Below are 72089 nucleotides of genomic sequence, written 5' to 3' on the forward strand. Positions count from 1 at the left end.
TAATCTTTTTTGTTTTCCTTTCCTTCCTATCTGATCAATGCATGACCTAGGGACCCCCTTACACAGCAAAGCTACTGACTCAGTTTAAGTTTAAATAGCATGGTTGATATTGAGCCTCACTTCCAACCATCTGGGATGAGACAGCAAGACAACCAATGAATGTTTGAATCAAGGACCCGAAATACTGCAGGAGACCAACCATCTGGGATGAGACAGCAATACAACCAATGAATGTTTGAATCAAGGACCCGAAATACTGCAGGAGACCGCATTTAAGAGAAGGTATCATCACTTGCCACCAAAACATACAAACCGTTATCATGCGTAAGACAAACCTGCAATACCAGTCTGTGACAATCAAGAGGACCATACCATCATCACCTTGCCTCAAGACTCTTGTCTTGTGATGACACATCAGGCCTTTCGCAAGACAAACAAGACTCAAGTGATGCAATTTACGTTCAAATTTACATGGTAAGTTGACAAATCCTCTTAATGGAGCTGTATCAAATTCAAACGCTTTCTATCTAAAAGGAAACTATGATCTTATCCAAAATGCACAAGTTTTGGCATTAGAGGAGAAACCAGAAGTGCAACATGTGATATTATCAATGATGGTACGTTCAAGATAGCCTATACGCTGCAATTAAAGAGAGAGAGAGAGAGAGAGAGAGAGAGAGAGAGAGAGGAGGGGCCATTACCAATCTTCCTCAATGTGGGCCTAAGCTGTTATCAAATAAGGGTACTGGTTTTCTTCCAAGGGATTCACATACACCCCAAAAAATTCTCCCGAACTCCCCACAATCATATTTGTTCGCTTATATGTTGTGATATTTAGATACAGGTAAAACAAGCAAGAACGCTTTCTTCATTGAGATTCAGAGCTTGCCAGCTTCAGCAAATGCTGGACTTTATCATATACATAAATAAAAGATAGAAAGTTATTGCCTCCCAAAACGCTTTGTTTAGCTGCAAAATCTCATGCAATAAAAGTTGCATTAAATTATCAGAACATCCAAATAATGTACTCAAGGGGGTCATGGTGTCCAACCACTAACGTTTTTTTAGGACACAACATGTGCACACCTGATAAAAGACAATTCTACACAATGTAGTAGTAAGCCAATCCTCCAAGAGCTCGCAAAAATTGCCCCCACTGACAACAGAGAGAGATGCTACAGGCATGTATTCTTTGCTATAAGGGCTAAAGAGTACTGTTCTCTTGCATTGCTGAGAAAATACCCGTCTACTAGAGAGTGCTTGTGACAATCGTGGCTTCGAAGTGTCGCAATTAATGAGTTTACAGCATGCCGTGCATCCTTTTTGTATAAAACATCACTTGATACTTGCACATTTTGCATTCAGCTTCATTGGGACAAATGCACCTCATAAGCCAGCACAAGAAAGCATCACCTACAGCTTAAAAAACCACACGCTCTTTCTTTTTTAGAATGGGTGGGTCAATGTCAATGCCCATGTTTGCAGCAGTTCCAGCAATTATCCTCATAGCAGACTCAATTGTTGTGCAATTCAAATCTGGAAGCTTTTCAGTTGCTATAGCCCTTACTTGGTCAACAGTTACCTTTCCTACTTTTTCACTTTGAGGGTTATTTGAACCTCTTTCTGCTCCTGAGAAGTAAAAGTAAGAAAACCATTGTAAGAAGCCGTCCTTTCCTACCATATACAGTTGAACAATGAGTAATTACCCGCAGCTTTCAGAAGTAAAATGGATGCAGGGGGCGTCTTTAACACAAAGGTAAAGCTTTTATCCTGTTCTCCAAAACACATGAACAGATGAGTAGAATACAGCTACTCTCTCTCTCTCTCTCTCTCTCTCTCTCTCTCTCTCTCTCTCTCTCTCTCTGTATTGATCATAGTTACCCGGAACGAGGAACGGAAACGGTGATGAGCCTCCTTGCGGAACGAGGGAACGGAAACGGCGCGGAACAGGAGGCTTAAAAACACCCAAATAATGAAGTTTTAGCGTCAGGTGTTTAAATACAAGTTGTCACGTGACACATCCAACCCTGTCCATGGACAAGCTACAGCATGACCACGGTTCAGTTCAATCAAGTCAGTCTAGAATAGGAAGTGTTCTGGCACTTTTGTGAGTCTGTTCGCAAACCGTGCATGTCCAGACACTTAGATTAGATGCATATCCTCTGGTTGTACGCAGCATGATCATAAGCATTCCCGTCAGAATGCATCAGAATCCTTCAGGGGAATTTTCCAGTGCATTTAGCCTATTTTCCCTATTTTTGACATTTTTCACTTATTATTTTTCAGTGACTTGTTGGAAAGTAGGTAAGGCAATTTTGCTAAGTTAATATATAAGCAAACCAGAGTTAGCACTTTCTGGCAGAAGAGGCAGCAGGAGCACCATCGCTCAACAGGCAACTTCTCAGCAGAACCGCAAGCCCTAGTGTTTTTGGTCCACAGCAACCACCTAGCGTTTTTGGACCAGATCAGCCAGCGTTTTTGCTCTTGCAGATCCCTGGCGACAAAAGACTCAACAAGAGACCTAGCGTTTTGCAGTTGTGGGCCATCCGGCAACAACAGAGCCATTTTCAGCCCTGGCGTTTTTTTTTGCAGATCAGCCCCAGCGTTTTGCAGATTCACCGCAACGGAACACCAAGAAGCATCAGCGTTTTCAGTTTTCAGCCCTTAGACATCGCAGATCAAGTCCCGAACCTCGCAGATCTCACCTTCCCGCAGCAATTCCTCGCCGCACGGTCAGTTTCCGCAAGGTTTACAGTTTCAGCCTGGAAAACGCAGATTTCAGCATCTGCGTTTTCAGCGCGTCGTCGTCGCATCGTCGCCATCGACATCGTCACCAACATAGACATCAGCGTTTTCAGTTTTCAGCCCTTAGACATCGTAGATCAAGTCCCGAACCTTGCAGATCTCACCTTCCCGCAACAGTTCCTCGCCGCACGGTCAGTTTTAGCAAAGTTTACAATTTCAGCCCGGAAAACGCAGATTTCAGCATCTGCGTTTTCAGCACGTCGTCGTCGCATCGTCGCCATCAACATCGTCACCGACATAGAGTCAAAATTCAGCAGATAAAGATTTGCAGATTTACAGCCATTAGCATTTTCAGATTTCAGCCCGTCTCAACTCGACATCGTCGGCGAGTCCACGCATTGTAGAGATTTGTGCAATCATAAGTAGATGGCTCTTGCCATAGAGAGTGGGGCCTTCAGAGGAGGGTTTTACAACGTATCTGGTGTCGTATTTCTCTTCTCTCTCTATCTCTCAGTCTCATACACTTGCACGCACAGTGTCCATTCACTTTGTTTGTGATCATTGCACTCTCTCGTTAAGAACGGAAGGCTCTCCCTTCCATAAGAATAAGAGGAACCTTGAGCACCGTTCGGAGCACTCATCTTGAGCAAAGCGCAAACATTCATTCCGCTGCACCTTACATTGCTATCATAGCTTTGGCAGTGTTCTGTATCACTCAAGGAAAGAACCACAGAATTTTTTTGCTTGTTGCAGTCACACGTAACCCAAGACCTCTTGGGCGTGTCGATTCCTGATCGTGTTGAGTGACAGGAAACCCAAGAAAGAAGGGCTTGTCCAACCTCCCCTTGTTTCTCTTTTCACTCATTGAGAGCGGACCGTGCACTTAACGGCCGACCAATCGACGTGAGGTGGGAAAAAGCAACCTTGGTGTGAGCGCAAGGCCGCCAAGGGATGTGCCCGCGGAAAAGAGCAGAACTCGAGTGAAGAGAAGATCATTCTCAAACACAAATTGCAAGCGAAAGAAAACCCTCAAGAACCTCAAGACCCCCAAGATCCTCGTGAACTTAAGAACCCAAGACCACAAGAACCCAAGACTTCAGTGAATGGTCATCACTCAAAGCGGAATGGATACTTCGCTTGGAGGTGATGAGCATGAGAGAGGCGAAGAAGAATTTTCCCCACCAGGAGGTTTTTCCGACCCTCCCCCTTCCCCATCTACGTCAAGGATTGCACTAACTCCTATGGAGGCTTTCAACAAGATGGTGATGGACATGAAGTTAGACCGCAAAGCACAAAAAGCAGAAAGAGAAGCAGACAGAAAGGCCTACGAAGAAGAAATGGCCGCCATAGAGCGTCAGTACGACTTGGAAGAAAAGAAAGAAAGCCAAATTTGATCGCAAGAACCAAGCCGAAAAGAAAAGAGCGACCAACACATGAAAGAGTTCTTGCGACTCTTTTCTCAAGTGCAGACACAGATGCAAGAGATTCAGGAGACGGAGACTCTCTCAATCTCTTCTTCTTCCAAGCATGACACACAGGATTTGCATGATGATTTGGATGATAATGATGAGCATGATGATTTGCATGATCACGATGTGATTTCTTACAAGCACGATGATTTGCATGATCAAGATGTGTTTTCTCACAAGTATGATGAGTTGCATGAAGATCATGTGATTGTTCACAAGGATGATGTGTTAGTTGATACTTTCTCTAGTGAAGCTAACCTCATTGCAGATGCGATAAATCACGAAGAATCGATCTTGGCTCTCGAGCCTAGGTTCAAAGAACCCCTTCAAGAAGAACCAATCTTGGCTCTCGAGCCTAGGCCCAACGAACCCTCACAGGAAGTATTATGTGTTCGCATGATTCATACGCACGCATTGTACGAGTGTTTTATTCATGATCGTTTCCTATATTTTAGTCAACGTCTTTATGTGATCCCTCTTCCTAGGCATGACATATTGTACGTTGAGCATGTTTCACTCATGAATGAGCACAGATGTATGCGGATTTTTCATGAAAAGCTGAAAAGTATGTATGTAAGGAAGTCACATTCCATGTCTCTTCCTTGGCACGACACATTTGTAGAAAGAGCACGTGAAAGTATGAGCACCAAGCATGGGCATTTCCATTGTGAATTGCCACAGTTGATTGCTCTAGATCATAAGAGAAAGATTCAATCTCATTGTTTGCGTGTGTGTGGTGAACGGGTTGCCACTCCGTCTATTGGTTCATCTACATTGCATGCACAATCTTTGAGGAAGACAAGATTTTTTCCAGCCACTTTTGGGGTGGAATTCCGCCACTCCGTGTCGCGTGTCGTCTCTCTCTTTCGGTTCAATTGTTATTTGAAGTGCTGAAAGTTGTTCAGTTTGTTCGTATCTATTGGCACGTGGTGCCCGTCTTGTGACACCCTCACTTTGTCATGCCCCCCTTTCCGCATGTAAGAGCATAGCTTGCATGCCTATGCACGAGAACCTCCCGCCGCCGGCAAGGTGCCCTCCGAGGTCACTTCATCCCACCACAACCTTTCCTTCGCCTTTTGAGTGTTGGCCGCATGAACGGAGGGGGTTGTACGAGAAGAAGAGGCCATGGATTATCCGAAAAAGAGAGAGAGCTTGATCCTTGAGGGTTTGAGAGAGAGCGGCTTGACTCCGTGAGAGCTTGAGATAGAGAGCTTGAGAGAGAGGCTTCACCTCTTGAGACCAAGGGAGAGAGAGCTTGAGGGCAACCCCAAGGAAGAGAGCTTGAGATCTTCAGGCCCGAGCGGCGAGGGTAGAGCTTGAGAGCAAGGGGGGGAGAGAGAGAGAGAGAGAGAGAGAGAGAGAGAGCCTTGAGGCTTGTTGCATTTGTGAAGGAATGGTGTCACGTGCACATCTAACCCTGTGTGCATATGGACAAGCTACTTCATGACAACTTCAATCAACCTAGCTTAGGAAGTGTTCTGGCACTTTTGCGAGTATGTTCGAGGCAGACCGTGCATGTCCAGACACTTAGAGTAGATGCATATCCTCTGGTTACACACAGGATGATCATCAACAGTACCATCAAATTCTATCAGGAGCATTTTACAACCTATTTTCCCTATTTCAGCCATTTTTCACTTATTATTAATAAGTGACTTTGTTGGGAAACTCGGTAGGGCAATTCCACTAAGGCAGTATATAAGAAAAGCTAGCGCTCGGAATTTCTGGCAGAAGAGGCAGCAGACCACCGTTGAAGTGCACCTTCTCAGCAAGACGGCAAGAGGACCTAGCGTTTTCAAGCCACCAAAGACAGCCAGCATTTTTCACCAACTGCAAACCAGCCCAGCGTTTTTGCCACTTGCAGATCAGCCTGGCATATGCAAATACCATAGCGTTTTTGCAACAGTTACAAATTCAGGCCTAGCGTTTTTGGACCAGCATTTCAGCCTAGCGTTTTGCAGATTCCAAGCGTCATAACCATTTTTTGCATCAACGTTTTCAGTTTTCAGCATATAGACTCCGCACCGCAGCCCCCGAACCTTGCAGACCTCACCTTCCCGCAACAGATCCTCGCCGCATGGTCAGATCAGCCAGCGTTGCAGATTCAGCCCGGAAAACACAGATTTCAGCATCAAAGCTTTGGCAGTGTTTTGTATCACTCAAGTAAAGAACCACATAATTTTTTTTGCTTGTTGCGGTCGCAAGTAACCCAAGTCCACTTGGGCATGTTGATTCCTAATCGTGTTTTTGAAGTGTGACAGGAAACCCAAGAAAGAAGGGCTTGTCCAACCTCCCCTTGTTTCTCTTTTCACTCATTGAGAGCGGACCGTGCACTTAGCGGCCGACCAATCGACGTGAGGTGGGAAAAAGCAACTTTGGTGTGAGCGCAAGGCCGCCAAAGATGCGCCCGCAGGAAAGAGGAGAGCTCGGGTAAGAGAAGATCCTTCTCTAACACAGATTGCAAGCTAAAGAAGAACCTCAAGAACTCAAGACCCTCAAGAACCTCAAGGACTCAAGACCCTCAAGAACCCAAGAACCCAAGACCCACAAGAACCCAAGTTCCTCGTTAACTTAAGAACCCAAGACTTCAGTGTATGGTCCTTACCCAAAGCGGAATGGATACTTCGCATGGAGGTGATGAGCATGGAAGTGGCGAAGAAGAGATTTCCCCACCAGGAGGTTTTTCCGACCCTCCCCCCTCCCCATCTATGCCAAGGATTGTACCAAATCAAATGGAGGCTTTGGTAAAGACGATGATGGACATGATGTTACAACAAGACGCACACCGCACTGCCTTGGAGCCCGAGCGCCATGAAAGACAGGCATCATCCTTGGATCGCGAGCGTGAACAAGCGCACTTGGCAGCCAAGGAACGAAAAGCAGAATTGAATCGCGAGCACGTAGAAAGAAAAGCAGAAAGAAAGGCCGACTTGGAGCGTGAGCGCTAGCAAGCGCGCTTGGCGGTCGAGAAGCAAAGGGCAACCTTGGACAACAAGCGCGAGCAAGCTGTTTGGCGGCCAACGAGAAACGGGTAGCCTTGGAGCGTGAGCGTGAGCAAGCGCACTTGGCGGCCGAAGAAAGAAAGGCAGCTATTGAGCTAGAGCGTGAGCAATCACGCGAAGTCCAACGAGTAGCGGCCCGAAGACAGACGAGCGGCCTTGGAGTTAGAGCGTGAGGCGCAAAGAGACCAAAACATGCAAGAGTTGGTTCTACAAGTCCTTACCTCGAAACCCGAGCTGGCCAAAGACGTTGATGGTTCATCAAGTGGCGCAAGCCGAGATTCGGACTCCAACAACCCCGTCACCGAGAAGTTGACGTTCAGTAAGTATGACGGTAAGATGGATGCTACTATTATTCATTCTTGGTTGCAGCAATTTAATGCTTACTTTGCGACAAAAAAAAGACAAGAAATAGCAAGGTTTTAACGACAACCATGTACCTTGTCGGTGATGCCATTAATTGGTACCACGCGTGGCAAGAGGCACAGTTGGCCGCGCACCTAAAGACAGCCGACAAAGACATACCCCTCTCCTTCAATTGGGCCGACTTCCAAGACAAGCTCAAGACGCGGTTTATGACACCCAAGTACCTAGCACGATTGAAGGACGATTGGCGCGGTCTCAAGCAAAATGGTATGCCAGTTATATCTTTCTCTAATCGTGTTTTGCAGCTCGGCATCCAATTACGCAAATCGGATGTTGAACGCAAGGAGGCATTCCTTTATGGATTGGATAAGTATATAAAGTTTGGCTAACATGCCCCGCCCCCTATTTCCCTCTTTTTTTCGCCTTCTACCTGCCTGTAGGCTGTTTTTTCAGCTTGCTGGCATTCGCCTCGACACCAACGACCCTGTCCTTTCAGCAGTAGACACAGAATGGCTGCCTTTGCTCCACCTCAGAGAAGCCCCCTCGCCCAACACCGCGGAGCCGACCCTTCGACTTGCTCTTTCGCCAGAAGAGCAAGCGAGCTTGATGGCCGAAGTGGAGCGCTTGCAAGCCACTTCGGTTATCTGTAAAATAATTGGCACTCGGCCCAGTCAGGGCGAAGTTCCGGATTTTCTGCAGGCCCGTCTTCTCTCCGATGTGGGCAAGATCACAGATGTCCAGATCCTCGAGAGAGGGTACTACCAGGTCGAGTTCGAATCTGCAGATATGCCGACCAAGGTGATTTCGATGAGCCCGCTCGGCATCAGAGCAACTCGAGCTTACTTCCGACATTGGCATCACGGTTTTGACCCTACTACAGATGTGCTCGAGGAGAAGGCAGACTTGCCGATTTCAGTTTGCTTCCCAGGCCTGAGGCGAGAGTACCATCCCCTCCTACCCAGGATTGGTTCCATGTTCGGGACAGTTTGGGAGTCTCCACGCACTGCAGCTTCAATTGTGGCCAAGGCCGCACGTCTACCTATTGTGCGGGTTCTTTTTCGTGACACACACTCCCTCCCCAAGGTGATACTGCTGCCTAGGGTGAGTGGGGGAAGGATCAGACAGAGTGTGGAGTATTCGGGTCTTCCGAACCAGTGTTTTATTTGCAGACAAATGGGCCATATGGCAAAGGCAGGTCCTCGCAGGAAACCTCGATCCACTTCGCATACGCAGTCGTCGGCCGACCAAGGGTGACCATGCCAAGCAACCAGGTACACAGGATACACAGGCTGGTACTTCGACAGAGACTAGTGACCAGCCAGCTGATGGTTGGCAGCAGGTGCCTGGCCGCCGTCAACAGGGGAGAACTCACCCCACTGCTCCTCCTGGTGGCCGACCTGTTGCAGCTCAGCAGCACTGGGTTCCGACTGGGAACCGTTTCGACCCCCTTCAGCAGGACCTGCCTGAGGAGGCCCCGTCCACTTTTGTTCCTCCATCACCGCCTCCTCCTCCCTCAACCACTGCCGCCCCGCCTCCCCCCCCCCCCCCCCCCCCCAAACCTCCACCTTCGCCCCCCGCCCCGCCCCGCCCCTCCCCTCTCCTCGATGGGGCCCACAGCCTCGTCTCCGAACCCCTCCGCCACTCCTCCTCAGACACAAGGTACTGGCCACACTTTTGCCGCGAGGCGTTCTCTTGGTAGTGCTTTCGCTACGAGCCATGTGGTTCGTGAGGGACAACCCCACCTCATGCCGCCTTTTTTGGTGCTCACTTCTCCCTTTGCAGCGATCCCCAGAGGTCTGACCAGCTTTGACATTCGCAGTCGTTGGGATTTCTTCAATCACAGCTTCACTCAGTTTTTGGGTGATTCCTCTTCCGACTTGGAGGAGGCCAGATTTCGAGTCCACGTCCTCTTTCTTGCAGCTAGAGGCAGTGAGGCCCTGGACACAGCGGAGAATTTCTCCTTTCCGTTGTGTGGTAGGGATACCACGGAGTGGACCCAGCACACAGTCCTGGACTGGCTCCAGACCCAGGCTATTGAGTTCTCGCATCACACAGGGGACTTAGAAGTGATAGATCTAGTGCAAACACTTTGGCCTCTTGCCAAGTTCAACATGACACCTCCAGATGCAGCGGGTTGCAAGCACATTGTGGTGCACTTGTTTGCTGACACTCAGTGCCCTCCGTGTTATGTTTTTGTGCATGAGGATTCTTGGACAGAGGATGTAGCCCTTCGGGCTGCACGCTCGGCTTGGGCCTGGGCGGGACAGTCACTTCTTCCGCGCTTGTCTAGAGGTCGTTCGGATCCGGATTACTACCCATCCAAACCGGCCTCAAAGATAGCGAGGTTGGCTTTTGTTGCAGCATCTGTTTTCTCTCACTGACTCCATGAGGATCATCTTATGGAATGTGCACAGATTAGGAGGGCCCTAGTTTCAGCGACATAGGGGTTGGCTGCGTCAGGAGCTACAGAGATGCCTTGTGGGTGGTGAGATTGACATTCTTATGTTGCAGGAGCATCATCTTTGTGAGAGCCGCATTCGGCCTTGTGGTCAGATTTTGCGTGGTCGCTATGAGACTTTTGGTCAGCTACTTTTGGATCTGGAGGCATCCAGAGTGAGGTATGTATGACTACAGCAGGCCATTGTGGGCAGAGGGATTATTGTGCCAAGCAGGGCTCAGTGGATCACTATGCAGGTTCAACGTTGCCTTGTGGGCTTCCTGAACATATATGCGCCCAACGTGGCGAGTGCACGAGCAGAGTTTTGGTCACAGATTGTTGAGTCTCCGCCGCAAGCAGAGCAGTGGTGCATTGGGGGTGACTTCAACATGCTGAAGGACCCTTCTAACAAGATTGGTGGTACCACGCTACTGTGCAGGGAGTTGAGCTGGCAGCTTGGGAGAGGTTTTGTATGACTCTTGAGGGTTTCGGATGTGTGGCAGCACTCTAGCTTTGTGAGGCCCCAGACAGCCTGGCCTTCTCTCGTTCGGACCGCAGAGTGGGAGGAGTGAATCTATCACGGATAGATTACTTCTACACTAGTAAATTTTTCTGTGACTTGGGTGGGACAGTTCGCATCCTGGTAAGGACTTCCTTCTCGGACCATGCACCAATGATCCTCACAGTGACAGATAGGCAGAGGCGTGAGAGCACGATGCTACGCATCCCTAAGAGGGTCTTGCTGGACTCTGCACTCAGAGAGCGAGTGGAGGCTCTTTGAACAGAGAGCTTGGACATGCAAGATTCTCCTGCTGACAGAGTGGCCTCAGGACTAGCTCAGCTTAGTCATTTCTTTCTCCAGGAATCCTTGACTCGCCTGACTGCAATGAGAGAGGAGGAGTAGCGTCTCAGACGGGGCGTTGCTTCCTTGCAGAGGATGCAGGAGCAGCATCCACACAGTCCTTGGTTCGAGGAGCAGTTACAGCAGGCTCGCCAAGAGCTTGTTAGCACAGAGGAGCGGCGCCATGAGTTTGCTTTTCACCGACAGGCATCTCAATGGACGCAGGCAGGTGACAGAGTGACTGGTGCTTTCTTCGAGGCAGTGGGACCTCGGCATACGCATGCCAAGGTCAGTCGATTGAGGAGGCTCGACGGGTCAGTTGCTTCTGAGCCAGAGGACATGCATGCAGTTGCTACTGACTTTTACCGTGAGTTACTATCTGCAAAGCCTCAATCAGAGCATCGGGATGCATGCAGGGAGCAGGTGTGGGTACAGATGCCTTGCCTTGTGACTGAGAAGATGCGTCAGAGACTTGAGCTTCCACTTCAGCTTGAGGAGTTGCACACGGCTCTTAGTGCACTCCCCCGTGGTAGCTGTCCAGGTGAGGATGGCTTGACTCCCAGTTTTTTCTTGGAGTACTGGACTTGCTTGGCCCTGATCTCTGTAGTGCTTTCCAGTACATCTTGCACACAGGAGAGATGCCTGACAGCATAAGTGAGGGTCTGATCTACCTCAATCCCAAGGAGGGTGGCTCCTTGGATGAGATTCGACAATGGCGCCCCATCACCATCCTCAACTCAGCCTACAAAATTCTTGCCAAGGCTCTGAGTTTGAGAATCCAGCCACTTCTAGAGAGCCTTATATATGGGACCCAGACTGGTTTTGTCAAGGAGCGTAGTATCCTTGACAACATCTTTACTTTTTGGGAGGCTTCTGCCCTAGTGAGGCTCCGTGGTGAGGATCTGGTGATTCTTCTTCTTGATTTTGAGAAGGCCTACGACAGAGTTGACTGGGACTTTCTAGAGGGCACTCTACGTAGGATGGGCTTCTCAAATGCTTGGATCAGAGGGGTGTCAGCTTTGTACAGACGAGCACACAGTCAGGTACTTTTGTCGGAGGTAGAGGCGATCGTTTCATGCTGACACGTTCAGTCAGACAGGGGTGCCCTCTTGTCCCCTTCCTCTTTTTGTTCTATGCTGAGGCGATGAGCAAGTTTTTGGTGTCGCAACAGGTTGGTTTGCGGGGCTTAGCACTTCCTATTCGGGGAGATGAGCTACTGGACGTTGAGTTTGCTGACGACTCAACCTTGTACTTGGATGGCCACGAGGCCAACCTTCACAGGTGTGAGTAGGCTCTTGAGACCTTCTGTTGTGCATCTGGCACACTGATCAACTGGAAAAAGACACTGGCTTTCTCGGTTGGTAGTGCTCTTGTGCCCGATTGGATACCAAGTGAGGGTTTCAAGTGGATTCCCCCAGGGACTGCAGTTCGGTACTTGGGCTGTCAGGTTGGTCTGGACTTGTCTCCCGAGCAGCAGATTGCTCCCCTCCTCCTGTCTATCAGGAGGAAGTTGTTACACAGGAGCTCAGCACGACTTTCTTTGGCTGGCAGAGTAGTAGTGGCCATGTTGTTGGCGACTACGTGGTACATCACTTCTTGCTGGATCTTCTCGAGTTCTTGTATCAGTCAGGTAGAGAGGTTGATCAGGAACTTCCTTTGGTCAGGACGTGACACTCAGATAGCCCGAGCCAGAGTGGCTTGGCAGGTCATCACTCTTCCTTGTTCACAAGGAGGGCTTGGGATCATTGGCCCAACACAGCAGAGCAGAGCCCTTCTTGGGAAGTTCATAGTCAGAGGACTTCTTCCAGGTGAGGAGCCCTGGAAGGAGTTCTTGCTACAGCAGCTTCGTGCTAGGGTGCCTCAAGCTGGAGGTCCCTGGCGACCTTCGACCAGATGGATCTTCACAGAGATGAGCAAAGTTGGTTTGAGCAGGAGACTGGAGGACCGCTTCGCTATGAGTTTGCTTCGATCTTGGGAGCATCTACGGCAAGGCTTGGAGCAACGACAGCCTACTTGCACGGAGGAGCGCCTGCAACAGCCCCTTGTTTGAAACCCCATGGTTAGCACTCAAAGAGGCCACTTGGTTGGTAGTCGGCCTCATGTTTCCTAGGGTCCCATGGCAGCGAGTCCAGCACGCTCTTTAGGTGACTCATTAGAGTTTTCACGCTTGTCAGAGGAGTTGTAGGGTTTCCAGCTACAGGGCATGAGAGGGGTGCAGAGCATGTGCCAGGACATCTCAGACGCAGTTCCAGCTGAGTGGCTCACACCTCTCGATCAAGTAGCACCCAGGTGGATGGGAGCCTTCACACAACTGGAGGTTCTCATCTCAGTCCGGGCTTGCTCAAAGACTGTTTCCTCCCTTTTTTTCGAGTTACAAGGTGAGGGACGCTTACAGCGAGTTGCAGTAGAGACCCCGCAGGTGGCAGAGTGTTGTTTTCAGAGGATCCGAGCTGTGGGAGGACTTGTGTCATCGATCCTGACCCAGCAGCTCTTGAGACTGGACACTGGAGACTGTGGGCTTGGGAGTGTTGTCCACTGGCTTTGGAGGGACCCTTTCTCTTCTGCAAACCACCCAGGTGTCCCTTTCTTTCAGTACACTGTTCGACTGGGACGTCACATACTGGCAGCACAGAGAGAGGCTCGCCCCGCTGCAGCACCTCATTGGCAGGAGGAGGGTCTCACAGCTGAGTTCTTGGCAGCCTTTTGGGAGAGGTTGTGGGACTCCAGACAGCCGAGGCGAGTCACCTTGTTTCAGTGGTGGCTGGTCGCACACAGAGCTACAACAGTTGGAAGCTGGCTAGTGCATAGTGGTCTCTCGGCCGCATGTGCAGCTTGTGACCATCTTGTGGAGAGTCAGCGTCACTGTCTTTGGGACTGCCCTTTGGCACAGCAGGTGTGGCTTCGTGTTCTTCGGCTGATGCCTGCTCTTTCCACGGCTCGACAGTACACTTGGGGAGCAGCTACTTGGTCCACCCTCACGGGCCCGACACTTCAGTTTGAGCTATCTTCCACCAACAGGATGATAGTGATGCAGGGGGGGGCGACCTACACTCCAGCCTGCACCACAGAGCTTACTCCACAGGAGTGGTGCAGTGAGAGAGAGGAGTGTTGGGAGCTCATCAGTGGCCTGACACTCTGGTTCATCTGGCGGGCCCGTTGCTTCCGCATCTTTGAGGCTCGCCCTGTGCCACCAGCAGAGACTGTTCGCGATCTTTGGCTAGAGCTGATCCACACTCTCAGAGGACAGCTCGAGAGACTACAAGGCAGCTCCGACGGCATGCAGGAGCGTGGAGAGGCTTTCCTTTGACTCTGGCTTCCTGGGCCTTTTTACACCATGGTCCAAGGTGTACTCAGATGACACTACCGACCACCTGTGTGGCTTTTCCCTCCTCCCATCTCTTAATTTAGCCTCTTTGTACATTTGATGTTTTTTCATTGGGAGAGTCTCCCCATCATGCTTTTTTTAGCCCTCTCTCGCAAAGGTGGTTGTAGCCCTATGGGCAGTTTCATTAACTAATAGAAGGATCTTTTTCTCGGAAAAAAAAAGTATATAAAGTTTGATGTCGAGGTACTCGATCCAATCGATCTCAACAAGGCGGTAGCAATTGCTCTCGCACAAGAGATGAAGCACAATAAGGGAAAGCCTAAGGAAAATAAGACTTCTCCAAGTACCATTGAGACTTCTTAGAACTCAGAATGGTAAGAATGGTAAGAACGGTAACTCTTCTAGCCAACCTTCCTCTGATTCTTCAGAAAAGAACTCTTAACAATGTATCTAAGGGTAAAGCTAAAACACTTGCTAAACCTAAGCTCGTCCCTGATGAAAAAGCCGCAAAAGGAATTATTGGAGGATACATAACGGCAGAAGAATAAGTCATTTGGTCGTTGTTATCAATGTCACGTCAAGGGTCACATTAAAGCGGCTTGTTCTAAGAAAGCCCCACCTAAAGAACCTAAGGCACCCGCAGCAACCACAAGCACTTTAATGAACCAAGCTAAATCTTCTCATGTCTTTGACGCACACATTGATGAGTCTCTCATGAAGTGTTATGGTCATGTAAAGGGTCAGCGTTTTGTCATATTGTTTGATCCAGGCAGTATGCATAATGTGATTAGTGCTCCTCTTGTAGAGAGAGCCCGCCTAGAGGTTAGTCAGACATCTCCTCTCGAGGTGTCTACCTTCGCTCTCGGTATGGACTCTCTCATCACGCAAGAGTGCCTTGATGTGTTGTTTACAATTCAACAAGCTGCTTTCCATAGGAAATTTGTCGTGTCTCCTCTCTCAAGATGTGATATGCTTTTGGGCATTAGATGGTTTCGTGCGCATAACCCTATTGGGAAGACAACACTCTCACATTAAATGCCAAGAGTGACTCTCCCATGATCATTCGCGCTGAGGAGGGTCTGCAGTCTTTGCCTCTCTGTAAGGTGCAGGGAAGTGAATATTGAACTTTGCTCAAGATGAGTGCTCTGAACTGTGCTCAAGGTTCCTTTTACTTAGAGAAGGGAGAGCTTTCCGTTCTTTAATGAGAGAGTGCAATGGACACAAACAAAGTGAATGGACACTGTGCGTGAAGGTGCATGAGACAGAGATAGTGAGAGAAGAGAATACGACACCAGGAAGTTGTCAAACCCTCCTCCAAGGACCCCACTCTCGGTGGCAAGAGTGGTCTACTATTGATTGCACAATCTAATACAATGAGTCTAAATGTTGTGATGTCACTGTCGACGGTGTGGACGACAAGGACGAGGCTAATGCTGAAAACTAAGTGCTTGAATCGCTGACTTAAATGCTCATGGAAAACGCTGACTGTAGGCCTTCTCCGTCACCGAGTGGCTGTCCAAAAAAAAGTTGTCTTGCTGATGTTTGGAAAACGCTGGTTGGCTGTCCTTTTAACTGCTACAAAACGCTGCTCTGCTTGTCGCTTGCTGAAAATGCCTTGCTGAAAACGCTGGTATGGCTGTGCAAAAGCGCCGGTCCATGGGCTGGTTTTGCTGTGCAAAAATGTTGGTTATAGGCTGAGTGTTGCTGCTACAGAATCGCCAAGGCAAGGGGGTGCTAAGCGTTGGAGTTAGTGCTGAAAAACGCCAGGCTGCTGGGTCAAGAAAACGCTGGAGTCCTCTGCTAGAAACGCCAGGTTGAAGGGTCCTTGTTCTTGCTTGAGAATTGGCATGTTGAGCAATGCTCCTGTTGCCTCTTCTGCCAGAAAGTGCTAACTCTGGTTTCCTTATATATTTCATGAGCAAAATTGCCCTACCTAGTTTCCAACAAAAGTCACTTAATAAATAAGTGAAAAATGTCAAAAATAGGGAAAATAGGTCTAATGCACTGGAAAATTCCCCTGATGGATTCTGATGGGAATACTGATGATCATGCTGTGTGCAAACGGAGGATATGTATCTACTCTACGTGACTGGTCATGCACGGTCTGCGAATAGACTCACAAAAGTGCCAGATAATTTCCTATTCTAGACTCACTTGACTGAATTGAACCCTGGTCATGTTGTAGCTTGTCCACGGACACGTGGGGTTGGATGTGTCACATCACATCCCCTCCTTTTCAAAGTGAGATACTGGTACCGAACTGTATGGCGTCGAGGGAGATCGCCAACAACATCTAGAATCCTGGAAAGGACTCTTCACCGGCCCACTCTGATGTGTGGGTCATGCGATACTTGAACTTCATAAAAGTCTGCAATGCTTGCTTCTTTGGGCCGCGCCGAAAGCGACAGAGTCTTCTATGGCTCCTTCGATGCTTCAACTTTGGCTATGGACGTAGGTCCATCTTCTTCAAGAATCTCCGAGCTGAAAATTCCTGCAACCACTTCCAACACAAAAACATGTACATACACATTCCATGTAAAGTGGCTGGAAAAATTCTTGTCTTCTCTAAAGACTGTGCATGCAATGTAGATGAACAAATAGACGGAGTGCCAACCCGTTCACCACACACACGCAAACAATGAGATTGAATCTTGTCTTGCTCATCTAAATCAATCAACTGTGGCAATTCACAACGGAATGCCCATGCTTGGTGCTCATACTTTCTTATGCTCTTTCTACAATTGTGTCATGCCAAGGAAGAGACATGGAATGTGACTTCCTTGAATGCATACTTTTCAGCTTTTCATGAATAATCCGCATACATCCGTGCTCATTCATGAGTGAAACGTGCTCAACGTAGAATATGTCATGCCTAGGAAAAGGGATCACATAAAGACGCCGACTAAAATACAGGAAACGATCACGAATGAAACATTCGAACAATGAGTGCTGACTAATTATAAAAAAACATAGTACTTCCTGAGAGGGTTCTCTGAACCTAGGCTCCAGAGCCAAGATCGGTTCGTCGTGTTTGATCGAATCGGGGGGTGTTGTGGGCCTCGACTCGAAAGCCAAGATCGATTCTTCGTGATCAAACGAATCTGCAACGAGGTTAGCTTTGTTAGAAAAAGCATCAACTAAACCATCATCCTTGTGAACAATCACGTCTTGATCGTACAAATCATCATGCTTGTGAGAAATCCCATCGTGATCATCATGCAAATCATCAAGCTTATCATTGTCTTTCAAATCATCATGCGTATCATTATCATCCAATTCATCATGATTATCATCATGCAAATCCTGTGTCATGCTTTGGAGAAGAAGAGACTGAGAGAGTCTTTTTCCAGAATCCCTTGCATCTGTGTCTGAACTTGAGAAAAGAGTCGCAACATTTCTTTCATGTGTCGGTCGTTCATTGCTTGTCTTTCCTTGTTCTCGCGATCAAATTCTGCTTCTCTTTCTTCCTTTTCACGCTCGTGCTCCCGCTCTATGGTTGCCATTCTTTCTTCGTGTTCACGATCTATAGCTTCTCTTCTTTCTTCGTAGGCCTTTCTTTCTGCTTCTCTTTCTGCTTTTCTTTCTTCGCATTCTAACTTTCTTTCCATAAACATCTGCTCCAGCTCCTCCATAGGATCTGGTGCAATCCTCGGCGTAGATGGGAAAGGAGGAGGATCGAAAAAACCTCTTGGTGATGAAAATTCTTCTTCACCTCTCTCATGCTCATCACCTCCAAGCGAAGTATCCATTCCGCTTCGAGTGATGACCATTCACTGAAGTCTTGGGTTCTTGTGGTCTTGGGTTCTTAACTTCACAAGAAACTTGGGTTCTTGGGGTTCTTGGCTTCTTGAGGGTCTTGAGGGTCTTGGGTTCTTGAGGTTCTTCTTTTGCTTGCAATGTAAGGTGCAGCGGAAGTGAATGTTGAACTTTGCTCAAGATGAGTGCTCCGAACTGTGCTCAAGGGTTCCTTTTACTTACGGAAGGGAGAGCCTTCCGTTCCTTTAGTGAGAGTGAAATGGACACAAACAAAGAAGTGAACACAGTGAATGAAGGTGCTGAGACTGAGAGATAGAGAGAGAAGAATACGACACCGAGAAAGTTGTCAAACCCTCCTTCGAAGGCCCTACTCTCTATGGCGAGAGCGGTCTACTATTGATTGCACAATCTCTACAATGCTTGGACTTGCCGAGATGTCGACGACGATGAGGACGACGACGAGACGGCTGAAATCTGGAAATACTAAGGGCTGAAATTTGCAAATCTTTATCTGCTGAATTCTGACTCTATATCGGAGACGATGTCGATGGCGACGATGCGACGACCCACTGAAAACACAGATGCTGAAATCTGCGTTTTCCGGGCTGAATCTCTAAACTTCGCGGGATCTGACCGTGCGGCGAGGATCTGCTGCAGGAGGTGAGATCTACAAGGTTTGGGACTTGTTCTGCTGTGTCTAAAGATTGAAAACTGAAAACGCTGGTCCTAAGGCTGAATCTGTTGCGAAACACTGAGGTGTCCTGCAGATGCAAAAACGCTAGGGCTGAAAATGGTCTTGCTGTGGAGAATCTGCTAATGATGGGGCTTCTGCTTGGTCTATTGTCGCCAAGGATCTACAAGAGCAAAAACGTTGGCTGATCTGGTCCAAAAACGCTAGCTTTATGCTCTAAAGCAAAAACGCTAGGGCATACGGGGATTCTGCTGAGAAGTTGCATGTTAAGCGAGTGCTCTTGCTACCTATTGTGCCAAAAAGTGCTAGCGCTAGGTTTCTATATATACAAACTTATGGAATTTGCCCTACCCAGTTTACAACAAAAGTCACTTAAAAATAATAAGTGAAAAATGTCAAAAATAGGGAAAATAGGTTTTCTGCACTGCAAAATGCTCCTGATGGATTCTGATGGTAATGCTGATGATTATGCTATATGCAACCAGAGGATATGCATCTACTCTAAGTGCCTGGGCATGCACGGTCTGCGAACAAACTCACAAAAGTGCCATAACACTTCCTAAGCTAGGCTAACTGAACCCTTGTCATGAAGTAGCTTGTCCACATGCACATAGGTTAGATGTGCACGTGACATCCCCTCCTTTTCAAAGTGAGGTATTGGTACCGAACTGTATGGCATCGAGGGAGATCTCCAACAGCGTCTGGAATCCTGAAAAGGACTCTTCACCAGCCCACTCTGATGCGTGGGTCATGCGATACTTGAACTTCATAAAGGTCTGCAACGCTTGCTTCTTTGGGCCGCGCTGAAAGCGACACAAAGTCAAATGTGGCTCCTTCAATGCTTCAACTTCGTCTATAGTCATGCGTCTACCTTCTTCAAGAATCTCCGAAGCTAAAAATTCATGAAACCACTTCCAACACAAAAGTACGAACATACCCATTCCATGTAAAGTGACTGGAAAAATTCTATTCTTCCTAAAAAACTGTGCATACAATGCAGATGAACAAAGTGACGGAGTGTCAAACCGTTCATCAAACACACGCAAACAATGGATTCAAAACTTGACTTTGTGATCTAAATCAATCAATTGTGACAAATCACAATGGACATGCCGATGCTTGATGCTCAATCCTTCTTGTGCTCTTTCAGATACTGTGTCATGCCAAGGAAGAGACATGGAATGTGAATTCCTTGGGTGCGAGGTGCAAACATTTCATCTTTTCATAAGAGTTCCGCAAACATTCGTGCTCATTCATGAGTGAATCGTCCTCATCGTACAATATGTCATGCCTAGGAAAAGGGATCACATAAGGACGATGACTAAAGTACAAGAAAGCATCACGAATGAAACACTCGAACAATGCGTGCTGACTAATCATTCGTACATATAATACTTCTTGTGGGGGTTCTTTGGACCTCGACTCGAGAGCCAAGATCGGTTCTTCGTGATCGATCGAATCTACAATGAAGTTAGCTTCACTAGACAAATTAGCAACTAAACCATCATCCTTGTGAACAATCACATCATTATCCTGCAAATCATCATGCTCGTGAATAATCACATCTTGATCGAGTAAATCATCATGCTTATCATTATCATGCAAATCATGTGTGTCTTGTTTGAAGAAGATGAGACTGCAAGAGTCTCCTTCTCCTGAATCCTTTCAACCTTCGCCTGCACATTAGAAATGAGAGATGAAGAATGAACAACTTGCTCCCCACGAATGACAATGGGAGAGTCACTTTTAGCGTTGAAAGTGAACGTATTAGCTGCCCAATCAATGAGAGGGTTATGCTCACGAAACCATCAAATGCCTAAAAGCATATCACATCCTGAGAGAGAAGAGACTACAAATTTCTTGCGGAAGGACGCTTGTTGAACACTGAACAAAATATTAAGGCACTCTTTCGTGATGAGAGAGTCCATACCGGGAGCGAAGCCTGACACCTCTAAAGGAGATGTTGTGCTAACCTCCAAGCGGGCTCTTTCGACAAGAGAGTCACTAATCAAATCGTGCATACTATCTGGGTCAAACAATATGACAAAACGATGACCCTTCACATGACCAAAACACTTAATGAGAGACTCATCAATGGGAGGATCATGAGAGACTTGGGTCACACTCGTGTTCTCATTTATTGCATTGACAGAGAAAGTGGGTTCTTTAGATTCATTCGATTCAAGCTTAGGACATGTTCTTTTTATGTGACCCTTAATGTGACAATGATAACGACCTTCCTTAGAATAAATGCTTTGCTCTTCCGACGTTATGTAACCTCCTAAAAGTCCTTGTTCTACCTTTTCATATGGAGTGAGCTTAGGTTTAGCAATTATGTTAGCTTTATCCTTAGGTTCATTTGGAGAGTTCTTTTCTAAGAGACTATTGGAAGATTGGTTAGAAGAGTTACCGTTCTCACCATTCTTACCGTTCCGAGGGTTCTGAGAAGTCTGAGAGGTACTTGTGGAAGTCTTGTTTTCTTTAGGCTTTCCCTTGTTGTGCTTCATCTCCTGTGCGAGAGGAATCGCTACCGCCTTGTTGAGATCGATTGGGTCGAGGACTTCGACATCAAACCTCATATAGTCGTCCAACCCGAAAATGAAAGCCTCCTTGCGCTCATCATCCGATTTGCGTAATTGGGTGCCGAGCTGCAAAACACGATTAGAGAAAAACATAATTGGCATACCATTTTGCTTGAGACTGCGCCAATCGTCTTTCAACCGTGCTAGGTATTGTGGGGGCATAAACCGCGCCTTGAGCTTGTCTTGGAGGTCGGCCCAATTGAAGGAAATGGGCGTGTCTTCCTCGGCTTCCTCTAGGTGCGCGGTCAATTGTGTCTCTTGCCATGCGTGGTACCAATTAATGGCATCACCAGCAAGGTACATAGCTCCCGTCAAAACCTTGCTATTTCCTATCTTCTAAGTTGTCGCAAAATAAGCATTAAATTGATGCAACCAAGGATGAATAATCGTAGCATCCATCTTACCATCATACTTACTGAACGCGATCTTCTTTGTGACGGGATTGTTGGAGTCCAAATCTCGACGTGCGCCACTTGATGAACCACCAACATCTTTGTCCGGCTCGGACCAACCCTTGCATGCGAAGGTCTCTCTGCACGTCACGCTCTGCCTCCAAAGCTGCTCGTCTATCTTCGGCCTCCAAGCGCGCTTGCTCACGCTCACGCTCAATAACTGTCTTTCTTTCTGATTTTCTTTCTTTTAGTGCATCGCGCTCGCGTTCCAAGGCATTGCGAGTCGCTTCTTGTTGTGCCATCATGTTCATCATCGTCTCGACCAAAGCCTCCATAGGATTTGGTCCAAACCTTGGCGTAGATGGGGAAGGAGGAGGGTCAGAAAAACCTCCTGTTGAGGAAAATTCTTCTTCGCCACTGCCATGCTCATCACCTCCATGCGAAGTATCCATTCCGCTTCGGGTAATGAGCATACACTAAAGTCTTGGGTTCTTAAGTTCACGAGGAACTAGGGTGCTTGTGGGTCTTGGGTTCGTGGGTTCTTGGGGGTCTTGAGTTCTTGAGGTTCTTGAGTCTTGAGGTTCTTGAGGGTCTTGAGGTTCTTCTTTAGCTTGTAATCTATGTTAGAGAAGGATCTTCTCTTACCCGAGCTATACTCTTCCCTGCGGGCGCACCCCTTGGCGGCCTTGTGCTCACACCAAGGTTGCTTTTTCCCACCTCACGTCAATTGGCCGGCCGCTAAGTGCACGGTCCGCTCTTCATGAGTGAAAAGAGGCCCTTCCTATCACTCTTCAAAAACACGATTAGGAATCGACACGCCCAAGAGGACTTGCGTTACGTGCGACCGCAACAAGCAAAAAAAAATTATGTGGTTCTTTCCTAGAGTGATATAGAACACTGCCAAAGCTCTGATATTGTAAGGTGCAGCGGAAGTGAATGTTGAACTTTGCTCAAGATGAGTGCTCCGAACTGTGCTCAAGGGTTTCTTTTACTTACGGAAGGGAGAGCCTTCCGTTCCTTTAGTGAGAGTGAAATGGACACAAACAAAGTGGTGAACACAGTGAATGAAGGTGCTGAGACTGAGAGATAGAGAGAGAAGAATACGACACAGAGAAAGTTGTCAAACCCTCCTCCGAAGGCCCCACTCTCTATGGCGAGAGCGGTCTACTATTGATTGCACAATCTCTACAATGCTTGGACTTGTCGAGATGTCAACGACGATGAGGACGACGACGAGACGGCTGAAATCTGGAAATGCTAAGGGCTGAAATTTGCAAATCTTTATCTGCTGAATTTGACTCTATAACGGAGACGATGTCAATGGCGACGATGCGACGACGCACCTGAAAACGCAGATGCTGAAATCTGCGTTTTCCGGGCTGAATCTCTAAACTTTGCGGGATCTGACCGTGCGGCGAGGATCTGCTGCGGGAGGTGAGATCTGCAAGGTTTGGGACTTGTTCTGCTGTGTCTAAAGACTGAAAACTGAAAACTGAAAACGCTGGTCCTAGGGCTGAATCTGTCGCGATAATCTGTAAAAACGTTGAGGTGTCCTGCAGATGCAAAAACGCTAGGGCTGAAATTGGTCTTGCTGTGGAGAATCTGCTAATGCTGGGGCTTCTGCTTGGTCTATTGTCGCCAAGGATCTACAAGAGCAAAAACGTTGGCTGATCTGGTCCAAAAACGCTAGCTTTCTGCTCTAAAGCCAAAACGCTAGGGCATACGGGGATTCTGCTGAGAAGTTGCATGTTGAGCGAGTGCTCTTGCTACTTATTGTGCCAGAAAGTGCTAGCGCTAGGTTTCTATATATACAAACTTACGGAATTTGCCCTACCCAGTTTCCAACAAAAGTCGCTTAAAATAATAAGTGAAAATGTCAAAAATAGGGAAATAGGTTTTCTGCATTGTAAAATGCTCCTTATCGATTCAAATGGTAATGCTGATGATCATGTTGTGTGCAACCAAAGGATATGCATCTACTCTAAGTGCCTGGGCATGCATGGTCTGCGAACAAACTCACAAAAGTGCCAGAACACTTCCTAAGCTAAGCTAAGTGAACCCTTGTCATGAAGTAGCTTGTCCACATGCACATAGGGTTAGATGTGCACGTGACATGCAATCTGTGAGAGAAGGATCTTCTCTTCACTCGAGCTCTTCTCTTTTCCGCGGGCGCACCCCTTGGCAGCCTTGCGCTCACACCAAGGTTGCTTTTCCCCACCTCACGTCGATTGGCTGGCCGCTAAGTGCACGGTCCGCTCTCAATCAGTGAAAAGAGGCCCAAGGGGAGGCTCGACAAGCCCTTCTTTCTTGGGTTTCCTGTCACTTTTCAAAAACACGATTAGAAATTGACACGCCCAAGAGGACTTGGGTTACGTGTGACCTCAACAAGAAAAAAAAAAATTATGTGGTTCTTGTGGTTCTTTCCTTGAGTGATACAGAACACTGCCAAAGCTCTGATACCAATGTAAGGTGCAACGGAAGTGAATGTTGAACTTTTCTCCAGATGAGTGCTCCGAACTGTGCTCAAGGTTCCTTTTACTTAGGGAAGGGAGAGCCTTCCGTTCTTTAATGAGAGAGTGCAATGGACACAAACAAAGTGAATGGACACTGTGCGTGAAGGTGCATGAGACTGAGAGATAGTGAGAGAAGAGAATACGACATTGGGAAGTTGTCAAACCCTCCTCCACGGGCCCCACTCTCGATGGCGAGAATGGTCTACTATTGATTGCACAATCTGATAGAATGAGTCTAAATGATGTGATGTCGATGTCAACGGTGTGGATGACAAGGACGAGGCTAATGCTGAAAACTGAGTGCTTGAATCGTTGACTTAAATGCTCATGAAAAACGCTGACTACAGGCCTTCTCCGTCGACGAATGGCTGTCCAAAAAAACGTTGTCTTGCTGTTGTTTGGAAAACGCTGGTTGGCTGTCCTTTTAACTGCTGCAAAACGCTGCTCTGCTTGTCACTTGCTTGCTGAAAATGCCTTGCTGAAACCGCTGGTATGGCTGTGGCTGTGCAAAAACGCCGGTCCATGGGCTCGTTTCGCTATGCAAAAACGCTGGTCATAGGCTGAGTGTTGCTGCTGCAGAATCGCCAAGGTAAGGGGGTGCTAAGCACTGGAGTTAGTGCTGAAAAACGCCAGGCTGCTGGGTCAAGAAAACGCTGGAGTCCTCTGCTGAAAACGCTAGGTTGAAGGGTCCTTGTTCTTGCTTGAGAATTGGCCTGCTGAGCAATGCTCCTGTTGCCTCTTCTGCCAAAAAGTGCTAACTCTGGTTTCCTTATATATTTCATAAGCAAAATTGCCCTACCTAGTTCCCAACAAAAGTCACTTAATAAATAAGTGAAAAATGTCAAAAATAGGAAAAATAGGTCTAATGCACTGAAAAATTCCCCTGATGGATTCTCATGGGAATATTGATGATCATGTTGTGTGCAACCGGAGGATATGTATCTACTCTACGTGACTGATCATGCACGATCTGCGAACACACTCACAAAAGTGCCAGATCACTTCCTATTCTAGACTGACTTGACTGAACTGAACCTTGGTCATGCTGTAGCTTGTCCACGGACACATAGGATTGGATGTGTCACGTGACACTCTCATTTCTCATGTGCAGGTAAAGCGTGAATTACGACAAGCAGCACAAGCGGCATTCATCTATGTCTCTTCAATTACCCAGAGCATTCAGGCTCCAGACAGCTATCGAGCTTACGGAGGGGGCACAGACTGTCAGTAAGGCTCCCTACCATTTAAACAAAACACAAGAAGAAGAGTTAGAGCGACAACTCACGGAGTTGGTGGCTAGAGAATTCATATGTCCTAGTGTAAGTCTTTTTGTTGGTCCTATTTTGTTTGTCCGCAAGAAGGATGGTTCGTCTCGTTTATGTGTTGATTACAGGGCATTGAACAAGATCACCGTCAAGAACGAGTTTTCGATGCCTCGCATTGAGTATATCCTTGATAGACTCAATGGGGCAAAGGTCTTCAGCAAGGTCGATCTCAAAAGTGGATACCACCAGGTAAGGGTATTCAAAGGCGACAGCTTCAAGACCGCTTTTCGCACAGAGCGAGGGCAATGGAAGTATGTGGTTATGCCTTTTGGATTGACAGGTGCCGTGGGTACATTTAACCATCTCATGGTAGACCGTTTTGGCGATATGGTTGGTGTATATGTGTTCATCTTTCTTAATGATGTTCTCATTTTTTTTGCATCGTGGGAACAACATGAAAAGGATGTAGAAAGGTTATTGACCCGTTTGGATGAGTGTCACTTGTACATTGCAACTAAGAAACCTGAGTTTTTTCTCACTGAAGTTACTTATTTGGGTTATATCATTTCTGCAGAAGGCATCAAGCTAGACCCCTCGAAGGTGAAACAGGTACGTAATTTCAATTTGCCCAAAACTGCATATGATGTGCGTTCTTTTCTTGGTCTATGTCAAGCATATAGTTCGCACATAGAGAATTTTGCACGCATTGCCGCACCTATGACAGATGTTTTGAAAGGGATAAAGACTCGCCGACAGCGCGTGGATTTACCCGAGGCAACCATTGAGGCTTTCGCAGCTCTAAAGGTTGCGGTGACAAAAGCGCCGTGTCTTATCCTTGCCCCTTGAAATGACCCCTTCGAGATATGGACGGATGCGAGCAATATCGCCATAGGCATTGTGCCTCAGCAGCATGGTCGTCCAGTAGCTTTTCTTAGTCGGAAGCTCAATAGTACAGAAAGGAACTATTCAGTTTATGATAAAAAACTTTTGTCTGTCATTCACTCTCTTAAGCATTGGAAGCATTTTCTTTATGGTAGAGAGTTTACAGTTCGCACAAATCACCAAGCCCTCAAGTGGCTCCAGTCTATGCCTAGTGCACAAAGGAGGGATCGCCAAGCACGATGGTCGCAATTTTTTGAGCAATTTGGAGGTTTGATTGAATATGTGCCTGAAAAAGCTAACCCTGTTGGCTCTCCATTCAAGATCCACAGTTTCTCTTCAGGATGTGTCTTTCAACAACATGAAGAACCAGTATGCGGATTCCGAGTTTGGTAAGCAATGGTTGCAGGCTCTTGCTTCCCAAGGGCCAAGCAACTATCTCATTCGTGATGGGTTGTTGTATTTTCGTCAACGTCTATGTGTGTTATCCTCTTTCATGACAACCATATTGCATGATGCAAATGACTCTCTCACGGGTACGCACAGGGGAATGAACACCACGTTAGAAAAAATAGAAAGATTCTTTTATTGGCCTAAAATGCGAAAAGATGTGTTTCGTTATGTCACACAGTGCACTATTTGTCAAAAAGTAAAAGCTCCTCGGGGTAAACAGCAAGACCTCTTGCTTCCGCTGCCTATTCTCGATGAACCTTTTCAAGATATTTCCATGGATTTTGTGACTAACCTTCTACCTAGTTTGCATTCAAGGAACACTCAATGTTTGACAATTGTTGATCGTTTCAGCAAGTTTTGCATGTTGATTCCTTGTAAGGCCATAGTCACCGCACAAGATGTAGCACGGTTGTTCATCAAGCATTGGTACCCCCTTTGTGGTTTGCCAAAATCAATTGTTTCAAATAAAGATGTTAAGTTCACGTCCAATTTTTGGCACGCACTCTTTGAAAGTAAGTTGAATTTTTCATCGGCTTTTCATCCATAGTCACATGGTCAGACAGAGATTTACAAGCTTCATTCACAATGTTTATCCACTTTGTTTGTGATCATTTGCACTCTTCTCACTAAAAGAACGGAAGGCTCTCCCTTCTGTAAGTAAAAGGAACCCTTGAGTACAGTTCGGAGCACTCGTCTTGACCAAAGTTCAACACTCACATCCCCTGCACCTTACAAATGGGGGAAAGAGGGAGCAATTTATAAGGCTGTCCATGCCAAAAAACAACCGTTGGCCATGGGGGCTGCCCGCTTATGACCATTGGGCCCTGGAGGCTGCCGTTTTTTTCTACCGTTGCTGCCGTTCCGTTTTGTTCCAACTTGTTCCACCCTGCTCGTTCCGGTTTTATCTGGCCTGTCGGAACGCCCATCCATTCCGAGACATTCCCGGCAATTGCAACGGTCCATTCCCTGGTAACTATGGTATTGATGTGGCAACCACGTTACAGACTGGTGGCGTGGCTACTGTACAGACCCGCAAACTACACCGCGTTTTATGGGTGCTGACATGGCAGTTGGCCTAGAAATTGGAGAGACTGTTTTTTATGCCAGCTTTATTGTATCTAATGCTTTTAGGCATAGGGTCTTAAATACGAGCCTTGGGGAATACCTTTGGCAGACTTGCGGTTGCAGAGTTGCAAAGCGTCTCTCACTGAGAGTTCTACCTTCTGAAGATCGATATAGAATAAGTACCAAAAGCGAAGGTACGGTTTTGGGGCCAAAGCATCTAATAGTGGAACTCCATCACTACGTGTCTATTGTGTGGAATCTCTCTCTCAGTTTTCAATTGTGTTGAAGTGCTAAAGTCTATTCCAATTCTATTCTTTCCAGTTGGCATGTAGCGCCCTGTCACTTACAGTGGTATCAAAGCGTCAGTCGTTTACCGTTCTGATAAGAAAACCCGTCCTACGCCAACCTATGGGAAGTTATAAAGTTGAAGAAACAACATAACGAGAATATGAAGAAACAGGAGTTCATGTTTACCCTAAAAAGCTCTAAAACCATACTTCTTGACACTTTTGTGTTGCGAAGACCTCTAAAAATCTCTTCAACGAATATGCGACAAAAGTCAATGTTGATCCTCTCGACAAACCCTACACATTGATGCAAACCGATAATTTTGAAAAAAATCAAGGTTTGCAACAACAATTTATAGTTTTTGCAAAATGTGTCAATTTTATGTTTAAGATGCTCTTATTATTTGTTTGATACAACACGTAGCGAGATGGAGCAAGATATATTTACAAAGATCCACTCTTATGCAACGAGAGGAACCACTTGTTTTAGATTTTTAATGAGATACGAATACTGCTTGAGAATACTATTTGAAAATTATTTAAACGAGTGTTTAGTTGTGCTTGGAACCCTAGGACGAGGTAGGCTATTGGGCATTGTTTAGTTGCAAATGGAACCCAAATCATTTAGTTATACATGGAACCTCTAGGCGGGGTATGTCAAGTGCAACGGAAGTGTTTACGGATTTAGCTCGGAACTAGTACTCCGCACAAACACAAGAGACACTTTACTTCACTTGAAAAAACTGAACTGAACTGAATGAAAAAGAGACACGAGAGAGAGAGAGAGGAGACGACACCGAATGTCGGGTCCCAAACCCTCAAGGGCCCCCTTGCTCTGCTGCCAGAGCAAGTACTTTATTCTTGCACAATGTTGATACAATGTCTAAATGCTGAGATGCTAATGCTAATGGGTACTAATGCTACTAATGCTGAGTACTACTTGTACTGTGTCGACGACGACGACGGCGGGTCTACGGTTGATTGCAAGCGAGGCCGGTGGTAAGGGGCCTGCAACCACGACAAGGCTAGGGCTGAAATCTGCTAACGCTCCAAAGCTGAAAACGTTGGTCATGCATCTGAGAAAACGTTGGGCCGTTGGCTGGTCATGCGGCACGGTCTGGTGCACTACCAAGTCCCCGGGTTCTCTGCCTCTACAAGCACCAAGGATGCCTTCCTTTATAGATGCTAAAAGGTTGGGTCAAGTAGGCTCAAGGCAGCCCCACAATTTCATTAATTGGCTAAAAGTCACTTAATAATTAAGTGTCCAAAATAAGATGTGGTTCACGCGGTAAAAATGTAGTTTTGTTCTGTGCAAGAGAGAGTATGCAATCTATTGGCTGGCCTGGACATGCACGTCCTACTAGAGACTCACAAAGGTGCCAAGCTCAGTCCTTAGCTACTGAATCTGCTAGATTGTGGCAGAACATGTCCACATAGCGCAAGTGAAGTGCGCACGTGACAAGGCAGGTTGCGGTTTGGGCATCATTTAGTCGTAAATGGAACCCTTTGAACGACACACTACGATCTAGGAAGCGTTTGGCTGTATTTGGATGTCTGTCTTTTGTGACTGCACATGAGAATCCACATCATTTTGCATACCATTTTGTGAAAAGATGAATCTAGTGATCAATTGTGATCTTAGTGCATCAAGGCACCCGTGAGATATCAATGTGATCTCGCTGTGATGACTAGATGAAATGATTGGATAGAAATCTGATTGTGAAACTATATGGTGTAATCCATGCTCAAAAATGTGTTGTCTAGTGATAATGGTCATTGGCATGTAAGCATGAAGGAAGTAAAGAATCGGATTGAATTTTGCAGGTGTACCAGCAATTTTGCAGGTGTAATAGCAGATGATTACTCTTCCTTTAAGGGGGAGTATGTCACTAAAGTGATGTTGCAACCACATTACAAATTGATGATGTGGCTATTGTACAAATCTACAGATAGTGCCATGTTCTATAGGTGCTAGCATGACAATTGGCCCAGAAATTGCAAAGGTTGTTTTTGACACCAATTTTTTAGTATTTGATGCTTGTAGGCCTGGGGCGTTGTAAAATATGAGCCTTGAGAGTGAGCTCTAGCATACTTGCAGTTGCAGAGTTGCAAAGCGTCTCTCCCTGTCAATGTACCTTTTGAAGATCAATATAAAAGAAATACCGAAAAGGGCACTAGGACTTTGGCACCAAAGCAGCTAGGTGAGGAACTCCGCAACTCCGTGTCTTTTGTGTGTAATCTCTCTCTCTCTCTCTCTCTCTCTCTCTCTCTCTCTCTCTCTCTCTCTCTCTCTCTCTCTCTCTCTCTCTCTCTCTCTCTCTCTCTCTCTCTCTCTCTCTCTTCAATTGCATCGAAGTGCTAAAGTCTGTTCCAGTTCTTTTGTTTTCAATTGGCACATTGTGCGAGTTGATTACAGGTATTACAAAGTGAAGGTGAAGCTTCTAGGGGTTTTAGAAGACCCGATAATTACGGTTTTAAACAACTAGTGATTCCAAAGCTCTTTGAAGGGATTCAAAGATTGGGATGACTTTGTAAAAGCTATCATAAAAGAAGGTTTTAATTATCTAGATCTCAAGATAAATAAGTATGTTTCTAGAGATGGAGATTCTATACAAGATAAAAAGATTCAAGGACTGTTGCAGATGACAAGTTTTCAAAAACGGGATGAAGCAAAGTTTGAAGTTGTTCTAGAGCATGGCAAGAAGATGACAAAGTTTGAAGTTGTTCTAGATGCACGTCTTCTGCAAGATGACAAGTTATTGTTGGCTAGTGATAAGGACATAGTCGAAACTATGCTTGCAAGGACGATTAATTTAGATTCTTTTCTTTATGTGAGGTTTGGGGTCTTCAAGATGAAGCTATGAAGCTTCAAGATTCTCCAAGTGAGGATGAAGAAGTATTTATGGGTGCTATATAGATTGTAGTGACATCTAAGGATAGAATAGAAGGGCAAGAAACCTATTCACACATGGTCTATGGTATGGATGATATTTCTAGTCTATGTGAAGATGCCAATAAGGATGCTTGCCATGAAGTGCCTTTTTTACACGAATCTACGAATGAGGACTTTCTACAAGTATGCGAACAGTATCCAATGCATGAAAGGGATTAAGGTCTTGTGTCACACGAAAATTACAAGCAAGTTTGTGAGAATCAAAGAGATACATTGCCGAGCATACTTTGAGGGCAACAGGAAGCGAGCTGGCTAGATTGCTAGACATTCCTAGAAAGGTGGCTACATGTGAGCTACCATTCCATCCAATAAGCTCATACCAACTAGGAGGCCATGGTGGAACTTGTGTCGTCCAAGGTTGTGCGCCCAAGAAAATACTAGTGTTTGGAGCATCCTTTCATGAAGAGTTTGAGGCCTCTAAAAACTTGGGCTTTTATGTTAGGCCACTAAATGGCCGCCCAACATAAAAATCAAGCATGGTAATGTGAAAAAGGAAACAAAATAGCTCACGAATGGCGTGCACAAACAAAGAGGAGGAGTGGTGGGAGTTTCATGGGCTTGCGTCACTTCACATGGTGCTCAAATGGAGACAATGATGAGACAATAAGCAAGTACATCCATGGGTGAAGCTAGTTCGTGTTGTCCAGAGTCCAAGATGCCGTGTCATCAAGAAGTGTTCTGATACGGAATTTGAAAGCAAAAGCCGAAATGCTTTTTGATAGCACCCATGCTAGGGTTAAAATACAGTTTTGGTTTATATAGTTTAAGGAGTTTTTATAGGGAGGCTTTCAGGCAACTGTAGGGATTCACGAGTGGTCACTCACGGTAGGATAACCAGGAAGTAGGGCAATCAAAGGGGAGGGAATTAGAGGGAACTTGAGCAAGTGGTATCTGAGATGATGCTGGAATTAATGATGATCGAGGAGAGTGGTCAAAGCTATACTCGGGTTAGCGGATAACCAATCAAAATCTCTCCCCTTCCAACCTTTTCAACGGATTGGCAAATGAATGCCGACAATGTTATCTGGCATGCAACCATGACAGTGAAAAGAAAGAGGTATTTACAAAGGGCATTGCATTACATAGCTTGCTCCAAGCCTCTTGTTACACCTCTATTTTTAAGAGTTGTGTACCCTGGAGTCTGGACTAAGATTCTTACATGTCCATGCAACTACAATTGAGAACAAAACAATGGACCATGCCCAGAGCGAATTAAGGGAATAAGATTTGCCAACAAAGTTCATATGGGTATTGGACTGTTGCCAAGGGTGTGACACTAACCAATAGCAATAGTCAGGTTGTATTGGAAAACATGGTTACCCTGAAATGCTCTCCAAGCTTGCAGACTACTGCACAAACATATTATGTTTGTACCTGCTTTGCATTGTTGTTTATCAAAGGACATTCTAACACACATAACAAGATAAACTATTACTCCACAGCACCATCATTAGAACTATCAAGTGACAGGTAGCCATGCAAAACTTTTAACACTCACATCAAAAACTGTAATTTCAACTGGTATGACATAGCCTGCTTTGTCAGCGGTCTTTGCATTGTACTCCTTGCAGAATGCCATGATATTCACACCCTTTGAACCAAGAGCAGGCCCGACTGGCGGAGCAGGGGTGGCTTTACCAGCTTCCAGAGCGAGCTTGACAACAGCCACCACTGTCTCAAGAAAAACCCCAAGACACGATTTTATCATCAGCTATATCCATTGAAACAATGTTTCCTACAGAAAGAACGATATTTTGACACAACGTGAGTTATTTCACATGTGCACTGTCCATGAATAGAGACTGCTGATAGTATGCATCCTATGTTGCTGAAAAAGCCATAAGTAAGCTCGCAAAGGGAAGAACGTTTATTCATTCATGCAATGTCCTCTTCAGCAAGCATGTAACACCCTTAGCTTGTTAGGAGGATGGTTTGAGTAACAGGAAACAAAAACTAACCCTTCTTGGCCTTTCCTGAAGGCTTCGGAGGAGCCATGGCCACCACTTTCCAGATGCCATGCTGCTGCGAGTGTGGGCGAGAGGGAAGTCGAAGAGCAAGCGAGGAAGGCGAGAATGCGAGGCGGGAGGAGAGGTCTGTGGTGCAACTGGTGCTGTTGGCCGCGGTAGGCAAGCGGGGGCAGAGCAAGGAGGCTGCCATCGCTGCTCTTTCTGGATAAACGCTCTCCCGTTCCTACATGTGTGGATATGTGGAGGGATGGAGAATGTTTTTTACATCTGAACGAAAGAGACGAATAAGAGTCCCACGAGACCTCAAAGAGAGATAGAATCTAGTTTGCTATGGAAAGCCTCTTCCTACAACCTTAATTGTCAATTAAAGTGTTGCAGGGCCCGTTAACATCAAAGAGAGATGTAAGAAGCTAGTTTGCTATGGGAAGCCTCTTCCTACAACCTTAATTGTCGATTAAAGTGTTTTAGGGCCCGTTAACACTGCTCGCACTCGTCCCACTTGTAGGCAAGATTTTTTGGCTAAAAAGCACATGGAAGGTGCATGCCTCGGGGTGGTGAGGCCACTCATGGGAAAGATGGGTCCGGAACACCTACATTATATTTCCAACGAACCATGTTTTGCCAAGCCATTTATACACCCCTATAACTTGCTCATGGGTGGGCAGTTTGAACCCCCCCTTAGAAAACAAGAGACCTCAAAGAGAGATGTAGAATCTAGTTTGCTATGGAAAGCCTCTTATTGCAACCTTGATTGTGAATTAAAGTGTTTCTAAGAAATAGTAGCTTAAATAAATGACATAGCACAAAGAAATAGGGAGATAGCGAGAGAAGAAGAGAGAGGAAGTGAGAGCAAGCGAGAAGAGATGCCATCTTATTTAGAATCAAGGAGATAAGTATGATCATTCTCTATTTGGCCACAAATGCCCACAGACCCCGCACCTTTCACCTCCCCTTGTAATGGATTTGGGAGATTTCCATTATACCTATAATCCAATCAACTGTAAGGGTGAAGGCAAGCTGCCATTTCCTATTGATACCACGCACGCTTCCTCTTTTCCTAAGCTTTGAACTCTTCCCAAATGCCCACAGACCCTGCACCTTTCACCTCCCCTTGTAATGGATTTTGGGAGATTTCCACTGCACCTATAATCTAATCAATTGTGAGGGTGAAGGCAAGCTGCCATTTCCTATTGATACCATGCACGCTTCCTCTTTGCCTAAGCTTTGAACTCTTCCCAAATAGCATTCGTGGATTGGAATTCCTCCCAAGTTCTTCGTGATATTGGAATGTAGTCCTTAAGATTCATCTTAGAGCAGTATGACTTCAAGCACTGCTTTGCTACTATAAGCCATAGCTTGCAAATGCAAGTTGTGCTCCAAAATTTGAGGGCTTGGAATATATAGACTACCTTTATTGCACATGAATAACTCCCTTGTCTTCACATGACTAACTCCTTTCACATGAAGAAGACTCGAACAATACTTCTTTTTTCTCAAAAGGCCATATTCTAGACACGTGTGCTATTGTTCTCGATTGATTTTTCCCGTGAAGTTTTTGTAAGCACATTGTCAAATTTCCTCCTCAATAGTATACGTCCCAACCCACTTGTGAATCAAAGCCTCCAAGTCATCTCCTACAAATAAACTTTTTTTGATATTTGGCATGAACTCTACCATCATAATAATGTCGTTTATATTGTTCCTGCACCTTGAAAATGTTGTTTTGAATTGCTCGACGAAGCATGGGCTAAAAAGGTTGTAGATGTGCATCCCATTGATTAGCATTGTTTTTTTTTTTCTCTACCTTCAAAAAATTAATATGGGGGGGAAATAGGTTCTTGCCCATACAAGGCACGAAAGGGATTGATTCTACTGGAGTCCTATATTGTACATCTGTAAGCAAGTAAAACATATGGTAACATCTTATCCCAATTGCTATGTAAAGGGTCAACAAAGGCTTTGAGCTCTGTTAAATGTTTTTATTCAAGCGTTTACAACTTGGGGTATTGAAAACTAAGGGTTATCTTATGATATCATGTGAGTGTACAATTTGGGGCAGGTGGTGGGGGTGGGGAGGAGGCAAAAAAGAGAGATTTTACTGAGGGTTCCATAATAGCGATCAAAAAGGAAATTCTGGTGCACACAGGTGACTCCCCCTAGTATTATTAGTGAATCCCTGGTGTTGGCTAAGACCATTTATTTGTGGATAAGGTGGTGAAGCAAATTTTTTCTTGACTCCCAAACATTTAGTTACTACCTTTATTAGTTTAGATTTGAATTTGTCCCCTTAGTCTGACGAGATAGATCTTGGACATCCATGTCAAATAATGATTTCATCAATTAAAAACTTTGCTATTAAACTTACTCATACTTTGAGAAGATCCCTTTCCTCGCACAATTTTGTAAGATAATCCATGGAGACCACAATATACATGTTGTCTATTGCAAAAGTAGGTAAAGGGCCATACGTGTCCCATGCCACTAACTCAAATGGGTTTCCAATCTTTATAGGCTCCAACAACCCTTGTAGCTTTCACTTTGATTTTTTCATTATCAACAAGCACAATTCGCATTGGCTTATCACATCATGAACTGCTTTCCTCGTCTTTGGCCAATAAAAACTCTGCCGCACAAGTGATAGGCATCAATGAAATCCCAAATGCCCATACAATGGACAAAAATCAAAGTGATTGATTATATCTTTTTGGAGTTTATTTGGGATTCGTAGCTACAAGTTCTTTTGATTTGCAACAAAATATAGTATACCATCCATAACAATGTAATGCCTCAACCTCGGTTCCTTTTTAAATTTGACTTACAATGTTTTGGATCTCTGGATTGTTAGATTGTGACTGTGCTAGCTTCACAACATCTATTTGAAAAGTTAGTGCTTGAGTTGCTTGTATTTCCCTCCATGACAAAGAATCAACAAGCATATTTTTCTTTCCTACAACATACATGAATGTAAACTAATAATCACCCCAACAATCGACATGGAGGATGTTGCTTCTTTATCATTGTCATTGTTGGTCTCTTTCTACTATCAAATTTGAGCCAAGTACATAGGCATGTAAATTTTGCAAAAACCACAAAATAGCTGGTAATTCTTATCTACATTTGAATAATTTCTTCCAGATATTGTGAGACTTGGACTAATAAAACATATTGATTGCCATTACTCTTTATCATTCTCTTGCAATAGTACTACACCCATTGATGCATCAATCTATAATATAAGGGTTTTCCAAATTTGGGTGTTGTAATAGCAGGACCTCAATAACTCATAACTTCAATTGGTCAAATGCCTACTGATGTTGTTATCCCCACTTAAAAAATGTTTTCTTTTTCAACAATCCATATAACAACTTGGTGATTGTTGCCACAATTGGAATGAATCTTCTTGAAAAAAAATTACGATTTTAGAATTTTTTGAACATCCTTAATGGTTTTCTATTCTACAATGTTCTTCATTACCATGAGCTTTAAAAGGATCAATGCCTATCCCATCCTTAGATACAATGTATCCCAAAAGAAAATATGTTGCCCCTCCTAATTGTTCAGGTAACCATCAATTCTAGGCACATGAAATACATCTTGTAGAGTAGCTTTATTCAATGGATAAAAAAATACATCTTGTAGAGTATCTTTATTCAATGGACAAATATCTACACTCCATCATATCTTCTTATTATCAAATATGGTTCAAATGCCCATGAACTCCAAGCTAGTTGTACGAGTCCTTTATGTAGCATTCATCAACAACCTTGTTAATGATCTCATTTACTTCGGGAGATCTTCGTCTTTGTGCCATCTTTATTGGTCTTGCAGCATTGCTAGTTCATAGTTCATGTACAATTGGTGCGTTCGTGACTAAAAATTTCCCTTCCTTAGGAATAACTTATGGAAAGTTTTGTAAAGATTTCTAACAGGTCTTGCTCGCGTTCATCATCAAAAATATGGAATACAATTGGTGCGTCCGTGACTGAAAAATTTCCTTCCTTAGGATTAACTTATGGAAATTTTTGTAAGATTTCTAACAGATCTTGGCTCACGTTCATCATCAAAAATATGGAATACTTGCATGCATTGCAACTATTTAATATTCTAAAATTTCTAAAATAAAACATACCTTCTCCTTGGTAACTTCAAGTGTAAACTTGAAAATCCAGAATTGCCTTAAATTTAACGAAGCAATCACAATCTAATGTAATTGGAAGTAACTACTTAGGCAAGACATAATATGAATGTGTATAGTCTCATGGTATGATCTTCAATTGTTGCTACTTTAGTTCTACATTAGGCTTGTAAACCTTCTGATGATTTCCAAATTATAAAGAAATTATCTGTGTTGTTTGGTTCAATAATTGAATTTTTTGTACCCATCCTTCCCTAATGGACGAAGTGGACCTCCTTGATTCCCTCTCCGTGTATTTGTGCCTCTATCATAAACTTGCCTTGGCTTTTGAGCCAATGAAGAGGCTCGCAAATGCGAGTGGGTGGCCCCAAAAATTCACCGGTTCAAACATTTTCTAGGACCACTGCAAAATTAGTTGCATTATCTCTTAACTAAGCATTTTGTATTTGATGTAAAATGCATCTTTGTGGTCTCTTGCACTGTCATGAGAGATGACCAATCATATTACAATTGAAACACCTTGCCCATCCTTGTACATGACCAAGCATATTACGATTAAAACACCTTTGCCTTCCTTATGCATCTCGTGTTGCTAATCATCTTTGCACACTTGGGACATCAATATCCATTGAGACGGCTTCATAACTTTCTTCATTCTTTGCATTGTGTCTACTTACTATGATTTTTGAACTACTTCCTTCAATTCATTGAGCAATTTTTATTGCATCTGCAAAGGTTTCTGGCCCTTGGTACTTCACTAATGTACATAAGTCATGTCTTAATCTTGGCCAAAGAAGATGTAATTTCATATCCTCTAACATCCTAGGGTCTTTATGTAACAAAATTTGCTTTAAACGAACTGCAAGTTGAGATATTGTTTCATGTGCTAGTTGTTTGCGATACTGTAATTGAGGTATTGTTTCATGTGCTAGTTGTTTGTGATACTGTAATTCACTTTTTGCTACATATTCTTGTGCAAAATCTAGAATTTAAGTGTTTTCTTTTTGAAAATTTCCCAACTATGTTTTACTATTTCAGCTTGTTGCACGTACCATGTCACTGCTAACCTTTCAAGGATTGTATGTACTCCTACTGTCTTGCGAGTATCATCCTACTCATGGTAAGTTTCCATACTCTCAAAATGGTCCAACCACGAAAGAATATCTTCTCTTTGCAAACCCAAGAAGGGCTTTCTCCGAATGCAGTTCTCAGGTGATTTTTCTTTTGAATGAAAATCTAATGAGTTTGGAGTTACTCATGCGACATAAGATTCATCAATACCTAATTAATTTGTTGAGGTTGTTGAATTAGTGTCGTAACATATTATCATTGGTTGAAGTTTGATTCTATGCCAAAAATGCATCCCTAAATTTGGTTAGAAATATTTTATAGTCATGCTTGATGACTTCATATTAGCAATTGCATGATGTATCATTTAACACCATGCATTTGAAACACCAACATACTAGCCTCATCTTTGAAATTGGCTTGCTAGGCTTTTCCTCGACCATCTATAAGAAGCCTATCAGCTCCACCAAATTTGTCTCTCTTTGAACAACCTCTTTCTACTACCTTTCTTATGAATTAAAGTGTTTCTGAGAAATAGTAGCTTAAAGAAACAACGCAAACACAGAGACAAAGGAAGATAGCGAGAGAAGTGGAGAGACAAAGTGAGAGTGAGCGACAAGCGATGCCATCTAGAATCAAGGTAGTAACCTCTTCCTGATAAAGTATTAGTAGGTCCATGAAGGATGTCATGGAGAGGTAGGTATGCTTACTTGCTCCCTGAACCATCATCACTTGGTCCTTTTATAGCTTTGAATGTGATTTGAATAGGTGCCCCTAGAGCATTTAGTAGCACAAAAGACATACCTCATGCTATCTCCTTTAGCGATTATGATCGTTCTCTACTTGGCCACCACAGGAGCCCATAGACTCGGCACGTTGGAGTCTTTTGTTCTTCATCAGATGGCAAGGTGAACTCTATTCATGTTAACCCTCACGGCTCGCGGACACCATATCACCTACGACGGACGTTGTAGTATTTACTTGGTAGAGTCAGGTACCGGGCATGTCGATCCAATAGGAAAAGGGTAAGAGTGATCGTCGATGAGAGGCGCACTCTAACTGGAACATTCAAAGGATTAATTGGCTAAGCACGGGCGCCCAAGTGTGAATGGGGTGAGCTCATATAAAAGTCAACTAAACCTAAAATTCACTCATTCTCTCATTTGTGCAATTGAAGAGTGCTCTTGCTCCATCTCCATCTTCTTCTTCTTCATCTCCTTGTGTGTGTGTGTGTGTGTGTGTGTATGTGTGAGAGAGTGAGAGAGGGAGAGAGAGAGAGTGTGTGCGCGATTGAGCATTACGAAGACATGACGGCGGCGAAGCGGTTGAGCGCGGCATAGCGGCATCTCCCTCTTCTTCGCGGCGAGGAATCCTCCACGAAGCAAGCATAGAGCGGTGAATGACACACCATCGTCATCTTTGAGCTTACTAGTTTAGGCTTGTTGTGTGCTTGGAGCCATTTGTGGCTCGTACACGGTGTATTGGCAAGTTCCTTGCATTGACACGTGCGACATACGCACACATTTTTGGCGCCGCTACCGGGGAATGCCATACACTAAGCTTGAATGGCACTCTGTGCTTCTTTCGTGGTGCAATTTCGATTGTAGGAAAGGTAGGGAAGGAGTGTGTGTGTGTTGAGAAGAAGGATTTGGTGTTGTAATGTGTATTTTTTTTGTTAATGGAGTTTTCAAAGGTACTGTGTTTATTCTCTGTGTATTAAGGTTGTTAGTTTTCTGTGTACAGTAAGTAGGAAGTAGATCTATGATAGCTAATAGAGTGTGTTAGTGTGTAACAGTAGGTGTATTAATTAGAAGTAGGTAGATAGAGTGTGTGTGTGCTCCCGCGTAGGCCGCGGCGACCTTATCTTTTTTTTTTAAAAAAAAATTAAAAAAAAATAAAAATTTAAAGGTAGGACCAAGATCGGAAATATCTCCCAGAGCCAAGCCCAAGCTCACGCTCAGGCCTAGGTCTCAGTCGCCTTTTAAAATTACGAATTTTAGCTTCACACGTAGCTAAAAATCGATTTTTTGAGGACCAACGGAACTTCAGATGCTTGAAAATTGTGCTATAAAGCACAGAACGACCCTCTAAGTGATACGCTCGTTTCAAACTATCACACACTTTAATAAAAAAAATCAAACATTAAAAAATTATTTAAAAACGTAAAAAACACGAGTGAAAACGGACGCTTAAAAAAGGTAAGCGGTTAACCTTCGAGGTTATTCGTCGACGCTTGTAGGGTGCCAAAGGCACATGCATCTGCGCTCTGGTCGTGTGCTAGAGACGGAGCAACTAGAGAGAATTTCGACTTACGCGAGTTCTCAATATCCACCTACTTTAGGTTTCGGGCCCTCAGCGGGGACCCAAGGTAGTACAAACCCAAGACCTGAACATAGCGGCTAGTGACTCTTCCTCTGACTATGATGTCATGGAAGGTTTCCCAATGCCTAATCCCGATAGCTCAAGCCAAGACATGCATGCCATGGGCCCACAGTCCGGGCCGAGCGTGCTTAGCTGCTTGAAAGAAACCTTTAGTAGAGCCACTCGCTTCGAACATGGGGCTAATGATGTAAATGAGGGGGGTGGGGAAGTAAAATCTCCATTCGTGACCAACGTAGATCCTATACCGTTAGAGAATGTGCACGTGAATACTTCATTCACTGCACCTCCTGACTCTTCATAGTTATTTTCCTCCGAGGTCATATTACCCGATGGTAGAAGCCTTGCCGAAGTGCAAGAGGTTGAGCAATATATCCTTGCAGCAAGGGAAAAGGAAATCGAGAGCTTACGCAAGGCGGAGCAACGAAGAGAGTTAAAAGCGAAAGCCCCTATGCCAATATCCTTGCTAAGAGAGCAATCGAGTGCTCCTGACTTAGCAACCACTAAGGGCCAACCCCTAGAAATCCACATTGCATCTGGTTCAAAGGACACCCCTAGCACCTCAATCCTAGATGGAGTGTTCTTAAATGGGAACTGGGAGTACGAACTGCCAAGTTCTTATTTCCATGGGACTATACCGGCTAGCATTAGCATGTCACATCCGACGTCTGCTATGCACAACACCGTACCAAACGTGGAACCCAAGGGCTTCCTATGCGCCAAGCCCAATGCAAATACCTACTCCACATGTAGTTTCTGGAGCACCTCCACCCGCCATGCCTGCTCACTTAGGTGACTTGGCAACAATTGCTCAAGCTATTGCTGAGAATATGCGTAACACGCCTGATAGAGAGCCTAGAAGTAAGGCAGTACAAATAGCCAAGCTCACACAAAAATTTAGGGGAGATGGAGATGTGAGAAAGCGTATCGAAGTGTTTGAAAAAATATGCGATTCTCTAGGAGAACACAATGACCTACATAAGAGCAATGCTTTAAGCCTAACCTTAAGTGGAAAGGCTGGGGATTGGTATAGAACCCTAAGGGTGGAAGAAAAAACAAATTACCCTACTCTTAGGAGCCTGTTCTTGAAAGAATACATACGAGAGGGAGTACTTTGGGGTGTAGCCTCTTAGCTCCAGAAAGCCCAACTAGAGGAAGGAGAGTCGATGAGAGACTTTATTAGTCGCTTGAAGCATTTGAATTCTCGATGTAATCCAAATGAGCACTTCAACAATAACCAATTGCTTGATAGATTCATTAGGGGATTACGACATGAGGATATCTACAATGGCCTAGTCATTAGAGGTATCACCACTTGGGAAGCAGTCACCACCAATGCGATCCAATTGGAGGATAATTTAATGATTCAAGGAGAAAGAGTGTCTGTTGAGTCTAAATCTATTATCTCACAAGCATCAGGGCATCAGCTAATGACTCTAAAGCCTATTGCTAAGGAGCCAAAGATATCTCAGATGACTTTAGCAGATCTCACCAAGGCTATTCAAGAGAGTCTTAAAGACAATCGTGCTCCGCAAAACAATCATATGTATCCAAGAAGGGAGCAACAATGGTACTCAGTATGCTATGGACCTCATAGTACCAGTGAATGCCCTACTTTTAGAGTAAAATTCAATGGGAATTGCAATGCCTGTGGAAGGTATGGTCATCAAGCTAAGGATTGCATAGTATTTAAGCACGTGATGGCCAATAGACCAACCTTAGCATGGATAGACACACCTCGAGTGCCTGCATTGATGCCGGCACCACCTCTTGAACAAACAACACAACACATGGTCCCTAGGGTCCAAAATGTTGTTCAAACAACACCCTTACCACCTCCAGTGCTAGGACCGCAACCACCACATCCGAGAATCACTTATGTGAATCAACTGGGTTGTGAGTCATCTATTTCTTCTTTGGAAGGCTGTGAGGAAGATATAGATCCTAATATTGCCTATGGGATGGATGTGCTTGAAGAAAGTCCACAATACTACATGGAGGAATATTGGGGACAAGTCAAACCTGTATATCAAGTAGATGCTGTTGCGGCAAGAGGCCAAAATATCAATTACACTGCTAAGAGACCACCTCTTCAATGCTATGAGTGTGGAGGTCCACATCATGTAGCCGAGTGTCCTATTAGGCTACAAAAGAACGCCACACTAATGCAAACCAATCAAGCGAGCATGTCTACAATGCCGATACTCATGTGTAATCGATGTGGCATAGATCATTTGATTGCCCAATGTCCAAATAATCCAAATGCACCGAAGATCACGCCATAAAACTTGATTGAAGTTACCGATGAGCCATCACAAAGTACACCTGTGGTACCAGTAAATGTACTCACACGATCGATGCTCCACAAATAAAATTATATTCTTGAGGAAAGAGACACGGCATCAATTGCCCAATCTCAAAAAAAGAAGAAAACACGAAGGAAGAGATTGCAAAAAGCAGCGAAGTCAGACCCCAGTTCAAAGACCAACATAGGGACTGGTGACGACCCCGTATATATGAATGACGCTGAAGAGGATTCTGATTCAGGAGAAACCATGGAGACCAAAACAACCACTAAGATAGAAACCAACACGGAAGATCTTCATGAGCCACAATGGCAGGGATCAAAGAAGAAGATAGGAACTTATCCAAACCCTACAGAGGAGATTGAGCGAGTCAAGCAATTAAGGAGTTTGGTAGAAGATACCCAAAGGGATCTAGAACCAGCACCTAGGCAAATCTAGATTATAGACACCGTGTTCCCTACGCAACATCAATCTCACCAAGTCCATAGACCCTTAGCCATACCTAGTGTCATCCAAGAAGAAAGTGACTTAAAGTCATGGGAAAGTGGACGTACTCACTTCTTGATGGAAAGAATGTTTACAGAGGGACTACTTGATCCTATCGAAGAAATGGAGATCCCATCTTCCCCACGTCAAGGGACTGAAGTCCAAAAGGTGCCGTTAAACATTGCCAAATTGATGGATTTCATGTCTTCAGAAGTTAGAACCACCATCATGTCCAAACTATATAAAGACCCTGAGCTAGTCTCAGCTCTTCGAGCCTTCCTCAATGGAGAACTGAAGTTTGGGCTACCACAATTTGCACAGATGGATGGAGCTGGGGAGATGCCAATAGAGGAGGAACACTTAGATCCACAACCCAACCTAGATGAGAACCTTGTTATAGAAATACCTGTTAACAAGTTGGGACAATACTTTGAGGGTGATGAATCCAATGCGACCATACCAATCACTACTAAGGGATTAACTGTGAAGGGAATCCTTGATAGTGGCGCTGGGGTTAGCATTGTGACTAAAAATTGTTGGGAAACTATGGGAAGACCTCACCTTGCAACCACAACTATAGTAGTGAAGATGGCCAATGGGTCTATTGTTAAACCTATTGGGATGCTAGAAGATCTCAAGATCAAGGTCTTTGGACATAAAATAAGGATTACCTTCATTGTTATGGATTTCTCCAAACACACTATGGCATTGGAGATGATCTTAGGACGTCCTTTCATGAGGGAAGCAAAAATGGTGCATGTTTGGTCTAAAAACCATGTCTACTTGCAGTTCCAAGATTCTGTCATTCGAGTGGATCTTGTGACGGGTCGAGCACATCCTCTAGGAAACAAGTTTATAATTGATCATAGATCTGATACCACAGTTCACTCGGCCCCATTGCAGTATTGTTACACGTGTAAAGCGAACACTGATGTTGGGGAAGATTCTCCTTATATGGATGTACTACCTGGGATGACTGAGTCGGACAATGTGGATTGGGTCCACCTGGCAACAACCATAGACACTTGGGGAAACAAGAGGATGACCTGGGTAACACCTGAGGGGGATGAAATGCTCGTACCTTTAAATTACAAGCTCATTTCAAACGGTATGACCTACCCAAGGAAGGGGAGAGTATTTGCTGAATATCATCATTCACTTGCTTCCCTCTTAGCCTTCCTCCCTGACCTCTCAATCTCCCAATCTTAGGGAATGTATATATAAAGACTTATACTCACAAAAAACAAAAATAATAAAGAGCAAGAGCAATTAGCAAACGCGTATGCACAATAAAAGTCAAAACATTGACTCGGACCTACACATTCGCATCCGGTACACTGAAATAGAAACCTATGCCATAAAACACCTTTGATCCTCTTCACTCGAGTGATGGAGGGTAGGTAGGATTAGTGCGATAGGAGTGTTTGTGTTTTAGAGCTTGGTGATTTGCAAAGTTCTTTCTTCCCACTGATGTGCCTCCTAGAGGTATTCTTTGTGTTTCCTTGTGTGTACAGGAACGTATTGTTGTGGTTAGGATTTGGACCTTCATGGAATCTTTCTCTCGTTCGCACTTCAAATCAAGCGCGACCATCAACACAAACAGGTGTTTCTTGTCCATTAGCATCGTCCCTTATCTTTTTTGCATCCATGTTTATCTGCTTTGATTGTGATTGGTAGCATAATATCCAGCACATTTTCTTAGTATCAAACATTAAATTCAATGTAATTCTTTTGTCATAATCACTTGTCTAGATTTTAAAATCAAGCAGTCCAACTAAGCTAGTTTGACCAAGCTAGGTGTTAGAGATCTTCTCTTAATACCATGGGGAATGCCTTCCTAATTATCAATGGTTACTTAGGAGGTTCTTAATCCGATTTAGGCAGCATTGTGTGAAATGTACTAGGGCTTTGTAGTGGGCTTAGTCCCTATTGACCTTTAGCTTAAGTATTATAAAGGGATTTTACTAGTGTGATGAGCCTGGGGAAGGTAACAATGTTATATGACCCCCCAAAGTTACAAAATTAAAATGATGAAAATGAACAAACAAAAAATCAAAGTGCCACAATGTAAAATATTAAGTTGGAAGAGAAATCTCAACTTTAATTTGGTACTTCACTCACATGTATCGCCTATGGTACTAGAGCCCTAGAGGTTCCTAGTGTGGGCACTTTTCCTTGAAAAGCAAAAAACCCAAGGCATACAAAATAAGCACACACATCAAAATTGAATCACTGTGAAAAGACTTTGGGGGGTCAAAGAAAAATAATCAGTCAGGTGACGATTTCATGAGAAATTCCTTTTATCGTAGCTTAACTACAAGGTATTCTAGGTATAGCCTCTAGTCAGCCCTCGAACATGAAATACTTGGCTCTCGCGATTAAACAACTTAATTGACCAGAGAAAATTGAGAAGCTTACCCATGGTATTAATAGTCAATCTTTAGTGCCTTTCGACCGTTGAATTAGCGACCCCGAACTTGTTTAGTTTTTTACCTTCCCAACTGTTTATGCATTTGATTATATTGCAATTTAATGTTTATTGCTGACAAATGGTTTAAAATTTTGTTACCAATCACATTGTCTGCCTACAACTGCATATGCTTTTTAATTCCATATGAGAATGCAATTATTGTGTCAATGTTGTTTGATTTTGCAGTGACTGAAGAAGGCTAAGGACATTCATCTCAAATGCTCTTCCACCTCGACAATAGCTTCCGAGGACGGAATCTACATCAGGAAGAGGGGCATGTTAACCCTCACGGCTCACGGACACCATATCACCTACGACGGACGTTGTAGTATTTACTTGGTAGAGTCAGGTACCGGGCATGTCGGTCCAATAGGAAAAGAGTAAGAGTGATCGCCGATGAGAGGCGCACTCTAACAAGAACATTCAAAGGATTAGTTGGCTAAGCATGGGCGCCCAAGTGTGAATGGGGTGAGCTCATATAAAAGTCAACTAAACCTAAAATTCACTCATTCTCTCATTTGTGCAATTGAAGAGTGCTCTTGCTCCATCTCCATCTTCTTCTTCTTCATCTCCTTGTGTGTGTGTGTGTGTGTATGTGTGAGAGAGTGAGAGAGGGAGAGAGAGGGAGTGTGTGCGATCGAGCATTATGAAGGCACGACGACGGCGAAGCGGTTGAGCGCGGCGTAGCGGCGTCTCCCTCTTCTTCGCGGCGAGGAATCCTCCACGAAGCAAGCGTAGAGTGGTGACTGACACACCATCGTCATCTTTGAGCTTACTAGTTTAGGCTTGTTGTGTGCTTGGAGCCATTTGTGGCTCGTACACGGTGTATCGGCAAGTTCCTTGCATTGACACGTGCGACATACACGAACAATTCACTAGCTGCCTATATATGCACGTGCTACCTGTTCATTCACTCCATGATCCTACTGAGGTTGTGATGATGATCTTGTTGCAATTCACAATGCAGCTAGAACCTTCATTTTTCTTGCCCCTAGTGAATGTTATCATTCTCTTTCATTGCAAAGAATCACGAGGTGCCATCTTAGAGCTGTCAAACACATGCTCATTCAAGAAGGGACAAGGATGTGGCAACCCATGATCTTGCTCTTTTGTAGCGAACAAGGAAGCTTGTGTTCACGTATGTGAGAGAGAGAGAGAGAGAGAGAGAGAGAGAGAGAGAGAGAGAGAGAGAGAGAGAGAGAGAGAGAGAGAGAGATTATAGGGAACAATCCAAGAGAGATTTTGCAAAAGAAAGAGGAGGGGGAGGGTTGAATTTCGGAAAAAAAGCATGTGTCTTGAGGGCACAAAGTCCCATTAACTCTATGAGCCGATCAGGGCACCTATAAGATTGAGGTTAGTTGCTCACTAAAATCCAACCACTCAACCTTTTTTGGAATGGTGCACATACGTTACGTTGAATAGAAAAAACAACGAGATAACTCTTTCTATTGTGATAAGGCAAACAAACAATTTTCTTAAAAAGTGGGTGGCTAAAGCAGCAAGGTGATGACACTCTTAAAGGAGTTGAACATAGGTAGAACACAATGAAGAGGCATACTTTCTTGAAACGTTTGAAAAGAAAAACAAGTGATAACAAGTATGTAAATAGTGGGAACTTGAGAAAAATGATGTGTTGAGGAAGTAAATTTGATTAAGCCATATCTTTCATGACAACCTTTGTCTTTGGAACCATGTTTCTCCAAAAATAAGTGTGTATAGGGGTATGGAGTCCTAGATCTTCTTCTTTCTCTTGTGACTATCGCTTGTAATACTATGCTCGTCATCTCATCTTGATGTTTTTTTCTTTTACGGGTTATTCCCTCCTTGATCTCTCCTCATTGCTCTCTTATTCTTAAATTCCCATATGTATTTTGATTTGAGCTTAGTGTGCATGGGATTGCATTAAAATAATTAGTCTTTAACACTAATTATATGCTTAGTGTATGCTTGACTCACTACATCCATGTGTGTGTCCCAACAAAGAAGAGGACAATAAAGAAAAAGCTAGAATTGAGGCCATCCTACAAGGTGTTGAAAGACACCCTAACTAAAGCAACCACATGACTTGAGAAGGAAACACTAGAACTTGCCAGTACAAGCATCTATGAAGCAACATACAGATATGAGGTAAATCATGCAGTGGATGTGCCCATGCTGCCTAGAGAAGTCTACCTCTTGGAAAGCAGAGGAAATGTGGCAGACACCTTAGAAAATGTGGATTTATATAACTAATTCAAATTGCCCTCATGTGGGATTGACATCCAGAAAGCACATGAATTGCTCAAGAGCATTCAACCAAATGGAACTATTGCATTCTCAAACCTAGAATGTGAGACAATTCAAGTTTGCATCACACCTGAAATTAGAGCATTCATTCTGAACTTGAGTAACAAAGGCGTGTTGATGAGAGCAAGAAAAGAAGGGACTATGAGACATTCACAAGGAAAGATGCAACAACACCCTTCAATAGTATGTTGTGCCTAGAATCCATCCTACCTACACGCCTATATCAAGAAATTTTCCATGTTACAAATAAGAGGCCATCGAAATTCACAATACCCTTCAATAGTATGTTGTGCCTAGAAGCTATCCTGCCTACACGCCTATATCAACAATTTTCCCCATGTTACAGATAAGAGGCCATCAAGATTCACAACACCCAACCATGCAGTCGTCTCAACCTTCTCATGGGCATACAAATAGGCAACCCTTATGTAGATCAACCACCGAGAATATATTCACTTCAACCTGACACACATAAAAAGGGTCTAGGAGCCCTTGAAGTACTCACAAGGATTCAATACCAAGCTATTGGGGCTAGGGACTTGTTGCTTGAAGCACCCTCAGAGATACAATGCGTTGAAGAGGTAGAGTCATCAAAAAATGAAGTGCCACTACCACCAAGAGCACCACTTGTTAGGACAAGGTTGAGAAGAAGACTCGAGACTCTCATAGAAGAACAAGTCCCACCTATAGCTAATCCCCTTGAAGAACAAGCTTTGGAGCGAGATAAAAAAGCTGAAGCAAGTGTTGTAGAGGTAAAACAGAAGGGTAAGAGACTTGTGGAAGTTGCCCAGCTCAAGAAGGAGCATCAATTTTAAAAGTAAGCATGATTGGAAATATTAAAGGAAGCATACAAAACTAAAAAAGTCTTAGAAGGGGACTACAACAAAAAAAAGTAATCCTTCTAGGATCCAAATTAAGAACCCATTGATGACACCACTGGCAGAAGAAGAGCTACATGAGATCTGTGAAGAAGAAGAAGTAGCTAGAAAGAGAGCTGAGGAACTAGCTATAGAGTTGACTCAAGAGGAACTAGAGGCAATAAAGAAAAAGCTGGAAATACATTTGTCACCCAAACCGGATTCAAGACGGTGAAAACTTGGGTGATAGGGTGAGCCAAGGGGAGAAGAACAAGGAGGGGAGGATAAGAGTGCTAAGTCCACCCACCTTAGCATATGTCTCTCCTATCATTTCTGAAGAACCTCCACACCTCCGTCCCTAGAGAAGATGAAGTGCCTGAAACAGGGGACCAAAGTAAAACACATGATGAAAATTCCCTACAAGACAACTTTGATGAAGCTTTCATGCAAAGTTGAGAGGGGGTATCCCATATTCAAAGGTCGCATGGGCTAGAAGTGCCATTTATAGGTCATTCCTTCAATGCACCACAACCCAAACCTATTAGACTCCAAGCCTATCGACTACTGTGCAACTCAAACTATTCCTATGAAAAATTGGTTGAGAAGTAGGGCTTATTAGGGGGAAAACAATGCAAACATTATCTTGGGTAGATAGTAAATCATGGAGAAGAAATTGATTGAGGCAGCAACTGCAAAGATGTACTTTAAGACTAAGGTAGTAGATAAGAGTCAAGAGCTAGAGGAAGTCATTGTCGAAGACCAAATCTTGAGACAAGACTATGAGGAGCAACATGAATACCAAAAAAAGAAACAAGAAGTAGCCTTGAATGTTGTTAGGGTTTACGCTAGTGGGCTGGACACCATCACTGATGGTCACTAATGTTAGTCTTTGATAATAGAAAGAATAAGGAGTGGTGAGTGGTGTTACTCATTGTAGCTCCACCATACTGTGTGTGTTGTCTCTTCTCCCTCCACTACACATGAACATTTGCATGCACCACACCATACTTTGTGTGTTCATGCACCACATTGTGCCTTATCAGTGGTATTACAACATTGGTTGGAATGTGAGCTTAAAGGAGAGCTAGAGTGAGCTCATATATGGAGAGTGGTAGGTCACTTAGATTTTGGCAGCTTGATAGAAGTCCAGTATTTTGTGGCTAGGAAGCTCTAATTTCAACTTTTTAAAATCAAAACAAAGATTTCTTTGAGCTCTACAACTTTGTAGAAGAAGTTGTCATCTGATTTAGAGTGCACATGTGCCAAACATAAAAAATACATTCAAACTGTGAAGCTTTGAGCTTGAAGCTTGAGAGTTGGAGCTCTTGGTTGGGGAACTCAAAGAGAGTGGGAGGTAGTCTAGATCAGCCCATACACATAACTCAATAGCAGATCTATGAACTAGAGAGGGCTGGATTAAACCCATACACACTTTTGGCCATCCGATGGTAGCCCACATTCGGTAGTAAGGGAGAAGAGAGAACACACACAATATGGTGGAGCTACAATGAGTAACACTACTCACGACTCCTTATTCTTTCTATATAACCAAAGAATAAGGGATAATGTTAGTGACCATCAGTGATGGTTGTCTTGCATGTTGGCATGAACCCTAACAATCTCCCACTTGAATGTCGATGTGGTGAAGTGGCGATAGGTATAAGGGTTAGTATGTACAACTGTACAAGTGTGAAACACATTAGTGGCTTCACCCTACACCCATCATTTCTATGCAATGTATGAACCACTTTGAGGATAGGCTCTTGGTAAGAGCATCTATTGGGTTGTCATTAATGTGAACTTTGGCTAGCTCAATATGTTTGGTAGCCAAAATATCTCGTATCGCATGATACCTAACCTCGATGTGTTTTGACTCCTAGCTAAAGCAATTGCACTACTTCGACTGTGACAATGCAAAATTGGAGTCCGATGAATGTGAAGGTCTCCCACTAGACAAGCTAACCATACAGTTTCCTTGATGATGCTTAAAACTAGTTAAAACTGCAACATTCTTTGCCTTTGTAGTGAAAGATAAAGTGAACCTTTGGAGACATGATCTCCAAGAAGCTATTACTCTAGAAATTAAGAAGACATAGCAAATTTTGGATTGTCTCATGTCCACACAACCCGCATAATTGGAATCATTGTATCCAACTATGGGTACATCATTGTTCCCAAAGCATAAGCATGTGCTAGTTGTACCCTTGAGGTACTGCATGACATGTTTCAATGCTTTCCAATGCTTTGTGCTAGGATTTGGTATATACTTGTTGCTGGCCACTCCCATTACAAAAGCAATGTCTGGTCATATACTAACCATGGCAAACATGAGACTGCCAAATGTTAAAGAATATGGTACATTGTCCATTTCCACCTTTTCAGTATCAGATTTTGGACAATCATTCTCTCTAAGTTTTAGACATGCTTCCATTGGGGTACTCAATGCCCCCCCCCACCCCACATGTCAAAACATTGTAAGACTTTGTGGATATACGCTTCCTAAGGTAACACAATTACTCCACGCTTTTGATCTCTCTTGATATGCATACCAAAAAGTGATTGTCATTGCCCAAATCTTTCATAACAAGCTATTATCTTTCTTTGACTTCCTAGCTATTAACATGTTGTCAACATAAAGTATGAGGATGATAAGGGAGCCATCATTCAACCTTTGAGTATCCAAGCGAGTATACAAGAAGTGATCTTCTAACCTTGAAACTTTAGGTACTTTTCAACTTGATATACCATTTTCTTGAGCCCTGCTTGAGGCCATACAATGCCTTTTTCAGTCTACACATCAATTCTACCCTTGTAGGCTTCTCAGGCTTTACTTCAAAACCTTATGGCTGCTTCATGTGGACATCTTTATCTAGATCCTTGTGAAAGAAAGCCATCTTCGCATCCATTAGGACCAATTCCATGTCCTCTATGGCTAGCCAAGCACAAGGTGCAATATAGTCATTTTGACTACTAGAGAAAACATCTCATCGAAATCAACACCTTTCTTCTACTTGAAACGTTTAGCAACCAATCTAGCCTTGTATTTAGGGTTGGGATCTTTTGACATGTACTACTTTTTGTACACCCATTTGCAGGGGAGGGCTTGTTTGTCCACTCAAATTTTTTTCAATTCCCAAGTTTCAATCGAGTTGTACTCAAAATGCATTGCCTACTACCACTCCTTGCTATCTTCCATTTGCATAGATTCTGTATAGCAAGTGGGTTCACCACAATTAGTGACTGATAAGTAGTTGACCTCCACTGAAATGATGGGTGTTCGGCCCATTGGCTTGAACCCTAACAATATCCCAATTGAAGGCCAACATATGGCCCAAGAGGTGATAAGTTGAACATACTAACCCTTATACCTATCGCCACTTGGGCCATGTTGGACTTCAATTGGGAGATTGTTAGGGTTTAGGCCAACAGGCGGGGCACCAATGACTGACGATAACTAGTGTTATCTCTTATTCTTTGGTAATATAGAAGAATAAGGAGTGGTGAGTAGTGTTACTCACTATAGCTCCACCATACTATGTGTGTTCTCTGTTCTCCCTCACTACACATGCACACTTGCATACATCGCACCGCGCCTCACAAACGTGCTCATGGAACTTGATCAAGGGTAAGGGAAGTACTCAAAGAAATGGAAGGAGATTAAGAAGTTGATTGAAAGCTTGTTACAGGCCATACAATATGCAAAAAAAAATTAGACTGAGCTTGCAATAGAGTATGCCTAAATTGAAGAGAATGAAGAGAGGTTCCAAGCACAACATAGAATGGTCAAGAGAATAAAGGAAAATCCTTTGTTGACTAGGTTGACATATTCAGATCCAATTCACAAGGAGTCGGAAAAGAAGAATGAAGTACTTGAGACGAGACTCAAGATGGAGTCAAGACAAGAGGAAAGACTTGGTAATACAAATTATGATGAGGGAGAAGAAAGTAGAGAAGAAGAATGTTGAATCAAAGACCATAATTGAAAATCTCAAAGCCCCACTCGTAGGCAAGAGCAAGAAGCAACCCAGCACCTAAAGAGTAGCCATATGAGGCAACACCACTATTTATAGAATTTACGAGTCTGCTTGAAACACTTGTGGATGGAGAGGAAGGTGTTATGCCACGGGATGAGCCCATTCCACAAGAAGGGCCATTGCATGAAGAAAAGGAAAGTTTGACAATGACTGAAGAAAGGCGGCTCAAATAACTTTTGACTAAGCAGCATGAAGACTATTGGAGAAGGATGATAGAGTGGGAGCTACTATTGTATCACTCTTGCAACCAACAACGTAGTCAATGATTGGTATGCTGGAATGCTACCATATTTTTTGCCAAAGTATGAGTGCTTGAATTTGAAAGAGACAATAGATAAGGAAATGGCTACTAATGTTAGTGAAGGGGATCTTGTAGATGCTAAGACAAAGAAAAGAATTATAGACAATCAACCAAAATGGGGAAAGGAACGGCTCAACAAGTACCGTGGTTACTTGATCCACTTGGTAAGATCTCCCAAAGGCATAAAAAACAATGTCTCCATGTGCCACACTGCCGAGAATGAGAAGATGCACAACACATGCTAAAGAAGAACATTGCCTATCAAAGGTGGCTCGTCAAAGTACATAAATGGAATTCCCAAAGGTGGTCCTTGAAGTGTTCTCTGAGCTGGTCTAGACGGCTCATCAATCGAGGCCACAGATTGCAAGTTATGGCAGGTTGAAGGTAAGAATGGTTTGCAGAGCCGCGTCAGATTAGACAATTGAAGATGGTTGGTCAAAGGGGATGTGAGTGCATGTGCCTAAAGTGCTTGGCTTATACTACATGTCATTCTTTTTGGATTGGCAACCGAAGTTCAGATGGCCGAGTTATGGGCATTTGAAGTTTTGTTGGGGGCCAGTTATATGCCACTTTGATCACCTCGATGAGTGTGCCATCAGGTGGTTTTTTTAACCTTTTCAGGGTTTGCATGGGTTCTATGCAGCATGTGAAGTCAAATAGGGAGTTATAGAATGCTAATTAGAGATTAGAGTGCCAAGATATGCTTATCAAATTTTGGAAGCGATTGTTGGAGAGATAAAGGTAGATGGTTTTTTGCCAAGTTGGGGCATGCAAGGAAAAGCCAGAATGTAGAGCAAGCAGGTTGAGTCAGAGTCTGGGTTGCCAGCTCTTGGTAGCACTTTGCAACCCAAGCTTTGGATTAATCAGCAGGGAATGGGAGAGTCATAAAGGAGAGACCAAAAAAAGTTTTTTTTTGCATGTGAAGTGGGGATTAGTAAGGGACTATGTATATATATGTATATATATATATATATATATAAATGTATATATATGTAGAGAAATGTGACTTGGTATGTAGTATCAAAGGAGGAGAGAGGGGAGCAGGGGCTCCCTCTACGTGGATATGGTGGTGCCACCTTCTCCCTCATGCTCAAAAATGTTGGTGCTATTCGGTGATGGTCCGTCGTCTGTGAGCGGCGGCAGAGGCCGTGCGCTATTGGTGTTGATGGTTGTGCCATTGGGCGGCGCTACGTGGTGGCACCAATGACGTGGCCTTGGGAGCTTGTCACACGGGGGTGCCTGTTGGCCCCTCCCCTTTTGGTTGGAGGCAAGTGGGCGCTTGCTTGGGCCCCAAGTCACCATAGACCGCCCTCCCAAAATAGGGGGCCTTACCCGCATGCATTGATAAGAAAAGCCAGGGTCTAAAAGCAATGGTGCATATGCGACCATGCAAAGAATAAGATGCATGTTTAGAGGAGAAGAGAAGTGCTAAAAAGGAAAGTTTCACCTCCTATAAGGGCCCCCCCTTTTTGCCGTTTTGGATAGCAGTTGGGTAAGCTCAAGAGAGGAGAGGAGAAGCATTGTATATATCACTTTGGTGGAGAAATCAATCGTTGATTTCCCCCTATTGTCAATCTACCCATCCGATTTTTGAACCGTGTGTGGTGGTGCAGAGAAGGAGAGAAGAGTGTTGTGCTACGGTGGTGTATTTAATTGAATCGTTGTGGGTATTCTGCAAGCATGGGTCTCTCAAGATGTGTACATGCTCGTTTGTGTGCAATATAAGGTGTGCATTGTGAAAAGAATTTTATTATAGAGGTGTTACTGAGTGGATTGGGGTGTTGTGGTTATCCTAGACTATAGAGAGGCAATTTGTAAATGTTTCTGAGTGTGTTTGCATTCCCAACACCATCTTCTTGTGCCCCCATGGAGGACCATCTGATGGCTCATTGGTTTGATCAAGGAAGGCGTTTTCCTCCACAAAAAAGTGATGGCAGTATGAAGTTACAAGGCGATCTTCACCAGGGAGGAGGATCTAAAGGAGTGGATGGCCGATTTCCAGTTGTACATGTTGTCGTTGCATATGCCGAATGAAGATAGCAAAATGCATATGATTTTGCATGATGCGAGGCAAAGCAAACATATGGTTTAATGCTTCAAAGGGGGAACCCAGGTTGATATGGCCAGCCTTGTAGACTCATTTCTTGCACAATTTTTGTAAAGAGGTGTCTCTGATTGATTTGGAAGGCTTTAAGGAAAGATGTAAATGAAGAATTTGGTGTTTTTCTTATCCGTTTTGAAGAGTGTTGGGTAGAATTTTCTCCCGCTATGGAGTTGACCAATGGCGAATACTTCAAATTGGAGAAATTCATGGCGTGTCCACATCCCAAAGTTTAAGAGAAGGTGGATATTGAGATTCCAGAGAATTACAATGGTGTGGTTGCGATTGCTTGGGTGAAGAGCATGGGAATCCTGAAGAAAATCGAGCAAAGTGTGTTGGGGTATGACGTTATGGCTCCTAGCTCACTCCAAAGTCCGAAGGAAGAAGCCCAAGCGGAGAACCAAGAAAATTGAGGAGTCACAACCATTCCTCAACATTAGGTACGTATTATTCAAGATATGACCGAGTAGATGCAAGAGCTTTATTTAAGTGTTATGGATAGAGCGTAGCCAAGGGTTGGAAGAGGCAGGGCTAGGCCGTTGCCTGGTAGGTGCTACAATTGCGGGGAAGAAGGCCATTATGCTCAAGATTGCCCGCATCCACCAAGGGAAAGAGATGGTATGTACCCTTTACTTAGAAGGAGTAGAGGGCAGGTGCAATTCAATAGTCAAAGGGAATAGCAGGCAATTGAGAACTCGGTATCGCCAGCTCTGCCAAGTAATGATGAAGTTCCTAGAGTTAATATCATTGGTGTGGATATGTTGGCAAACAAAAGAGCACGAGGTGAAAGGGAGACAAAAATTGCGCAAGAAACTAGGCCTCAAAAGGGCAAAGAGAAAGTGAGTGAAGGCAAGGACCAACTAGAGACTAGCAGAAGAAGGCACCATTCAAAGATGAAGCAACTAAATTTCTAACTGGATGGGGTCACCCAGAATATGATTTGGTGAATGATTTCCAAAATAAAAAAGCTAACATTACATTTGGTTAATTTCTTGCATTGAATCCCAGTGGTCTACCAGTGTTAACACGAGGCTTCCATGGGCTAGAGGTAATGTGCATGCAGTGCAGAATCTTGCCCTAAGGGTAGGGAGTCCGCCCGTATTGATTGAGAGGAAAAAGCAAGTACATACATACATTGATGGTGGTGCACAAGTTTGTGTGCTAACAGAGGCTGCTATGAAGGACATAGGTATCAAGCTGTGGTCAGGTCCAATGTGCAAATGAGGATGGCCAACCATGCCAAAGAGAGATGTTTGGGAGTGGCTCAAGATGTGAAGGTAAAGGCTATGGCCTCATTAATTTATTTGTGATGAAAGCAGCTAAGAATGCTTACCCTGTCATTTTGGGGAGGCCATGGTAATCAAAGCTAAGAGGGACTGGAAGAAGGGATTTTTCACGTTTCCCAATCTAGAGAATGGCGGGCAAGTGGTGCTTGATTTGAGAGCCACTTCTGTCATGTATGCTATGGTAGAAGATGATAGATGAGATTCAAGCACTAGTTATGAGTATGAGATGGAATCAACCTACGATGAAGGTTCTACCATCATTGAAGAGGGGGAGGAGAGCGATGAGGATTTGTTGAAGTTGGACATAGATTTTTTCAAAGTTACAATGTATTCTCCCCATTCCAATAGAGGTATGCAAGCTCAGGTTTGTGGTTTGGATGTGGTAGAAGTGGAGGGCATGCTAGGTGAAGATCTAACCAAGTAGGAAAAGAAGGGCTATGTAGAGTTGTGTGCATCATATCCCAATCTATTTGCCATGGAGTACAAAGACTTGCGGGGAGCCAAAGGGGTGGAGCATCGAATTCTAATCAAAGAGGGACACAAGCCCAGAGCACAAAAGCTGCAAAGATTGGGAGAGATGCAGAAGGAGGCCTTGTGGCAAGAGATCAACAAGCTACTTGAGGTAGGTATTGTTTATTCAATAAAGAAGTCTGAGTGGATTTAACCTGTTGTTATTATACCAAAAAGAATGGAAAGTGGAGAGAAAATGTAGATTATAAGCCGTTGAATGCTACTACGAAGCGGAATCACTATCCCTTGCCATTCCTCGATGAGATCTTGAACCAAGTAGCAGGGCATGAGAGATATTCCATTATGGATGGCTCTTCACGTTATTTCTAGATTGGCATTGCTTTGGAGGACCAACTGAACACCACCTTCATTTTGCCATGGGGGTGCTTTGCTTACCACAGGATGCCTTTTGGTTTGGTGAATGCTTATGCGACATTTCAAGATTGGATGAACAGGGTGTTCGGGCCATACTTGGATAAGTTCATCAAAGTTTTTATGGATGATATTGGGTGTTACAATTCTAGGGTTGAGCATTTGTCAAAGTTAAAGTTGTGCTTTTAAAGGTTGGATGAAGAGGGTGGGTAGCTAAATCCAAAGAAGTGCAAGTTAGCTCAACCGTGGGCTCATTTATTGGTTCATGTGGTATCACAAAATGGGATAGAAGCCGATCTAAAAAAAGTTGAAGGCTTTGATTTTGATGGAGCCCCCAACCAATGCATAAGGTTTGGCTTCATTTGTGCACAAGCTCAAGTATTTGTCTAGGTTCTTTTGGATGCTTTTACAGAATGTATACCCTCTTCAAAGTTGAGCAGCATGTTCATGGTTTCCAATGGATTGAAGATGCACAGGTGGAATTTGACAAAGTAAAGGAGATTCTTTGCCAATTATCAACGGTTTGTCCCCCTAACAAGGAGGATGACATGGGGTGGTTGTCATGCCGCAGTGACATCCCCCCCTCCTAAGAGGTAGCCACATGTTCCTTGGGCTCCAAGGTGGCCGCGGGTAGAGGAAAAGGGACGGCTCCTGCACAATTGAGCCAAAAATAGAGCGTAAAGTTGATAAAAAAAGAGAAGAGAGCCCGAATTAGCGGGTTGGCCTATAAGAGGCACTTTCTTGCATTTTTTTTGGACACATAGCCCTTGTAGAGAGCAAGGAAGGAAGGCGAAGAACCTCTTGTTATCAAGCTTAATGAAGAAATGCAGTCCACCCTTTTGTTTGTCTTGCTGTTGATCCTCCCATCCCCCCCTTCTCTACTTTGTCGTGGTTTTTGCTCCTTGTTGTGCGATGTCGGTGTGTGTGCATGTTTCCCTCAAATTGTGACTTGTGTGCTGCAAAGAGAGAGCGAGAGAGAAGTTTTGTGTGTGTTTGTGTGTGTGTGTGTGTATGAAATCGAAGTAGATTTTGTGCAGTGATTGTGGATTCTCCAAAACATTTGTGTGTGTGTGTGTGTGTGTATGTGTGTGTGTGTTGTAGGGCTATGCCAGGTGTTTGTGGTTGAAGTTTTGTAGTTTTGAAGGTGAATTTGAGAGGAGTTGGGGTGTTATGAGTACCCTGGGGTCTAAAGAGGCATTTGTGTGTGTTTTTGGGTGTGTTCACATTCCCCCTCTCCATCTGCTAGTGCCCCCACGGAGGACCATTTGATTGCTCATCAGGTTTAATCAAAGAAGCAGTTTTTTAATAAAGAAAAGGTGGCGACACAAGGTTATGGTCCGGTTTTCACCGGAGAAGAAGATCCGGAGAAGTGGATGACCAATTTTGAGTTGTATATGTTGTCATTGCATATACCAAACGAGGATAACAAGATGCAGACGATTCTACTGCTGATACAAGGGAGGGCAAAGACATGGTTTTACGCTTTGGAAGGAGAACCAAGATTTATGTGGCCGACTTTGTGGAGAGCCTGGAGAATTACAATGGAGCGATTGCTATTGCACAGGCAAAGAGCAAGAAAATCAAGCAAGGTGTGCTAGGGTATGAGGTGATGGCCCCTAACCCAACACCGAGTCCTAGAGAAGAAGTTTAAGCAGAAAATCAAGCAAATCATGGAGTGGTAGCAATTACTCCACAATGGGTACGTGTTGTTCAAGATTTAACTGAGAAAATGCAAGTACTTCTTTTAAGTGCAATGGACAGAGGGCAACCAAGGGTTGGAAGAGGCGGGGCTAGATAGCTGCCTGGTAGCTGTTATAATTGTAGAGAAGAGGGCCACTATGCCCTAGACTGCCTCATCCACCTAGGGAAAGAGGTGAAAATCAAACACCACCTGCTCCACCAAGTAATCATGAGGGTTAACATTATTGGGGATGACAAATAGGAGGTTGATGTTATGGCCAACAAAAGAGAGAAAGGGAGATTGAGATGGAACGAGAAACTAGGGCTAGGAAAGGCAAAGAGAAAGTGAAGGGTAAAGAGCAACCAAAATCAAGCAAAAGAAGACGGTGGCAAAGGATCAAACAAAACAACTTCCGATTAGGGTGTGGTCATCCTGAGTATGATATGGTGAGTGATGTTTAAAACCAAAAAGCTAATATCACTTTTGTATAATTCCTTGCATTAAACCCCAAATTGAGGAGACAGTGGTCAACCATTGTTAGCACGAGACTTCCTCATGCAAGAGGTGTTGTGCATGCTGTACAAAACCTAGCCTTAAGGGTATGGAGTCCAAATGATGTGCTTCCAATGGTAGAGGTTTTGATTGAAAGGAAGAAGCATGTGCAAGCTTATATTGATGGTGGTGTGCAGGTTTGTGTGCTAATAGAGTCTGCCATGAAGGATATCGACATCAAGTGTGTAGTCAGATCTAATGTGCGGATGAGGATGGCCAACCATGCCAAAGCTCAATGTTTGGGAGTGGCCTATGATGTGAAGGTAAAAGTTATGGGAATTGAATGCCTCATTGACTTCTTTGTTATGAAAGAAGGTGAAAATGCTTATCCAGTCATCGTGGGGAGGCCATGGTTGTTGGAAATTGAGGCCAAACAGGATTGGAAAATGGGGTTTTTTACCTTGTCAGATTGAGAGAATGGTGAACAAATTGTGCTCGACTTGAAGATAGAGAGAGCCACTTTCATCCGGAGGCCAAGGATGATAGGGAAGGTTCAAGAACCAGCTACAAGTACGAGATAGAATTGACTTATGATGAAGGTTCAACCAGTGTTGAAGAGGAGGAGATTGATGAAGACCTGCTAAAGCTGGATACATATATGTTTGGAGTTACAATGGATTCCACCAAGCCTTGTGAAGGTATGCAAGCTCTAGTTGGTGGTATAGAGGTTAAAGATGTTGAAGGTATGTTGGGGGAAGATTTAACCAACCAGGAGAAAGACAACTATGTGGAATTGTGTGCATCCTATCCCAATTTGTTTTCTACGGAATACAAAGATTTGCAGGGAGCTAAAGGGATGGAGCATTGTATTCTATTCAAAGACGAATGCAAGCCAAGGGCACAGAAGCTACAAAGGTTGGGAGACATACCAAAGGAGGCTCTATGGCAAGAAATCAAAAAGCTACTAGAGGCAGGTATCATCTATAGAGTGAAAGAGTCTGAGTGTGTTTCCTATGTTCTTAACACCAAAAAAGAACAAGAAATGGAGGGATGTGTAGACTATAAGCCATTAAATGCTACTACCAAGTGGAACCACTATCCCTTGCCCTTCCACGATGAAATTTTGAACCAAGTGGTAGGTCATGAGCGATATTCTACTATGGATGGCTTTTCAGGTTACTTCCAGATTGGTATTGCTTTGGAGGATCAGCTAAAGACTACCTTCATTTCTCCATGGGGGTGCTTTGCTTACCGTCGAATGCCTTTTGGATTGATAAATTCTTATGCAACATTTTAGGACTAGATGAACAAGGTGTTCGGGCCATACTTGGGTAAGTTTATTAGAGCTTTCATGGATGATATTGACTGCTATAGTTCCAAAGCGGAGCACTTTCCCAAGTTAAAGTTGTGTTTCCAAAGACTAGACAAGGAAGGAGGACATTTAAACACAAAAAAGTGTAAGTTAGCTCAACTGCGGGCTCATCTTTTGGGTCATGTGGTCTCATAGAATGGTATTGAAGGTGATCCAAAAAAGGTGAAGGCTTTGGTGTTGATGGAACCTCCCTCCAATACGATAGGTTTGGCTTCCTTTGTGCATAAACTCAAACATTTGGCCATTTTTTTTTGGATGCTTTCACAGTATGTGCACCCCCTTCAAAAGTCAAGCTAGCAGGTTCACGGTTTTCCTTGGACAGAAGATGCACAAATAGCCTTTGATTGAGTGAAAGAGATATTGTATCAATTGTCAATAGCATGTCCTCCTATCAATGAGGATGTTTTTAATGTGGCAATGATGGTGGGCATGGTTTCCATTGGTGTGGTGTTGATGCAGAAGTTGGGCAAGTGCTACAAAGCCAATCTATTTTGATAGGAGGATGATTAGGCTGGGGGAGAGGTCCTATAGAGAGACTAAGCAGTGGGTAATGACATTGGTTTTTGTCGGCTGAAGTTCAAAGTGTATTTGATTACTCAAAAGTTTTATGTTCTCACGTCTAACAATTTATTGCCGGAAGTGGTGCTTCATCTTAAGCAGGGGAGGCAGATCAGGAAATGGGTGCTTGAGTTGCAGGATTTTGAATTCAAATTTAAGATTGATCACACGAGCAGGTCGCATTTGGCGGATTTTGATCAATAAGGAAGCATATTTCTCGATATATCAATCCTCATTTTGGTCAATAAGGAAGTATATTTCCCGATATATCCAAGAGTGGTAAAGGAGGATGTTGCAAACGAACCAAATTTAAGGAAGCTTTCACTATGTGGTTCGATGGTGCTTATAAGAGAATTATGAAGAAGGCAAGAGGGGGTATTGAGAATCCTTAGATTGCCCAATCTGAAAATAGATAGCTCAGGAACCTTAGCTATCAAATTTTTTCTTACTGCCAATCTCTACTCAACCAAAGCAACATTTGCTTGTCAAGTTGGCATTGTAGAAAATCTTGCAAAATTGAATAAGTTAAAAATTTAAACTTAAATTTAAGGTACTTACCAATTGTTTGTAACCTTTATCCTTGGCCTTGAAAGCCCTAGCATCTGGTGGGAATGTTCTTCATATGCCTATTTTGCATGCACTCTAGCAAGCTATAATGAATATGGATTGAGTATGCCCCCAATGCATGGAGCCGTTGATGGAGCAAAAGACATCGTCCGCACACTCAACCCCCCTGACACTTTAATAAAACACAAGGAATTTACTTAAATTCCACACCACACACACCACTACTCAAGGTCTCAATGAAAATCCTCCTCACAATCCCTATTCAAACTCCAAACACCTCGACCTACAAGCCCTTGCTTGCCTGCAGACACTACAAGGTGAGTCGAGTTGATCAACGCTTGAAATCAAACTTGATGGTGCTCGAGAGCGCCAAAACTCCAAATGTGACTTTTGGTGTTCTAGTATTTTTTCTACCTGATCGCGAAAACAGAATGTTCTCACACAGAAAGCTATTCTATTTTTTGGAGCGAACAACCTTTTTGTTGTTGATTACAAAGAGCTATTGATTGGGCAAGGTGTATTTGAGATTAAGATACTCACGAAGGTGACTAAGGTGCCAGTTGTTATTCACTGCAATGTCATGAATTGCATCATCATGGAGTCATATTTGCAGGTCAACTTATTCTCTAACAACAACATCAAAGTCTAGTGCCTCCCATTCTCCCATCGTCGACTTCCATCTTCTGTAGGGAAAGACCGTTGAAAAGTTTTGCTTTGCAATATGGTATCTGAACACCACATTCTCAACTACTGCAGAGCACTTGATTCTATCTTCTTGGTGGTTGACCACCTTAGTCTTCTTGGTGGTCAACCACATTCTCAACTATTGCAGAGCACTTGATTCTATCTTCTTGGTGGTTGACCACCTTAGTCTCCCATCCAACTGCAAGGAAGTCGTTGATTGCACTTCCCCCTGTGCAAGTTCACATTGTTGGTGTCCTGTGAACACTCTGCAGTCCAAAGATAAACACAAATACATGAAGATACATAAACCATGTTACCACGGCTTTGTGGGAACCATAGGTGCATTTCATTGCTGCATGCACATCCACCTTGATTCTCCTTTTGGTTGCTGCGATCAAGGCACAGTCTGGCTTAAGCCATTCCAAAATTTGCAAGGTTGGCAAGTGAATCGGAGAAAGATTACCATACCCATTTCACCTATGCGTGACGTAAGTTTGGTTATAAAAAAAATGTCCCATGAGGTAAGCTCAGAGGATGGACCCAACATAGAGAAACTTGCCAAGGTGAGCGTGGATGGCCTCAAAAGTTTTTGTGAAGGACTCTATTGGCTCCCACTCTACAGAATTGGATGGAAAAACATCTGCAAACATGAACAAGCAATGAAAATCTTACAATCATCAAAGCAACGTACACGACAGAAACACAAAATAAACAATCTAAAAACTTGATAGAGGAGTAAAATTATAGTTTGCAAGAAACCTCGAAGAAGCCATTGTTGTCTCTAGCTTTAGTTGTGAAGCAACATACACATGATGCACCTTTGCCAGCTGCTTGCCGTCTTGGGTTTGCTGTTGAGGAAAGATCTAGCAGAAGGATATGATGCAGATCTTTAGCTTTAGGTAGAGGTGTTTAGTGAGGCTCATGGAGAAACGGAGAACTTCATTTTGAGGAGGATGCATTAAACTTGAGGAGAATGAAGTAAGCTTGAGGAGGAAAGGGAGGTTCAAACTTCTGCTGCAAAGCTTTTGGGAGGGAAAAGTGAAAGGAAAAAAGAGAAGTAACTTGCAAGGTGAATTGAGAGATGGTAGAGTAGAGAGAGAGAGAGAGAGAGAGAGAGAGAGAGAGAGAGAGAGAGAGAGAGAGAGAGAGAGAGGGAATGATCAACACATTTTTGGAGGGACCCCTTTTAGGAGAGGAGGGAAGAAACTGACTGCCACTAGAGAGAGAAAGGATTGGTATTTACCCAACTATTTAGAGAAAAGTTCATCTTTTTGAATTTATAAGATATTTTCTCTTTATATTTTATAAAAGAGTTTGACCACTTACTTTTAGGCCCTACCATGCCCACCATTTCCATCCACATGGCATCTATTTATTTGCCCCCTTCCGTAATCTTCTTTTTAATCCTATGGCAAATAAAGAGGGCCCCTTAGACCCCATTCCCTTCCTAATGCCAAGATGCAATTCGATACGCACATGCTACATTATATCACATAACAACACCCCCTTGATGGAGCAAATACATTGTTGATTTCTTATTGGGATTGCCATTCCTTGAAAGCATGTCAAAAATGAGGGTGAATCTATTCAAACAGAAGCAAATTCTTTTGAGTTGATTGGGAATTAGTTGTACAAGCGAGGTAAAGACAATTATCTTAGACTTTGTGCTTTGGATACAATTACTTGCTCATCTTGTAAGAGGGCCAAGCGAGAGGATATGTTTCAACAAAAAAAAAACTAAAATGATTATGGTTACTAGAATTTGGTGACCCAAGCTTTTCATGGATGCACAAACATATGTGCAAAGGTGTGATAAGTGTCAAAGGACAAAAGTGCCCATTAGAAAAGGCAAGATTCCATTAAGGCCAACGATGGGATCTAGAGCATTTGCCAAGTGGGGCTTAGACTTTAGGGATCCATAGCATCACCATCTTACAAATCACACACATAATACATCAAATGGGACACATATACAAACTGGGAAGAAGCTAAGGATACTAAAAAAAGTGATGTACGAACTGCAATACAATTTTTGTATAGAAATATTTTTACTAGGTATCTACCTATAGAGATTATAAGTGATCAGGGCACGCACTTTGTGAATGAAGTCATTGAGTATTTACATGAAGAGTTCATGGAGACACATAGAAAGTTTTCCCCTTATGATCCGCAAGCTAGTGGACAAGCTAAAAGTACCAATAAAGTACTATGCATGGTTCTTACAAAAAATTAAATGAAAATAGACTAAGAACCTACAAGCCTTGTAAGTGGCCAATGGCTGTGGGAAAGGGTCCCAATCTTTTAAGTCAAAACCCTTAGTTTTGAAAGACACATTATCATTATCTTTGGGATTTATTGGACGTCAACTGAGAGCTGTACTTCTGCTACAAGATGTAATCAACCTTTCTCCTTGTGTAGTAATCAGAATTTGATTCAAAATAGCACATTGTATTCCTTGTCTCTTGCTCTTTAATCTAAGTGTAATCATTCTCAATTTTGTTGTGGTTTGCAACGGCTTCTCTGTGAGCTAAATGCGCCGATTTGAGGTCTTGAATGGTTACTTTTTGGATTTTTTGACCTTGGAAGAGTGTTTCGAAGCTTGAAGGTGACCTTTTCGTGTAGTTCTGTTTTACTTTTCTATATATTTTTTGAGATGGAACATGATTTATGTACATTCCTAGATGATTGCAAAACTTGGTAGGATTATCCCCTTAGGCGTTGTAACACCTCTCCTTAAGTTTTGTTGCATCCTAAATTTGTTTGGATGCCAAAAAAGGCGTGATGACCTAGAGTGGTGAGATTGGACATAGACTGATTTTCTGACTAGGAAGTGGTTGATTTTCTATTGTAGATGAATGAAAAGTTCTTAGGTTCACTTCTTTGAAATTGACAATCTCATTTAGTCTCCTTGTCCCATCTCGAGTCGCTTCCTTGCGTTAGTAACAGATAGCTATGCTGTGGACGTCCGTCGTGGGCAACCTGTTAACATTGGACACCCAGTCCATTTACGCTTAGACAGTAAAGCAACTAAATGTAGGTTTAGTGCTTAGTAGAGACTGGAGTCAAGGACTAGCTAGTGCTGCTCCTTATGAGCAAAGAGAGTTGTGAGTGAAGTACAAAAAGTATTTTGCTCTTTGATTTTTCCTATGCTTGAAAAAGACTGCTTCACCATACATTTTGTTGTCATTCTGCACTGTTAAACTTATTTATGTTTGTAGATATATTTTAGTTTATAGGAGTAGATTGAGTAAAATTTTCCACCATCAATTGGGGCCAAAAGGATCAGTTTACAAACTGTCTGAAACCTTATTTTGGTACCAAAGACCATAACTCTAAAAATTTACAAAATTGATGGTCAAAGCTTCAAAGCTAAATTAAACTCAACAAAACCTAGCAAAAAGGGATATACAAGTTTGCAGGAGACAAACTGAGCAATTTTTTCCCAGATTGCTTGCCCAACATGGATCGGGATCCCTGTACCTCTTTGGCCAATTGACTAGAAACTATCCTCATGTGTTAGAACTAACTCTCAGACACTAAATCCTGAGTTTGGCCAAAAATAGGTTGCTAAAAGCACATCCAAATCAAGAAATTGGGCTAAAGCTGTACAAAACCTTAAAATTTGAAAAAATATTAGGAAAACTGAACTTTTAGTCTTCTAAATTCAAAAATGGGTGAGAATTGGGTTCAACTAAAGGCAAAGAACCAACAGGACAAATTTCATGACCAGATACTGCCAAACATGGATCGCGATCCATGTACTAGGTTGACATTTGGACAGGAGAATTGACCAGTACACTCTTGAGAAGTGAGGGAACAACTTCTCCAAAAGAGTCCATAACAAAAAAGTGCAAAAGCCTGATCAATACACCAAAAAATAGTTGATTGCAAAAACCTGCAAAGCAGAAAGAAAATCTTGCTTCTGGTTGAGAAAAAAGTGGTTCAAACCCAAAAAGATTTGGGGAAAAGTATCACCATACCCAAGATTATAAGCTGCCCAAATCTCATGTCAAAATGCCATCCAACATGGATCGCGATCCATGTACCTCATTGGGAATTTGAGTTGATATTTGACAGGTGGACAATTGGTAAGATTTGAAGAACATTTCCCAAAACAACTATTGTCAAAAAAGTTCAAAAAGTGGGTTAAAAGGGCAGAAAACAGTTCAAGGTGAAAACCCGTGAACAAACCTGAGGATTGATTTTTGGGTGGCCTAAAAAAGTCAAAATCCCACAAAATCCATAAAGCAGACATCAGTGAACCAAAAGGGAAGTTGTGTGCCAAGACTCAGTGCAATCTGACAACTAGGTACATGGATTGTGATCCATGTTCCTCTGACACAAATTGACACCAAACTTGCACCATAGCTAGAGCACATCACAGGGACTCTAGTGATCATTTCAAAATTGAATTTGGATATAAAAAACCAAGCCAAAAGCTCAAAGCTGTTTGGCATTATGAGCAAGTGCCAGAATTGACTTAATTTTCAATCGAGAGGTCCATTCTCAGAAATTTTAGTACCAAATGACCTACTAATCATGCTGATTCTGTTGGTACCAAGAAAATTCGATTTGTCCTCCAAACATGGATCGCGATCCATGTTCCTCTGAGTCATAATAAGAGCAAAATTTCACCACAGATAGAGATAGTCTCCAAGACCTTGGTGGTCTTTTCAAGATTGAAATTGGACTTGAATAGTGGATTTTATGAGAAAAATTGTGAAGTTATTGAAAGTATCTGATAAAATTTTGTCGATTGAAAGCATAACAAGAGCGACTGTAAACTCATAGCCATCAAACATTTTTTGACAGGTTGCATGTGCTAGAGAGTACGACCCAACAAGTAAGACCAAATCGAGGAATTCAAGTTAGCCAATGAGGTAACAAGGTTTGGATTTTGTAATATCAGTTCTTCATGTATTTGCGATCAGGAAGATTGTACCAGAATAGGAATTTCAGCGTTGAGACCAAGTGATCAACCATTCAACTGAAGGTAGTGTGAATCAAAATCCACTACATCCGCTAGAAGCCATTTTAGAGGAAAGTTTCTCTGATACCTCATCAGAAAGATCATACACCATAATGACTGAGGAATTCAACAAGGTGAAGTTTAAGGAAGGAACTTCTACCGGGGCAGGTCCTTCACCACCTACATTTGACGTCAAATTGTTGTATCTAAGATTTCAATTTGAGAATGAAATTAAAGCCTAAATCTATAAGGATGGAATGGACCGCTAGTGTGTTAAGTTGGAAAAAAAGCCCAACGAGTTCAAGGACCTTGTAGATGTGGACTATAGCGAAGACAAATCTTTGAACGGGAGGGAATGATGTACATAGTTGTTCACAACTCCTTTATTATGGACAAATGGGGATTGACTGGCACCAAGGACCTTGTAGATGTGGACTATAACGAAGACAAATACTTTGACCGGGAGGGAATGATGTACGTAGTTGTTCACAACCCCATTATTATGGACAAATGGGGATTGACTGGCACCAAGGACAAGGTATATGATGAGTTAGTAGATGAACCATCCAAGATGGACAAGCAAAACACCATGCTCAGGCGCACTAACGAGACGGAGCGGCTTAATATTAACAACACTAACATGGGGCTATATAAATGCAATAATGGAGAACAAACACTCTATTATAGATGTGATGAACCCTGCATCGAGGAGCTGACTGACCGAAAGAGACTATATGTTTTTACATACACAGAGGGGAGAAGTATCCAAGTGATCATGATGGATAAGCATGGCTAGAAATACTCTCCTATAGACCTTAAGGAGCTAGAGCGGTATACATACTTTGGTGGACCACTCCACCAATATTATGTAAACTCCAAGCCAGTTAAATCCATGAAGACTCAAATGAGACAAGAAACTGGGTATGTTACTCCAGTAAGAACGAGAGTGAAAGATTCATTTGGGCACCAAAAATTCTCAAATGTAGGACCCATGGGATCAATGGGGTCTAGAGTTTCTTTGAACACACATAGGGACAATATAGCACCTGATTTGACTTACGTAACTAGAATCCCTTTGACTATTGCACAAGATCGAACAGAACGATTGGATGAACGTATGGCAGAGAGGACACCGGTTGTAGTGCCAAGGGGAGAATATGAAATTAGAGAGACCATGTCAGGAGGACTGGGGATGGTTAGGATGGTTGCAGAGGCTAGACGTATGCGACCATCTCAAGTGGCCCCAAAAAGTATAGTGGATCGGGAGATCTGTACGCTCACGTTTTGATCCTCAAACAAGTGTTGAGGGCTGAATAGGTAATCAATTTCCACACTTAATACGAAGGATTTGGGTTGACCCTAGAAGCAACAACCTTGACCTGGTTCCAACCACTAAACAGCTGGGGATTCCCAAGTATAGAGCAACTTCTTCGAGAATTTGCAGAGGAATTCTCAAAGAGAGGGAGTTAAGCATAATACGGTCTCCCAAATCTATGCATTTAGACAATAGGAGAAAGAAAAGGTGAAGGAAGCCTTGTTTTGATTTAAGTAATACATAGAAAGATGTCCTGCTAGAGAGCTACCTCAATATGAGAGGCTGTCAGTCCTTTTCATAGAGGGATTGCGAAATGATACTCTCAAAAAATATTTGCACTTAAAGGCATGTGCTACTTTTGAGCAAGTCACAAAAGAGGCATTGTATTTGGTAGACACCTATAAGGCATATGGGGAGGTGACTGAGGACATAGGACAAGGGACGAGTAGCACCTCTTCAACCACTAGCAAACCACGATGAAACAGGGTGGGCATAACCCAACTATGCCGGACATTGATCGAATGATTGAGAAAGTGATCAGAAGGATAAACCAAGAAAACAAGACGATCCCAAACACACGACAACAGCCCACACAAAAATGGGACACTTGTGGAGGAGATCATCCAACTTAGTGGTGCAACATGCAGCCGAGGCCAAGAGCAAATGTAAAGCGTGTATTGAAGTGATGTGCTATCGAACAAAAATGGACAAACCATGAGCCCCACGAATGTTTCTACAATAGAAACTATATTAGAGAAAGACCATATGGGCCACTTGGAGGGCAACAATTGCCACCTCCTCTAAGATACCAAGTAGGACAAAATAACACAGTCCAAGGGTAGGAAAAACCTCAACTTGTGTTGGGACATCAGCTTCCTTTACCCTAGGAAAACAGAGCCATGGTAAAAATTTCTCAACCCATAGAGGCACCTGTAGATCAGAGTATGATACAGGTAGTTTCATACATAGAAGATTCAGACAGCTCTTATGAGAGAGGGTTAGATAGTAGTGCCTATGCTTCTGAAGGACAAATTCCATGGATAGATTCTAAAAGGATGTCAGAATCATCATACATAGAACAACCAACAAAAAACCATTACCTGGTCGATGAAAGTATGCTCATGTTCATGGAAAATCAGAACTACAGACCTAGGGGATACCCTCCTAGAATCGATGGGGGTTCCACAAGCTTCTCCACCACTAGTAGAACCATGCATGAATGTGGCGGTGATCATTGGGCAAGAAGTTGTCCACACAAAGGAGAGCGTATCAAACTCTTTGGGTACTGTGAGGGATGTACAAATGACCATCTCATTCCACACTGTCCGAAATACCTTGACAACAAGGGGAAGGCTACCATGAACAAAATCGGAATTGTATCAAGCTCAAGTGGATCAGAAATGGAACCAGCAGTTCCAATGAATGCTGTAACAAGAGCACAAGCAAGAGGCTACAAGGAACATCCCACCCAGCCAAACCGAGATAGAGAATTTGTTGGTTAGAACCCCTAGGAAATCTTGGAAGGCAAAAAGGGACAAGATGAGAGCCAAAAGGATACAAGAAAAATTAGCCTTAGAAACCAAATTGTAGCAAACAGAAGAACAATTGAGAGTGGAAAGGGACCATAAAGAAAATATTGATCTAGTAAAACCATCAGTAATACCTTTGGGAGGATCGAACTTGGTGGACAAGGTCTTTGAGCCATTAGATGCGATCTTAAAAGCTTATGAAGCTAGACTAAAGCCCAACCAAACCTAGGAGCATAGATGGTTAACGTATCCTCATCCAGGGTATGAAAAAGAGAGGTTGCAGATGTGCAAGGAGCTCATCTAGGCGGCCCAAACTCTTATGGAACCACCTATTCCTATTGCTCCAAGGATTGAGGTATTGATCCATGAAAAAATCCAAGAGTTGAAGAATCGAGGTATCGAAGATAGAGACCAATACAACAAATGAAAGCTTTCCATGACCAACATGTAATTAGCAAGGAGTTCCAAAAAGGGGATTACGTTTAGGAGTATATTCTAAAGCAACACTCCAAAAAACTCAAAAAGCGAGGGATGGGGCCTTTTGTAATACATGATACATCGCAAAGCGGCACCATCAAGCTTGCAACATTGGTAGGTGAGGAGATGCCTAATTGGATAAGTGGGTGTAGGCTAAAAAAATTATCTTCTTCCATTAATACTAGAAGAGCTCCAAACAATTCATGGAGAGACCAGCGGAGAAATCAAGCCCATGCTATTTGAGAACAGACTAAAGAAGAAGTTAGGATCATAATATTAAAGCAGAAGGAACAAGCAAACCTTCGGGAAAATTGGTGGCAGTACAAATGCATCAATCCTCCTCCAATAGCATCAATTCAAATGGAGCCTAGATGGTGAGGTGGCATAGATCAACGAATTTTACTTCACCTTCATGATGGTTCCATCGAGCACGCATTAGTGGACATTGGGACACGAGCAAATGTCATTAACTACTCAACATTTTTAAAAATTACAAGGGAACATCTAACACCAAATACTATCAGGTTTAAGGTGGCCAAGTAAGAAAAAATGAACAGCCTGGGATATGTCAATTTACCAATAATTGTTGATGGAAATGCTTATCCTCATCAATTTCATGTAGTTGCATATATAGACCTTAATGAGGCAGTAATTTTGGGAGTGCCATGGATACGCACTTATAAAGCCACATCGAATTGGTAGAATGATGCTTCACAACTCATGTTAGTTAGATGACACATCTTTCACCACACCATTCACACAGTCAAATTACCTATGAGAATTTCTTCTACTAGTCCTTGAACCTATGCCACAGTCTTCTACAAAGGTGATCAAGAAAATATGGGTAAAAAATCCATTATGCAAATCCA

General features: G+C 43.5%; 1 protein-coding gene across 1 annotated transcript; it reads right to left on the bottom strand.

Annotated features, from left to right (window-relative positions):
* Positions 1-1198: 1198 nt before the first annotated feature.
* On the bottom strand, positions 1199-33245 carry PRPL11 (plastid ribosomal protein l11). The gene is made up of 4 exons (XM_086523032.1): positions 32977-33245; positions 32517-32689; positions 1707-1770; positions 1199-1629 (listed from the first exon to the last, which is right to left on the bottom strand). Exons 1-4 carry the CDS (start codon positions 33173-33175, stop codon positions 1421-1423), a joined length of 645 nt encoding a protein of 214 aa, XP_086379158.1. The 5' UTR covers positions 33176-33245; the 3' UTR covers positions 1199-1420.
* Positions 33246-72089: the final 38844 nt, after the last annotated feature.

Source organism: Adiantum capillus-veneris, chromosome 11 (assembly GCF_014529385.1).
Source record: "Adiantum capillus-veneris isolate H3 chromosome 11, ASM1452938v2, whole genome shotgun sequence".
In the NCBI taxonomy this organism is placed as follows: domain Eukaryota; kingdom Viridiplantae; phylum Streptophyta; class Polypodiopsida; order Polypodiales; family Pteridaceae; genus Adiantum; species Adiantum capillus-veneris.

What these genes read in the sequence shown, in the direction of transcription:
- PRPL11 (XM_086523032.1), bottom strand. Translation starts at nt 33,175, where the DNA reads ATGGCAGCCTCCTTGCTCTGCCCCCGCTTGCCTACCGCGGCCAACAGC. An exon ending in TTGAAATTACAGTTTTTGAT is followed by an intron (nt 1,771 to 32,516) that starts GTGAGTGTTAAA and finishes TTTGGAGAACAG; the next exon opens with GATAAAAGCTTTACCTTTGT. An exon ending in TTTACTTCTGAAAGCTGCGG is followed by an intron (nt 1,630 to 1,706) that starts GTAATTACTCAT and finishes TTTACTTCTCAG; the next exon opens with GAGCAGAAAGAGGTTCAAAT.